At 37.2% G+C, this 72,089-nt stretch overlaps 1 protein-coding gene and 1 long non-coding RNA gene across 2 annotated transcripts in view; both read right to left on the minus strand.

The window, feature by feature from the left end:
* LOC123877236 overlaps positions 1–333 on the minus strand; it is a 3,016-nt gene extending 2,683 nt beyond the window's left edge. Inside the window, exon 1 of the mRNA XM_045923791.1 lies at positions 45–333. Within this exon, the coding sequence (XP_045779747.1) occupies positions 45–216 (172 nt within the window). The 5' untranslated portion in view covers positions 217–333. The remainder of the gene's footprint in view (positions 1–44) is intronic.
* A 35,709-nt stretch (positions 334–36,042) lies between these two features.
* LOC123877237 lies at positions 36,043–55,449 on the minus strand. Its single transcript, XR_006798536.1, has 3 exons — positions 55,379–55,449; positions 52,732–52,734; positions 36,043–36,053 (listed from the first exon to the last, which is right to left on the minus strand). It is a non-coding gene; the product is annotated as an uncharacterized LOC123877237 (long non-coding RNA).
* Between the last annotated feature and the right edge of the window lie 16,640 nt (positions 55,450–72,089).

Consider the following 72,089-nt stretch of genomic DNA (forward strand, 5'->3'; position numbering starts at 1 on the left):
TATTTATTTTTCTGGTCAGGCTTTAGATACAATAATGATCTTACTTTGAATAACCTTGGTGATGACAACCGTACTTTCCAGTTGGTACTGGTTGCACGCCCAAGGCAAGAAGCTACAGAAATCGTTGGGTTGCGGGCGGTTGTCCTTGACTTCTTCAGTTTCACTTTGAGTCAACCTCTCCAAGGATTTTGCTGTGCTTTTATATTCGTGTTGCATTGCAGTTGGTTTTATTGTGAATTGTTCCACTGTAAACAGAAATAATATCGTGAATTTATGGTGCTTAGATTAAGGAACTTGATAGAAAAATATTTTGACTATCAAATTGAAATCTGACAGAATATTAGGTTACCTATGTCAACCGAATATTATGTCAAATTAATGCAGACTTTCCATCGCATAGATTTATAGATTTGATCTTATATGTCAACTAGCTTTTGCTCGGTGCGCGAGCTGCTAAAGCAGCTCGCGTGACGTGGTAAGGTTAATTTAATTATATAAAACCAAATTGATTTATTAAGATACAAAATTCACCCCGAAAACACCATAAAACGACACCCACATCGATTTTTTTCTTATAAAATGCATGTCCGCCATCTTGGATTTCAAAATAAATGTCGTTATCAAAATCAGCACCGTGGAAAACTCTGAAAACGACATCCATATCATTTTTTGTAAAAAACGGGGTAGTTGAGGTTAATAAAGTAGGGTGCGTGGTTGCGCGGACCACTAAAGTGGTCCGCGAGCATGCAGAGTTTGTTTCATCGAGTAGACCTTCGGACCCTGATCATCTTTTGCCAAGAAACCACTCTTCCATCTTTTATAGCCTCCGAGATAGACACCGACGAAATTTGTACGGCGGCCATCTTGTTTTTCCAAAAAATTCCACTTTTTCTATCAATCGTTTACTACTTTCTTCAAAGATTGTGAGTTTCAACGAAATCGGTTGGAAAACAAAAGAGTTGCAAAAATCACGTCGGTCGCCATCTTGTTTTTCTGAAATGTCATAATTTTTCCCTACTTGCTTCCACCAGCCAAACACATCTGTCCTACATTATTGTATCGTTTTCCGTCTCTTTCTAGGAGAATGAGACATTCAATATTCGCCATACATTTTCTATGGGGAAAAAAAATCCGCCATTTTGAATTTTTTTTCTATTCATCGAGTAGACCTTCGGACCCTGATCATCTCTTGCCAAGAAACCACACTTCCATCTTTTATACCCTCCGAGCTGGACACCGGCGAAATTTGTATGGCGGCCATCTTTTCTTCGCCATTTTGAATTTTTTTTCAGCTTTTTGGCAATTGGATGACGTCATAAATGACATTTGCTCGAGCACCCCCCACCTATCTTCAATACCTTAAGCGGGCCCTCCATCCGTCTCCGAAACCATCAATCATCAGCTCTCTCCATAATTTTGGCTTACTAACTTTTTGTTTTCTATACGACACCATCAGTGAAAAAAAAAATTTTCATACAAAATTTTACAGGAGTTTCTTAGTTGAAAATCTCGAAAATCTCCCCAAAACTGGCAACACCGGTTGCATATCTCTATACTGCCAGCCGAGATACACAATCGATTCATACATATTGACTTTCCAAAATGTTGCCAACTGCCTCAAAAACTTGATCAAAATTTCGAAAAGTTAAAAAAAATACAAAATGGCCGCCAGCTCGTTTCACAGAAAGATTTTACACGGTTTCATAATTTTCCTATTAACTACAGGATATACCGCTCCCGATGACGTTTCAATCTTGCCTCTCGCTCGCACCCACGCGAAAGGGGATACCGTGAAAAAGACCGTGTCGAAAATCACTTTTACTTTGATAAATTCCAGTGTTGCCAGTCTCTGGTAACAAAAGTACCTAAATGTCATTTGCACGAGCGAAAAACATAATCGCTCATACTCGGATTTAGCTAAAAGTGCGTATTTCGATTTTTTACAATTTCCCGAAAATCTTGAAATTTCCCTAAAAATTGGGTAATTTTTTTCCTGCAAACTATACCTCGAGCCTGTACGTACAATCGCTTCATAGAAGCCGAATCGCTCTGATGTTGCCAACTTTGAGATATTTGAATTTTAAAATTGCGTTTTTTCGTACCTCTAACATAATGGCCGCCACGACAGCCGCCATCTTGAATTTTTAAAAACCACTCCCGTTCTGTCAAAAAAAAGGATAATCGTGGGCGAAACCAGAAAAAATAATTATCCTCGATTACCCCGTCTCGGATCTGTGGCGCTGCGGTTAGGGGTCGAAAAATGAAAATTTTGAAAACGCTCGCGTGACGTGGTTAGGTTGATAAGTATTAAAACGAATTTATTTATTAAGATTCAAAATTCACCCCAAAAACACCATAAAACGACACCCATATCGATTTTTTTGTTAAAAAATCCATGACCATCTTGGATTTCAAAATAAATGTCGTTATCAAAATCAGCACCCTGGGAAACTCTGAAAACGACATCCATATCATTTTTTATAAAAACGGGGTAGTTGAGGTTAATAAAGTAGGGTGCGTGGGTGCGCGGACCACTAAAGTGGTCCGCGAGCATGCAGAGTTTGTTCCATTGAGTAGACCTCCGGACCCTGATCATCTTCTCTTCCATCTTTTATAGCCTCCGAGATAGACACCGACGAAATTTGTACGGCGGCCATCTTGTTTTTCCAAAATTTTCCACTTTTTCTATTAATCGTTTATTACGTTCTTCAAAGATTGCGAGTTTCAACGAAATCGGTTGGAAAACAAAAGAGTCACAAAAATCATATAGGCCGCCATCTTGTTTTTCTGAAATGTCATAATTTTTCCCTACTCGCCTCCCCCACTCAAACACATCTCCCCTACATTATCGTATCGTTTTCCGTCTCTTTCTAGGAGAATGAGACATTCAATATTCGCCATACAAAATGTATGGGAAAATAAATTCCGCCATTTTGAATTTTTTTTCTATTCATCGATTAGACCTTTGGATCCTGATCCTCTTTTACCAAGAAACTGCACCTCCATCTTTTATACCCTCCGAGCTGGACGCCGGCGAAATTTGTATGGCGGCCATCTTTTCTTCGCCATTTTGATTTTTTTTTCAGCTTTTTGGCAATTGGATGACGTCATGAATGACATTTGCTCGAGCACCCCCCACCTATCTTCAATACCTTAAGCGGGCCCTCCACCCGTCTCCGAAACCCTCAATCATCAGCTCTCTCCATAATTTTGGCTTACTAAGTTTTTGTTCTCTATACGACACCATCAGTGAAAAAAAAATTTTTCATACAAAATTTTACAGGAGTTTCTTAGTTGAAATTCTCGAAAATCTCCCCAAATGTGGCAACACCGGTTGCATATTTCCATACTGCCAGCCGAGATACACAATCGATTCATACATATTGACTTTCCAAAATGTTGCCAACTGCCTCAAAAACGTGATCAAAATTTCGAAAAATTAAAAAAAATACAAAATGGCCGCCAACTCGTTTCACAGAAAGATTTTACATGGTTTCATAATTTTCCTATTAACTACAGGATATACCGCTCGCGATGAAGTTTCAATCTCTCATCTCGCTCGCACCCAGGCGAACCGATCGGCCCTAAAAAAGACCATGTCGAAAATCACTTTTTCTTTGATAATTTCCAGTGTTGCCAGTCTCTGGCAACAAAAATACTGAAATGTCATTTGTACAAGTAAAACACATAATCGCTCATACTGGGATTTTGCGAAAAGTCCGTATTTCGATTTTTTACATTTTCCCGAAAATCTCGAAATTTCCCGAAAAATGGGGTAATTTTTTTCCTTCAATCTATACCTCAAGTCTATACGTATAATCGCTTCATAGAAATTGAATCGCTCCGATGTTGCCAACTTTGGGATATTTAACTTTTAAAATTGCGTTTTTTCGTACCTCTAACATAACGGCCGCCATGACAGCCGCCATCTTGAATTTTTAAAAACCACTCCCGTTCTGTCAAAATACAGGATAATCATGGGCGAAACCAGAAAAAATAATTATCCTCGATTACCCCGTTTCGGATCTGTGGCGCCGCGGTTCGGGGTCGAAAAATCAAAATTTTCAAAACACTACGGTTCGGCCGCCATCTTGTTTTTTCAATTTTTTTTACATTTTCTATTAACCGTTTCCTACTTTCTTTTAAGATTGTAAAATTCGACGAAATCGGTTGGAAAACAACGGAGCTGCAAAAATTACCTCGGCCGCCATCTTGTTTTTCCGAAATGTCATAATTTTTCCCCAGAGGGTTCCCGAAACCAAACACAACTCCCCTACATCATTATATCATTTTCCGTCTCTTTCTAGGAGAACAATTATGTCAATGAGTGAGTCAGTGAGTCAGTGGTAATCGAGCTATATATAGTATAACTAGTTTTTGCTCGGTGCGCGAGCTGCTAAAGCAGCTCACGTGACGTGGTAAGGTTAACTTTATTATATAAAACCAAATTGATTTATTAAGATACATAATTCACCCCAAAAAACCCCATAAAATGACAGGCATTTCTATTTTTTGTATAAAATATAAGTCCGCCATCTTGGATCTGAAAATAAATGTCATTATCAAAATCAGCACCCTGGAAAACCCTGAAAACGATATCCATATTATTATTTTTTAAATTAGGATAATAATTTAGTAGGGTGCGTGGGTGCGCGGACCACTAAAGTGGTCCGCGAGCATGCAGAGTTTGTTTCACCGAGTAGACCTTCGGACCCTGATCATCTTTTGCCAAGAAACCACTCTTCCATCTTTTATAGCCTCCGAGATAGACACCGACGAAATTTGTACGGCGGCCATCTTGTTTTTCCAAAATTTTCCACTTTTTCTATTAATCGTTTGGTACTTTCTTCAAAGATTGTGAGTTTCAGCGAAATCGGTTGGAAAACAAAAGAGTTGCTAAAATCACGTCAGTCGCCATCTTGTTTTTCTGAATTGTCATAATTTTTCCCTACTCATATCGCGCATCCGAACATATCTCCTATACATCAATGTATCGTTTTCCGTCTCTTTCTAGGAGAATGAGACATTCATAATCGCCATACAAAATGTATGGAAAATTAAATTCCGCCATTTTGAATTTTTTTTCTATTCATCGAGTAGACCTTCGGATCCTGATCATCTTCTTCCAAGAATCCACACTTCCATCTTTTATACCCTCCGAGCTGGAGACCGGCGAAATTTGTATGGCGGCCATCTTGTTTTTCCAAAATTTTCCACTTTTTCTATTAATCATTTGGTACTTTCTTCAAAGATTGTGAGTTTCAGCGAAATCGGTTGGAAAACAAAAGAGTTGCAAAAATCACGTCAGTCGCCATCTTGTTTTTCTGAATTGTCATAATTTTTCCCTACTCATATCGCGCACCCGAACATATCTCCTTTACATCAATGTATCGTTTTCCGTCTCTTTCTAGGAGAATGAGACATTCATAATCGCCATACAAAATGTATGGAAAATTAAATTCCGCCATTTTGAATTTTTTTTCTATTCATCGAGTAGAACTTTAGATCCTGATCCTCTTTTGCCACGAAACCACACCTCTATCTTTTATACCCTCCGAGCTGGACGCCGGCGAAATTTGTATGGCGGCCATCTTTTCTTCGCCATTTTGAATTTTTTTTCAGCTTTTTGGCAATTGGATGATGTCATGAATGACATTTGGTCGAGCACCCCCCACCTATCTTCAATACCTTGAGCGGACCCTTCACCCGTCTCCGACATCCTCGATCATCAGCTATTTCCAAATTTTTCCTCGATTTTTTTTTTGTTTTCTATACGAAACCATCAGTGGAAAAAAAAATTTCATACAAAATTTTACAGGAGGAGTTTTTGGGGAGAATCTCGAAAATCTCCCCAAATGTGGCAACACTGTTTACATATTTTGATACTGCTGGTTGAGTCACACAATCAATTGATATATGTCGACTTTCCAAAATGTTGCCAACTGCCTCAAAAACGTGGTCAAAATTTCGAAAAATAAAAAAAAATACAAAATGGCCGCCAACTCGTTTCACAGAAAGATTTTACACGGTTTCATAATTTTCCTATTAACAACAGGATATACCGCGCCCGATGACGTTTCAATCTTTCCTCTCGCTCGCACCCACGCGAAAGGGGATACCGTGAAAAAGACCGTGTCGAAAATCACTTTTACTTTGATAAATTCCAGTGTTGCCAGTCTCCGGCAACAAAAATACCCAAATGTCATTTGTACGAGCAAAACACGTAATCGCTCATACTCGGATTTTTCAAAAAGCCCGTATTTCGATTTTTTACAATTTCCCGAAAATCTTGAAATTTCCCCAAAAAATGGGGTAATTTTTTTCCTCCAATCTATACCTCGAGCCTATACGTACAATCGCTTGATAGAAGCCGAATCGCTCCGATGTTGCCAACTTTGAGATATTTAACTTTTAAAATTGCGTTTTTTCATACCTCTAACATAACGGCCGCCATGACAGCCGCCATCTTGAATTTTTAAAAATCACTCCCATTCTGTCAAAATACAGGATAATTGTGGGCGAAACACGAAAAAATAATTATCCTCGACTACCCCGTCTCGGATCTGTGGCGCCGCGGTTCGGGGTCGAAAAATCAAAATTTTCAAAACGCTGCGGCTCGGCCGCCATCTTGTTTTTCCAATTTTTTCTACATTTTCTATTAACCGTTTACTACTTTCTTCAAAGTTTGCAAAATTCAATGAAATCGGTTGGAAAACAACGGAGGTGCAAAAATCACATCGGCCGCCATCTTGTTTTTCTGAAATGTCATAATTTTTCCCCAGAGGGTTCCCGAATCCAAACACAACTCTCCTACATCATTATATCATTTTCCGTCTCTTTCTAGGAGAACAATTATGTCAATGAGTGAGTGAGTGAGTGAGTGGTAATCGAGCTATATATAGTATAACTAGTGTTTCGCTCGGTGCGCGAGCTGCTAAAGCAGCTCGCGTGACGTGGTTAGGTTAACTTTATTATATAAAACCAAATTTATTTATTAAGATACACAATTCACCCCGAAAAACCCATAAAATTACACCCATTTCAATTTTTTCTAGAAAATGTAAGTCCGCCATCTTGGATTTCGAAATGAATGTCATAACCAAAATCAGCACCCTGGAAAACCCTGAAATTGACATCGATATTGTTTTTTGTAAAAACGGGGTAGTTGAGGTTAATAAAGTAGGGTGCGTGGGTGCGCGGACCACTTAAGTGGTCCGCGAGCATGCAGAGTTTGTACCACTGAGTAGACTTTCGGACCCTGATCATCTTTTGCCAAGAAACCACTCTTCCATCTTTTATAGCCTCCGAGATAGACACCGACGAAATTTGTGCGGCGGCCATCTTGTTTTTCCAAAATTTTCCACTTTTTCTATTAATTGTTTACTACATTCTTCTAAGATTGCGAGTTTCAACGAAATTGGTTGGAAAACAAAAGAGTTGCAAAAATCACGTCGGTCGCCATCTTGTTTTTCTGAAATGTCATAATTTTTCCCTACTCGCCTCCCCCACCCGAACACATTTCTCCTACATTATTGTATCGTTTTCCGTCTCTTTCTAGGAGAATGAGACATTCAATATTCGCCATACAAAATGTATGGGAAAATAAATTCCGCCATTTTGAATTGTTTTTCTATTCATCGAGTAGACCTTTGGATCCTGATCCTCTTTTGTAAAGAAACCACACCTCCATCTTTTATACCCTCCGAGCTGGACGCCGGCGAAATTTGTATGGCGGCCATCTTTTCTTCGCCATTTTGAATTTTTTTTCAGCTTTTTGGCAATTGGATGATGTCATGAATGACATTTGGTCGAGCACCCCCACCTATCTTCAATACCTTGAGCGGACCCTTCACCCGTCTCCGACATCCTCGATCATCAGCTATTTCCAAATTTTTCCTCGATTTTTTTTTTGTTTTCTATACGAAACCATCAGTGAAAAAAAAAAATTCATACAAAATTTTACAGGAGGAGTTTTTGGGGAAAATCTCGAAAATCTCCCCAAATGTGGCAACACTGTTTACATATTTAGATACTGCCGGTTGAGTCACACAATCGATTGATACAGGTCGACTTTCCAAAATGTTGCCAACTGCCTCAAAAACGTGATCAAAATTTCGGAAAATTTGAAGAAAATACAAAATGGCCACCAACTCTTTTTGCAGAAGCAAATTAGATAATTTTACAACTTTCCTATTAACTACAGGATATACCGCTCCCGATGACGTTTCAATCTCTCCTCTCGCTCGCACCCACGCGAAATGATCGTCCCTGAAAAAAGACAATGTCGAAAATCACTTTTTTTTGATAAATTCCAGTGTTGCCAGTCTCCGGCGACAAAAATACGCAAATGTCATTTGTACGAGCAAAACGCATAATCGCTCATACTCGGATTTTGCGAAAAGTCCGTATTTCGATTTTTTACATTTTCGCAAAAATCTTGAAATTTCCCGAAAAATGGGGTAATTTTTCCCCACCAATCTATACCTCAATTTCATACGTACAATCGCTTGATAGAAGCCGAGTCGCTCCGATGTTGCCAACTTTGAGATATTTAACTTTTAAAATTGCGTTTTTTCGTACCTCTAACTTAGCGGCCGCCATGACAGCCGCCATCTTGAATTTTTAAAAACCACTCCCGTTTTGTCAAAATACAGGATAATCGTGGGCGAAACGTGAAAAAATAATTATTCTCGACTATCCCGTCTCGGATCTGTGGCGCCGCGGTTAGGGGTCGAAAAATGAAAATTTTGAAAACGCTCCAGCTCGGCCGCCATCTTGTTTTTGCAATTTTTTCTACCTTTTCCGTTAACCGTTTACTACTTTCCTAAATAGTTGCGAGTTTAAACAAAATCGGTTGGAAAACAAAAGAGCTGCAAAAATCACGTCAGCCGCCATCTTGTTTTTCCGAAATGTCATAATCTTTCCCCAGTCATCTTCCTCACCCAAACACATTTCCCCTACATCACTATATCATTTTCTGTCTCTTTCTAGGAGAACAATTGTATCAATGAGTCAGTGAGTCAGTGAGTGGTAATCGAGCTATATATAGTATAATAACTAGTGTTTTGCTCGGTGCGCGAGCTGCTAAAGCAGCTCGCGTGACGTGGTTAGGTTGACAAGTATTAAAACGAATTTATTTATTAAGATACGCAATTCACCACAAAAATCCATAAAACGACACCCATATCGATTTTTTTCTTAAAAAGTGCATGTCGCAATCTGGGATTTCAAAATAAATGTCGTTATCAAAATCAGCACCCTGGAAAACCCTGAAAACGACATCCATATCATTTTTTGTAAAAACGGGGTAGTTGAGGTTAATAAGGTAGGGTGCGTGCGTGCGCGGACCACTAAAGTGGTCCGCGAGCATGCAGAGTTTGTTCCACCGAGTAGACCTTTGGATCCTGATCATCTTTTGCCAAGAAACCACTCTTCCATCTTTTATACTTTCCGAGATAGACACCGACGAAGTTTGTATGGCGGCCATCTTGTTTTTCCAAATTTTTCCACTTTTTCTATTAATCGTTTACTACGTTCTTCAAAGATTGTGAGTTGCAACGAAATCGGTTGGAAAACAAAAGAGTTGCAAAAATCACGTCGGTCGCCATCTTGTTTTTCTGAAATGTCATAATTTTTCCCTACTCGCCTCCCCCACCCGAACATATCTCTCCTACATTATCGTATCGTTTTCCGTCTCTTTCTAGGAGAATGAGACATTCAATACTCGCCATACAAAATGTATGGGAAAATAAATTCCGCCATTTTGAATTTTTTTTCTATTCATCGAGTAGACCTTTCGATCCTGATCCTCTTTTGCCAAGAAACCGCACCTCCGTCTTTTATACCCTCCGAGCTGGACGCCGGCGAAATTTGTATGGCGGCCATCTTTTCTTCGCCATTTTGAATTTTTTTTCAGCTTTTTGGCAATTGGATGATGTCATGAATGACATTTGGTCGAGCAACCCCCACCTATCTTCAATACCTTGAGCGGACCCTTCACCCGTCTCCGACATCCTCGATCATCAGCTATTTCCAAATTTTTCCTCGATTTTTTTTTTGTTTTCTATACGAAACCATCAGTGAAAAAAAAAAATTTCATACAAAATTTTACAGGAGGAGTTTTTGGGGAAAATCTCGAAAAGCTCCCTAAATGTGGCAACACTGTTTAAATATTTCGATACTGCTGGTTGAGTCACACAATCGATTCATACATGTCGACTTTCCAAAATGTTGCCAACTGCCTCAAAAACGTGATCAAAATTTCGGAAAATTTAAGGAAAATACAAAATGGCCACCAACTCTTTTTGCAGAATCAAATTAGATAATTTTACAACTTTTCCATTAACTACAGGATATACCGCTCCTGATAACGTTTCAATCTCTCATCTCGCTCGCACCCATGCGAACCTATCGTCCCTGAAAAAAGACCATGTCGAAAATCACTTTTTCTTTGATGAATTCCAGTGTTGCCAGTCTCCGGCGACAAAAATACCCAAATGTCATTTGTACCAGCAAAACACATAATCGCTCATACTCGGATTTTGCACAAAGTCCTTATTTCGATTTTTTACAATTTCCCGAAAATCTTGAAATTTCCCTAAAAATGGGGTAATTTTTTCCCACCGATATATACCTCGAGTCTATACGTACAACCGCTTCATAGAAACCGAAACGGTCCGACGTCGTCGACTGGGAAAAAATTTAATTTTAAAATTGGGATTTTTGGTACCTCTAACTTAACGGCCGCCATGACAGCCGCCATCTTGAATTTTTAAAAACCACTCTCGTTCTGTCAAAATACAGGATAATCATGGGCGAAACCAGAAAAAATAATTATCCTCGATTACCCCGTTTCGGATCTGTGGCGCCGCGGTTCAGGGTCGAAAAATGAAAATTTTGAAAACTCTCCAGCTCGGCCGCCATTTTGTTTTTCCAATTTTTTCTACCTTTTCTATTAACCGTTTCCATCTTGTTTTTCTGAAATTTCATAATTTTCCCCTACTCATATCGCGCATCCGAACATATCTCCCAAACATCAATGTATCGTTTTCCGTCTCTTTCTAGGAGAATGAGACATTCATAATCGCCATACAAAATGTATGGATAAATAAATTCCGCCATTTTGAATTTTTTTTCTATTCATCGAGTAGACCTTCGGACCCTGATCATCTCTTGCCAAGAAACCTCAATTCTATCTTTTATACCCTCCGAGCTGGACACCGGCGAAATATGTATGGCGGCCATCTTTTCTTCGCCATTTTGAATTTTTTTTCAGCTTTTTGGCAATTGGATGACGTCATGAATGACATTTGCTCGAGCACCCCCCACCTATCTTCAATACCTTAAGCGGGCCCTCCACCCGTCTCCGAAACCCTCATACATCAGCTCTCTCCATAATTTTGGCTTACTAAGTTTTTGTTTCCTATACGACACCATCAGTGAAAAAAAAAATTTTCATACAAAATTTTACAGGAGTTTCTTAGTTGAAAATCTCGAAAATCTCCCCAAAAGTGGCAACACCGGTTGCATATCTCCATACTGCCAGCCGAGATACACAATCGATTCATACATATTGACTTTCCAAAATGTTGCCAACTGCCTCAAAAACGTGATTAAAATTTCGAAAAATTCAAAAAATTACAAAATGGCCGCCAACTCGTTTCGCAGAAATAAATTACATCGTTGTACAACTTTCCCAATAACTACAGGATATACCGCTCCCGGTGACGTTTCAATCTCTCATCTCGCTCGCACCCACGCGAAACGATCGCCCCTAAAAAAAGACTACGTCGAAATCACTTTTTCTTTGATAAATTCCAGTGTTGCCAGTCTCCGGCGACAAAAATACCCAAATGTCATTTGTACGAGCAAAACACGTAATCGCTCATACTCGGATTTTGCGAAAAGTCCGTATTTCGTTTTTTTTCAATTTCCCGAAAATCTTGAAATTTCCCCAAAAAATGGGGTAATTTTTTTCCTCCAATCTATACCTCGAGCCTATACGTACAATTGCTTCATAGAAGCCGAATCGCTCCGATGTTGCCAACTTTGCGATATTTAACTTTTAAAATTGCGTTTTTTCGTACCTCTAACATAACGGCCGCCATGACAGCCGCCATCTTGAAATTTTGAAAACCACTCCCATTCCGTCAAAATTCAGGATAATCATAGACGAAACCAGAAAAAAATAATTATAATCGATTTCCCGTTTCGGATCTGTGGCGCCGCGGTTCGGGGTCGAAAAATCAAAATTTTGAAAACGCTACGGTTCGGCCGCCATCTTGTTTTTTCAATTTTTTCGACATTTCCCATTAATCGTTTACCATTTTCTTCAAATATTACAAAATTCAACGAAATCGGTTGGAAAACAACGGAGCTGCAAAAATCACGTCGGCCGCCATCTTGTTTTTCCGAAATGTCATAATTTTTCCCCAGTCGAATCCCCCACCCGAACACATTTCTCCTACATCATTATATCATTTTCCTTCTCTTTCTAGGAGAACAATTATGTCAATGAGTCAGTGAGTGAGTGAGTGGTAATCGAGCTATATATAGTATAATGTTCCATCGCGAAGGACTTCGTCTGTGTTGGTGTTAGCTGGCGGGCGTGCTCTGTCTTTTTGGAGTGTTTTTTTTTTGTTAAAACTGACTGGAAAGCGCTAAGAAAGGGGGTGCCGTGCGTGTGTCGGCGTCCGGCGAGCACCGGCACAGACGGGGTCCATACTTGTATAGTTTAACTAACCTGTTACAAATAACTACAAACTTGACATTGGTTAATCTTTGTAAAGCCAGACAAGAGAGAAAAAAAAATGTTCCATCGCCATTCAGCGGGGCAATGTCGGCAATGCTGCCAACTTGATGGGCACTTTTGAACCAGGGGCAACTACTTAGTGGCGGACTTTTTGACGATGATAAATATTAATTTATAATTATTAATTATTGATTAGTAGTTTTAAGGAATTAAAATAAAAAATAGAGACTTTTAAATAGAGACATTCACTACACAAGAAGGTACTACTATCTACTCTGGAAAAAGTGTGCCAAACAAAATGAATGCTTATGGATGGCATTTTAAATTTTAATTTTTCAACTTAAATCTTTTATTTATGTAATAAGTACCTATACTCAACAGTCAACAGTGCACATTTTTTAACCCCCGACCCAAAAAGAGGGGTGTTATAAGTTTGACGTGTGTATCTGTGTATCTGTGTGTCTGTGTATCTGTGTATCTGTCTGTGGCACCTTAGCGCCTAAACTAATGAACCGATTTTAATTTAGTTTTTTTTTTTGTTTGAAAGGTGGCTTGATCGAGAGTGTTCTTAGCTATAACCCAAGAAAATCGGTTCAGCCGTTTGAAAGTTATAAGCTCTTTTCTAGTTACTGTAACCTTCACTTGTCGGGGGTGTTATAAATTTTTAATTTACACTTGTTAACATTTTACTCTCGACTAATTATGTAACAGTTTGTAAGTAGGTACTTATATTTTATACCTACCTATAAACTGTATAAAATATTTGCAAATTCAAATTCAAAATATTTTTATTCAATTAGACTTTTACAAGTTCTTTTGAATCATCAAAAGCATCTACCACTGGTTCGGAATGCCTTTCCTACCGAGAAGAACCAGCAAGAAACTCGGCGGTTGCTCTTTTTAATTGTTCAATTTACAATAATATGCCCCGCGCATAGCTGGAGGGAGTTAAATCTATGCTCTTTTATCATTTACATAATCTTCGATTGTAAGTATAAATATGCTTTTGCCAGGAGCATACTTTTAATAGATGTTTTTAAACTTTTTAAAAATCACACTTAATATTATAAAGGCGAAAGCTTGTATGTGTGTGTGTGTGTGTGTGTGTGTGTATGTTTGTTACTCCTTCACGCAAAAACCACTGGACGGATTTGGCTGAAATTCAGAATGTAGATAGATAATATCCTGGATTAGCACATAGGTTACTTTTTATCCCGGAAAATCAAAGAGTTCCCACGGGATTTCGAAAAACCTAAATTAAGGCGGACGAAGGATTTATATTAATAAATATAATATAAATAAAATACAATGCAAATACCCCAAAAAGATGTTCCCAAGTCCAATCCCAATGCCAAGTCCCTCTACAACTCCGTACAACAAATCAGTGCCTGCAAAATTCCTCAACGCGCGGAGGGCGCGGGTGGCGGGCGCGCGTCGATATTCGCGCGGAAGCCATCTTAAAATATAACTCCCTCCCTCTCGCCTCCTTAGACGCTGGTTTTTCAACCGCGCGCTGGGGTGCTCAACATTTGGTTTCACATGTTTAAAAAAAAATAAGTATTAATATAATATCTACGTATAAAACATAGGTATCTTACAACGTGAAGTCACATCTTAAAATACAACTCCCACCCTCTCGCCTCCTAGACGCTGGTTTTTCAACCACGCGCTGGGGTCTTCAACATTTGGTACGACATGATTTTTTAAAAATTTAAATACTAGATCATTCCCGCGATCCCATCCGCGTGGATTTACGTTTTAAAAATCCCGTGGGAACTCCGGAATAAAAAGTAGCCTATGTCCGTCCCCAGGATGTAAGCTAATTCTTGTTTCATTAAAATCAGTTCAAAGGTTAAAACGTAAAACGTAGCGGCGTTAAAACGTAGCAGATAGACAGACACACTTTCACATTTATAAGGTATGGATTTACGTATACAACAAAGCTATCTTAAAACGTGAAGTCATATTTAAAAAATATAACTCCCTCCCTCTCACCTCCTTAAGACGCTGGTATTTCAATCGTGCGCTGGGGTGCTCAACATTTGGTATCACACATGGTGAAAAATATTCTAAATAGGTATTTCATATTTTAAAATACAACTCTCTCCGCTTAGCCTCCTTAGGGCGCGTTACCACTGTTTATTTTCAAGTTTATTTTATGCTAAGTACAATGACAAGAGAACTGCTTTACAGATTTTTACAAAGCACGATTATATCATTTTTCATATTTTAACGTAAATGTATAGAAATTCCTATAAGTAGTAATAACTTTTTCATTTTATAAGATGGTCCAAGATATCTTAATTTTTATTTGATTTTTGAAAAACTACGTTGTTTGTAAAATTTTAACGGGTCATCTATGAATAGATTAATTTATTTAGTGTCATGTATCATTGAACGTTGTATCGAAGAATCATATATCTAGCGAAAAAATACCTACTAATAAAATATCTGATAGTGGTAGAAAATAGGCATTCCGAACCAGTGTTAGATGCTCTTGACGATTCAAAAGTACCTAAGTAAAAGTCTAATTGAATAACAATATTTTGAAAGCATAGAAACATAGATACTTAGGTACATAACCAAATTGAAATATAGCTACTATGATCCAGATTCCAGATGTCTACACTAGATATGTACCTCTAATATTATATTAAGTTAAATATTAAAAAACTTAGAACGATGTTTTGAAGTTAAACTAATGGATGGATAGATAGATACGTCTCCCGAGATTTTCTTCCTGCGCTATCATACAATAATTTCAAACTCAATAATTTACTTTAATAACGCTACTAAAATTTTAATTATCGAACTTGAGCCACCCTAAAGTTACCCAGTTTACTTTGCAACCACTTACTCGTACATACCTCCTATCTTAATAACTTAAAGATAATAAATTTCTTGCCAACTTTGCTGTAGCGGCTAAATCAATACGGTATTAACTCACACATGGATGCCTCACGCCTACGGATGCAAAGTAAAAACTATTGAAATGAAAATATAAGCGCACACATGCTTATTTTACGGCGAATGCACCCACACTAGCTCACGTCAGGTGTGTATATGAACCGCGTCTCCACCACCCCCGCCCGCCACCCCGTGCGCCTTAGACGTTGGCTTTTTACATGGGTACAAGCAACCGCTCAGGAGCTTGCAACAATTGGTCGTTTAATTGCATCATATTGATATACGGAATCACACGTTTGTATTTAGGTGAAATTCATTATGGGAATATAATAGTAGATTTGGCAGATCATAAAGCGATATTATTAATGGGTGATAAAAATGTTAAAATATATTATGTTATGTATAATTAATTATGTTATACATTATATAATATATGTATATGTGTATATATGTAATATAGTCACTATTATAAAATACTGCCATATTTAATAGCCAGAAATTCTATAGTATAGTATGTGTACCATTTTAAATAGTGCATTAATAATATAGGTAGAAATAGGCCCAACTTTTTCTTAGTTTTCTTTATTATATTTATATAAATTTTTTGAATTTTACTTAATCATCAACAGTAAACGATCAAATAGACAACAAAAAGGCATAAGACAATTATCAAAGTGCAGGTTTATCATAAGATGTCCAGAATAATTTTAACCTTTAACACAAATAAGTTCAAGTTTTTGGTTTAAAAAACTAGTTCCTATTTGAAATTTTAATACTTTTTAACAATTTTTAATCTTATAGAAAGTACCTACATGGTATTATTTCTGCTAGGTAAATTCAACTTTGATAAAACTTGTATGTATTACAAACGATGAGAAAAACTTTCAAAATGAAAATAATGACCGACCTCGTTTTTACCCCATATTTTCAAACCGGTTCAATACAAATCTAATCTCGATTTTGTTATCGACTTGAGAGTGACTTGATACCCATCCCTTACAATATGTCAACTGGTTTCTTCGATACTATAAAAGCTATGGTATGTTGTAGTGTGGGAATTCGATAAAGTTAAGAATTTGGTGTCTTCAAAGTATTTTAACCTGTTATGCGAGGTGATAGTTCTCGAAATCTAGTTTATTTGAACAAGTTCCACGTTTTCAAGGGATGTTTTATTGTTAACAATTGTAGAGAATTAAAATTTATACCCCTTTCATAAGAATTTCACACGGTTTAACATCGATTATAAGAGTTTGATAGTCAATCTTTGGATTTTGATTTTTTTAAATATTTATTTACAAAGAATACTCTAATTAATAAATTTCTCTGAAAATTTTTTTTGAAATGAAAACAGTTGAAAAATATCCATGCAGTTAAAAAAAAAGTTATGTCAGCTACCTATCAAAAGTCTCCGACCATCATGTCAACATAGGAAAATATAGAGGTCATTTAAAAAAAGCATACAGGTGTCTATCTAGATAGGTAAGTATTAAGTTTATAGCCTAAGTCTTTTTTCTCCCAACTTGTCTCCCTTAAGTTAATATCAACAGGTTTACAAAAAAGTGATTATTCCCACGAATTACTTATCTTCGCTTGAACCAGTTTATGTTCTTGAGGGTGTCTTTTTTCTTATAAATGTAAAATAGGGTGAACTGTAAACCTGTTTTTTATTGCTTGCAAGTGGATTTTCAACAGGTGGATTTGGAAGGTTATTTGAATTACATTATAAATATTCAGTCATCGTTTTGCCTTCTTTAACATAACAGCGATTACCTATTACTTAATCTTAAAAGTGATAAAAAAATTGATGCTATTTTTAAAAAAATTGTAAAAGTGAATAATTGTGAATATTTGGTAGATTGATCCTAATGTGCAGGTATGTTACCTAAGATTATTATCATAGAGTGGAAAATGAAGTCCTTCATCTTTAAGTTATTGATCTTTATTATTACGAGTAGGTGGTCTGAGAATCTTACAATAAATCTTTTTTCTTTCTTAGCATAAAAGTGAAATAGAACCGTATACCAATATTTAGCTACCTAATTAAATTACATTAAAAAATCGTTATTCAAAATATAGAATTTTTAATCTTACGCTTAAATATTAACAAATCCTTAATCAACTTCACCTAACTTCCGCAACAAAAATTAAAATTCATAACGCCTACCAACACGTAAACATAGCAATACTAATCAGACATTTAATTATAAATCCGGCATGAATTCTTAACAGACTAGACATGTTAAAATTTCACTTCCCCCAGTTAAACTACGCCATAGGCGTATCGCGGCGGCCCCATCTCGCTGTCTTTCTAAGGGGACCGCATAAAATAGTTATAAAGGGGTGGGGAGCTACTTAACCGTTTTTAGGAGACACCCCGCTCGGCGCAGAAACACCCCACTACTTCAACCCACTTCCTGCTCCCGACCCCTTCCTTCGCATCCAACGTCCCCTTTCACCGTATAACTATTCGTATATTTTTAAGTGAAATTCTTACGAGGGTTGGCGATACCTGGCTTTTGCGGCGCTTATTGGTGTGTATTGTTTTTGTAGTGGTGAGGGGATTTTAAATTTCGAATTCGGGTCAGGCGATTTAGTTTTAATTTCGTAGGTTGGTACTTCGCCCGGAAAATGGGTGAATGCCTCGGTTTTTGCGATGCGGCCTGCCTTATTGTATACCTTTTCTGTACATACTCGTATTTATGTCGAAGGAAAGGTTTGTTTCGTTCTCATTCCCTATTTATATTTTTTACTATCCTACCTATACTGTTACAATCGTTAATTTATAGGTATGGTAGCTCCAAAACAAAAATTAAAGGGGGCTTTATGCCACCATATTTGAAAACGTGCGGTCAAAATTATTTTGATTTTAATGGACTGTATTAGCGGTTAATTGCCCCGTAAAAACGTAGCATTCGACGAAGGAGAAAAAATGGGTGTGTCCTCCAGGGAGTGGTTAGGTAAATTTGGACTTACGTGGCTGGAATGGTTCAAAAGTCTGTTCCGAACTGCAGCTTTCTCGTCACCACACTTTCACCATCCCTGATCCCTGGCCAGGGTTTTATAAATCGCTGTTGCACTATGTGTCGTGTTGGGTGTAGACACAGTTTTCGATGAGCGGTATGTATAACTTCACAATGGCGGCGCGCACGAGGTATAATTATTGCACGAAAAGTAGTGTCTCACGCCAGCAATAGATTATGTTGCACTGACTCTCAGCTTAGCGCATTACACTTGCATATGCTTGGAGTCCATGAGTGGGAAAAGGAAAGAATATATAGGACAGAGTGAGTAAAGGATACCCACATCCCTGTTATGCGATTAAAATGCCATTTAAAGTAGGTGGCGCCATCTATTGAGATTTACCACGCCCCTCAGCATGAAGGCTCTGCTTCATCAAATTATTAAGTAAAAAGGATATAAAGTAGCGTTAAACTTATAGATTAAACCCATATCGCAAGGGTGCGTAATATTGCAGATAACTTAAAACTAAGTAAAACTACAACTTAAATATAATATTAAAACCACTGAGTTGGCAACGGACAAAGCTTAACTATAGGCCTGTCGTAAGTTCCAGACTCAGTTCTAACTTGCGCGACACGAACCACTCCGTCTCGGCCAGGCATCACCTTGGTAATAATTCCAATTGGCCACTGGAGGGGTGGTACGTTTTCAACAATAAAGAAAGCTACAACTCTTTCCTTAACTGGATGCGAAGTGATTTTGAACTTTATGTGAACTCGCAATGAGCACAAGTGTTTAAATTTTAAATGTTTCCAGAAGGACTGAATTATAGCGTACAATAATAGAAACCTATTTAATAATAGCGAATATAATCTCGCATTTAGGTAGCCCTTTAGTAGAACTAGCACAAATGTAGCGGTTCTTAGATAAATAATTCGAACTAAAATTCTTTTATTCAAATCAATTACTGAATTATAATCAAAATATTGAAAGGTGTTATATAAACCTTTAATCAAAGCGGTTGAAAACTTTTGAAAAGGAAATTCATCGTCAGGTAAAGATGAATTATCGTGAGGTGAGCGCTTGGTTGAAAGCCATTCGTCTGAAGGTACAGAAATCAATGAAGGACCCTCCAACCGAAGTGCGTATCCTGAGGACTGTATGGGCATAAGACCACCAGATACACAGTCAGCAGGATTTTGAACCTCTGCGATATGATAAAAATTCACCTTAAGTGGCGACAAATGCGTATGAATTTCAGAAATGCGGTTAGCTACATAAGTATTAAATTTGTGCGGTGACGAGAGTGCCCAGCAGAGGGCGACTTCTGAATCTGGGAATGCGAGAACTTCCTTTATTTTTACGCGAGATGATATTATATTGTAGAACAAACTTACTAGACGAGTAAGCAAAACAATTTCATCTTGGTCAACAATGTGTTGCGGTGGAGAATCATCCCATCCCATATTCAGAAGCCATAACTCTTTTATGAGTAATTTAGCGAATAAAATGACTGGACCTACAAGGTCTAAATCATCATACAGACGTGCGGTAGCTGAGAGTATAGCTCTTTTCATACAAGATGTAGGCGGTTGCGAAACTTTAAAAACAAAATTATCAAATGCGGAACACCAATGTATACCGAGAAGCTTGAAAGTATGCTCATCTGCAAAAGATATTCTTTCAGACTGCGGTACACATTGTATCAGTTCAGAGGGATTGCTAGTCCGATTGACTAGATCAAATCCTCCAGACTTGAACATCTGGATTGGCTCGTTTGCTATCGCAACTGCTTCCTCAGTGGAAGAGGCAGCGGAAGCAAGGTCACCCATACAGATGTCCCTTTCGAAAATTGCAGCGGCAAGAGGCCATCTCTCTCTCTCCTTCTTAGCAACTTCGCTCAGAGTGCAAAGAGCCAAAAAGGGAGAGGAGCGCAATTCGAAAGTGACGCGGTTAAATTTATGTTTATAAGGCGGGTTATCACGATCAAATATATATAAGATTATTTGATGTTTGCGGTGCGGGAAATTTATTTCGAAATATATGTACATTTGCCTCACGTTTTCAAAGAAAGCGATTTTACAAAACCTAACATTGAACAAAGTATTAAGGATCTCAGCGTGCAGGTTACAATATGAACGAAGAGTTCTGAAGAGAGTGGTCGACATAACATCATTAGATATGATAGAGTTATGTGACAATTTAAACCCAGACGCGGTACCTTTCTCAGGGAGAACCTCTGAAATAGAATCCTTTTCCGAACCCTTCTGAATAGCTTCACTGTCTCTTACGCGTAAGTCAGATTTGGAAATTTTAATATCAAGCATCAAATCATTCTCTTCACCTGCGATACAAGTATTGATTGTCTTTGCAGTGGTGTCCTTAGAAAGAATGTTAACAGCGAAACTATCGTCAGAGTTAAGATTAATTGTTGCGGTGTTAATATTTTTACAATCTGGCGGAGCAATGTTCAAGAATCCTATTTCAGGTTCTGTCAATATCGGAAGGTTTTCTAAATTATTATTTTTACGAAGCGGTTCGCGAGCAAATGCACAAAAAGCAGCGGTATGCGGGAGCTGAGTGACGACTGGTGCGTCACCCAGAATTATATAACCTAGCGTGGTTTCAACGGCGGAAGGCAAATTATCACCACCTGTCAGTTTATTGAAAAGTAAGATTTCACAATAGCGATTTACTCCCAATAACACATCAATAGTTCCTGGCTCCGAGAATTCATCGTCTGCGAGAGGTATATTTCGTATTAAAGACTTCATAGCTGCTACGTCTACACGCGCATCGGGCAGCTGTGACGTAATCTGCTCGACCACAAGCGGGCGTATTGAATATTCTTTAGTATCATCAAAACGAGATTTGAATTTAAAGTCGGAAATCCCAAGTATCTTTTGAGAAGTGCCACCGATTCCCTGAACTTCAGAGAAGCGGCTTTGCGTGTGAACCGGTAATGATAATCTCTTGCAGCAAGTCATAGAAATATAATCACTTTGTGAGCCGGGGTCAATGAGACAACGCACAAAGTGAGAGCGATTGTACTTATCTAGTACTTTAATTTTAGCGGTGCCCAATAAGGCGGTTGTAGCGGTGCGGTCGTGATGTTCACGAGATATAGTACATAAAGAAGCGGCAATGTTAGCGGATGAATCATTGGACGATTCTGATACATTAATTTTTGCGGGCGAATTAGCGGACGTATAAGCGGACGTACTAGCGGACGTATGCGCAAACGTATGAGCGGGTAAATTACAAGACGTATGAGCGGGTTGATTAGCGGACGTATAAGCAGACGTCCGAGCGGATGTCAAAGCGGACGTCGGAGCGGACGTCGGAGCTGACGCATGAGCGGGTTGAATTACATTATTTTCAGAGTGATTGCTCGGCACAGTGCGAGACATATCATCCGAATTAGCGGTTTGCGACAGTGAGCAATTATAAAGGTGCGGACAGATATGTGACGTTGGCGCATTGACAACGACACTACAGTTTGATTTACTAGATTTAGCGAAACACAAACTTGAATGGTGACGTTTAAGCGGAAAGCAATTTGAGCAGTTTTTAGTGCTGCTACAAGCGGAATATTTATGCGAGGTGCTTAAGCAGTTTGTACAGTATGAACTATTTTTAACAATTTCGTACCTTTGCCTAGGAGTTAATTTCATAAACTCAGCGCACTTGTATAAGTGGTCATGCTTTTCATTTTTACAGACGACACACTTATGATTTTCATGTGAGCTACGAGCGCTTTCCGTATTGACAAAAGACTTAGTAGACTTAGTAGACTTAGTAGACCTCGTGACAGGTGTAGGTATGTGTCTAGAGCGAGCTTTATTTTGCAACTGTGCATTAACATTGCTCCCTCTAGACAGCACCTTGCTCTGTTCCTTCACGAAATCTATAAGACTTTTATATGTTGGAATTTGTTTTTTACGATTAATAAGCTCAAACATTTTAACGGTATCTTCATCTAATTTAAGCGTAGCCAAATGAAGGAATATAAAATCAGTTAAATCAATTTTTAACTGTTTAAGTGCTTCTACCGATGAATCAAAAGTGTTTATGAAATTATCTAGTGCGGTATCATTATTATTAGCAAGTGGCTTAAATTGCAACACTTGATTTAAATATGCGGAAGCGAGCGAGCGGGGGTCGTCGTACTTCTGTGTTAAGGCATCCCAGATGATATTATAATTTTCAGCTGTTGCTGGCAACCCTGAACAAACTGCGGCAGCCCTATCAGTTAGTTTTCCGACTAGGTAAAATACCCTTTCACTATTATTTAAATTCGGGTTATCATGAATCATACTTTTAAACTGCTGATAAAACAAAGGCCATTTTGTTAAATCACCATTAAAAGAAATAAGATCAATAGGCGGAAGATGCGATTTTAATTTAGGGAACTTTGACAAAGACGCCATGTTAGATTCAGATTCTTTATTGCTGTTAGTCGCTAAGACTTGTTTGACATAACAAAATAATTCCTCGAATGACATCCATGATTGATAATTAATAGGATTTTTAGGATTCAATTTTAACTGTATAGCGTTATATGAATCTAATGTTTGCTCGAATTCCTTTCGTAAAGTGTCTAGGTTAGCTGCTTGACATAAAAGATTAGGTAGTTTACTAGCATCAATTTCTACTTGCAAGGCGGCATCGTAGATTCGTTGCATTCGGGCAAACATCGCATCGCGTTTCGATTCCAATATTAACATTTGACATTCGTCATGTGTACGCGGTAAATCTGAATCACCCTTTGTAGTCATTTTTAAAACTCAAAGTACCTAAATAAATCGAACACAACTTAATATGGTATTTAACTATGTTGGTTAAATATGTCAATTAAAAAATATCGATATTATGTAACCAATATAGTTTAGCGGTAAGTATATACTATAAAATGCGTTGGTTATACTGTGAAAACACACAACTCCTATATTTAGGCGAGCGGTTAAATTATTGCGTTGCAAACGTAAAAATATTATTTACGGAACGCGTATTTGAGTGCATACAATAATCACAATGCTGGTTGAATACCTACTCTGCGCGCAATGGCTCGTACCTACATCAGTCTATTCATAAATCGACAGCGGAACTTAGGTAGGTACCTTATTCGCGTCTTATAAGTAACGACAACTTAAAATATTAACTACTACGTACCTATAAGTAGATCTATACGTTTTATTTCCCAGGTTTGCGGAATTATATTATGGTTAAATCTTATACCGAAATAATAAAGCTGTGCGGGTATATGAAATTTTATAAAAAATACTTTATTACTTCTAACCTAGAATATCAAACGCTAGAATTACGTAGGTATATCGTAGGCCGTACTTATATTCTAATAATTCTGCAATATTACGACACAATGCAACATTAGGTATCCATAAATCGTGCATGCTACTTGAAATAATTCAAACTTATTGACTCGACGTAGGTAGGCGGTACTAAAAATTATATTACTATAATTTGATTAAATTAAAGAGTCGAGTCAATTTTATTATGAAATCGGATGGATAAGCCCATAAATCCGATTAAAAGATTCTGAAATCCGGTTCGAGAATGGACCATAAAATATGGTAGCTCCAAAACAAAAATTAAAGGGGGCTTTATGCCACCATATTTGAAAACGTGCGGTCAAAATTATTTTGATTTTAATGGACTGTATTAGCGGTTAATTGCCCCGTAAAAACGTAGCATTCGACGAAGGAGAAAAAATGGGTGTGTCCTCCAGGGAGTGGTTAGGTAAATTTGGACTTACGTGGCTGGAATGGTTCAAAAGTCTGTTCCGAACTGCAGCTTTCTCGTCACCACACTTTCACCATCCCTGATCCCTGGCCAGGGTTTTATAAATCGCTGTTGCACTATGTGTCGTGTTGGGTGTAGACACAGTTTTCGATGAGCGGTATGTATAACTTCACAATGGCGGCGCGCACGAGGTATAATTATTGCACGAAAAGTAGTGTCTCACGCCAGCAATAGATTATGTTGCACTGACTCTCAGCTTAGCGCATTACACTTGCATATGCTTGGAGTCCATGAGTGGGAAAAGGAAAGAATATATAGGACAGAGTGAGTAAAGGATACCCACATCCCTGTTATGCGATTAAAATGCCATTTGAAGTAGGTGGCGCCATCTATTGAGATTTACCAGGTATGTGGTAGTATTATCATCTCAACACATTGATGGCCCACTACTGAGCATGGGTATCCTCTCAGAATGAGAAGAATTTAGGCCATCGTCCACCACGCTAACCAAATACAGATTGGTGTTCTAAGCAATTAAATATCAGGTGAAAACAAAAATCGTGAGGAAGCTTGCACACCTGAGAGTTCTCCATAATTTTCTTAAAGATGTGTGAAGTTTGCCAATCCACACTTAGCCAGCGTGGTAGATTATGGCTGAACCCTAACCCATTCAACTCGTAGGTACTACATACTATACTTACAACATACATACAAACATACTACAAACATACTACATAAAAGTTATTGTATTTAATAGTTTTCAAAAAAACCGGCCAAGTGCGACTCAGACTCGCGCACCGAGGGTTCCGTACTCGGGTACTTTTCCGACATTTTGCACGATAAATCAACAACTATTATGTTTAAAAATAAATGAATATCTGTTTTAGAATGTACTAGTAAAGCCCTTACCCTTATACCTTATAATATGATACCCCACTTGGTTAGTAGGTAGGGTAATTATCTTACTTTTAAAATTAAAACACATTTGAATTTTTTTTCTGTGGTCACACAAATTCACGGTTTTCAGATTTATTCCTTTACTTGTGCTATAAGACCTACCTGCCAAATTTCATGATTCTATGTCAACGGGAAGTACCCTTTAGGTTTTCTTGACAGACACGACGGACGGAAGGACAGACAGACAGACAACAAAGTGATCCTATAAGGGTTCCGTTTTTCCTTTTGAGGTACTGAACCCTAAAAAAGCTCAAAAATCGAAAAGTTTTGCATATGGTCCAATAAAGAGGTCAAACCCCTATACGAATTGCTTGCCTGGGTAACAAAACAATAAAACATCCAGCAAAAGGCTTTCACGAAGAGGGCAACGTAATCTTATTAACTGTGAGGGTTTCCACCGGAAGCGATCTATTTACTACAGGAAGTGTGCTTTAAAGATACTGTAAACTTAATTATTAGTCGGATAGTAAGGTGTAACTGGTAGATACGTAGGTTCGTTCTACCTGTGGTTTTGTCTAGACTAGATGCATCTAATTCAATTTATATTTAATACTAGCATATGCTCGCGTCTTGTCCGCGGGGAGAACACAATTTTGAAACCCCAATTTTAATCCTTATCGATTGAATTTTCAAAAATCCTTTCTTAGAGGATGTCTACGTTAAAATAGTTATCTGCATACCGCCCGACCCCTTAGTAGTTTGAGGTGTGTTGATAGATCAGTCAATCATTCATTTTTCATATATTATTTAAGTAAAAAGAGGTCAAACTCTCTCCGATATCCTTGCCTTGGTATCAAAACAAAAAAAACCAGCAAAAGGCTTTTCCACCGGAAGCTATCTATTTAATACAGAAAGTACTTAAGTAGATAAGTACTTACCTATTACTTATTCTTTAAAAATGCTGTAATTTTAATTATTGGCTAGATAGTAAGTTGTAACTGGTAGATACGTCCTACCTGTGGTTTGTCTAGACTCTACGTGTACATATATCTAATTGAATTTAGATATAATATACTTACTTATTTATTAGTAAGATGATACCTGAAACTTCGTTGACTACACAAATTTCGAACCCCTATTTTGTTTATCAAAAATCTTTTCTGAGCGCCTGTCTATGCGAAGGGTTTAGGCCCAAGTCCACCACGTAGGTCAAGTATGTACGGATTGGCAGACTTCACACACCTTTGAGAAGATTATGGAGAACTCTCAGGGTTTCCACACGATACCGACCCACTTATCACTTACTTTCCCACTTACTTTCACTAATAAAGCAAGTGATGTTAAATTGCTTTTAATAACGCACATAGGTATCAAACTCCGAAAAGTTAAAGGTGTGTGCCTGGGATCGATCTACGGACCCTCCGAATAGGAAGTTTGAAGTTTTTAACTAAGTACCTACTAAGAACTAAGTACTAAGTATATACTATCACAGCTTTTTGGTAGAGAGTCCTAACTAGGTATAAACTTATCCTTTGGAAAACCTCCCTGGCGCAGTGGCAAGCGCTGTGGTTTTATTAGTAGGAGGTCCCGAGTTTGATTTCCGCCAGGGGTTTGAAATTTTATAATTTCAAAATTTCTGGTCTGGTCTGGTGGGAGGCTTCGGACGTGGCTAGTTACTGCTCTACTGACGAAGCCGTGCCGGCGAGCGTTTTGGTGTTCTTGTACAATGCCACGTAGAAACCAAAGGGGTAAGTATGGGTTTAATAAAAACTGACATACCCCGTCCACAGCGTCCAGGTTAGCCCGCTTCCATCTTAGGCTGCATCATCACTTACCACCAGGTAAGTAAGATTGCAATCAAGGGCTAACTTGTATCTAAATAAAAAACTTACTTTTTTTAGTTAGGTGTGAGTTTTTTACTAACTTTTTCTACTAGTGAGTAAACCAAGACGCAGTAACTACCTTGCAAAGTAAATAAAAGCTGGTTCATAGAGCCGCGAAGAGAAGTAAATACGATGAACGAGCCAAGGTAAAATTCGGAACCCCAAAGTCTATCACCCATCCAGTTCTTTTTTTTAAATATTAGCCAAGTTTATCCTTGTGACTAATATTCCCCTTTCCTCTCCAACTAAGCGTAAAGCTTGTGCTAAGAGTACGTATGACGATGGTGCAACGAGTGGGATTTGATCCGGCAACCTTTCGGATTTCAGTCCGCTGAGTACCTATCCGTTAAGCTATCGAGGCTCATCGAGGCTAGGAGTTAACATTAGGAACAACATTGATAACCTAGCGTACCTAATTGGCTGATAATATCACACGTCTCTCAAATACCAAATACAAAGTAATCCTACCTACCTATTTTTTTTTTTAATTTTCCTACTTGACTGTAGGCGAGTAAAACCGGGTGTAGTAACTAGCTAATAAAGTAAATAAAGACTTAGTACATAGAGCCGCGAAGATTCGCAGTAAATGTGTATGTATGTACGCGCCGCGGAGGAACGAGCCAAGGTAAAATTTTAGGGGGGTGCGAACCCTGCGCGGAAATGGGGGTAACTGATAATTTTCAACTATTTTTTCTTTTTACGTAATCCATGCTCCATACATGCACAAAAGTATATACCTACAAGTAGGTTATAACTTCACAGTAATTAAATCGAATGAATATTTTTTCGTTTCAATTTATTAATTTATACTTTTTTGATGTGTCTGTCCGTCTTCTAGCTTTCACGGCCACGTTTAACGAAACCAATTTAACGAAAGATAAATTCCCAGTCCACAAAGTCGGTTTGGCCAAGTCGATGAAAGAAATTCTATGACATCATAGATAAAGAAACTTAGTGTTTATTTTGTGCATAGAACTTGGAGGAACTTTTGTAAAACATGTAACTATAAAACAAAATTATAATATGTAGTTTTGTAGAATTGTTTAAAAATAAACACTCTTGATCGAGTTTCTCTTCTATTCTGGATTTCAATTGCGGAAGGTTTGAGGTATGTGCCTACCTCCTACACCGAAAATAAGTACCGGTACTATTTTAGTTAAGTCGTACTAAGCCTTTCGTATTTTACTAATTGTTCCACGAACATTTTACTAGATAAAATATTTTCTTACTTCAGTAAGCTTGAATTGTAAATTGTCATCATCATCATCATCGCGTGCCTTCTTCGAAACGAAGTTTGGCGATCATCATACGAAAAGCTTCTCTATTTAAAGCCGCCTCTTTCAACTTCGGGTAACTAAGCCCTGTCCACCCCCTTATATCTTCCAACCATTTGCGTCTTTGGCGACCTTGAGCTCTTTTGCCTGCAATTCTGCCTTCCAACACTAATCTTGGGAATGAGAATTGTCCTCCTCTCTGTAAATGTCCAAAGAAAGCGAGCTTCCTTCGCATGATGTAAATTGTGCCCAAATAAAATTGTATCTATCTATTCATCTATTTAATCGATTAAAAAGGAAAACGCATGAGCGCCATTCTCATCTCAGCCCGTATGTGTCTTGATACAGCATATAAGTCGATCGCGAGGGTGGTTTTTACATTCCCCTCAAGTTCACCCACCCTCCCGCGAGCCACCCTCCGCTGTGTCACCCGCCACCCCATTCACACCCCTATTTTATCACCACTAGAGGTTACTTTCCCGTGAAATGTTTCTAAGACGTTTGCACCCCGTTTTCCCGGGCCGGGGGTGTAATCTTAATATTAATATCGTCTTGGGAAGCCTTATATGAAGAAGTTTTATGTTGATATGTGTTGGTAGATTGCTGTGCGGGATTATGTAGGCGCTTTATGAGATATTGGGAACGGCGATAATATTTTGACGACCTCCCTGGCTCAGTGGTCTCAAAAGCAGGAGGTCCCCGGTTGAGATCCCGGCGCATACCCCTGCAGAGTTAGCTCGCTTCCATCTTAGACTTCATCATCACTTACCACCAGGTGAGATCGCAGTCAAGGGCTACCTAACTTGTGATCGATAAAAAAGCGCAGTGTGGGACGTCCTCAAATCCATTGGAACCACGACTTTAAGAAGATAGGGGAGTGGCTGGATGAGACAAATCAGGATGATGTATTAAATAGGCTGATGATGATAAAATTGTCTCTGATCTGATCGGGTGAGAGGCTTCGGTCGAGGGCATCTATCAACTTACGGGCAAAGAGGAGCCATCAATCGATTTAAGGCCAATTACTGACTTTAAATCACTGCTAACGTTTAAAGTGACTTTAGGTTACACTAAGTAGGTAAGTAAGTAAGGGTTCTTTCATTTTTTACCAAAATTGATATAAGTACCTACTACCTTCCTATTACTTACCTACTAATTAATGAAGGCAGCATCATAATCATCATTTCAAACCATTGTCGGCCCATTACTGAGAACTCCCACACCTTTGAGAAATTTCCCATTATGGAAACTGGTGTGCAGGTTTTCTCACGATGTTTTCCCTCGCCGCTAAAGCAAGTGATATTTAATTGCTTAAAACGCACATACCTACCTAAGTAGATACCTATACATACTGCGTAGGTACCAAACTCAGAAAAGTTAGAGATACGTGCTCGGGATTGAAGGTGTAGCGGTTGCCACATTCACAAGATGTCGCTTCTAAATTCAAGCAGTCAACAACGCATGATACATGAACCTCAGCCTGATAACTCACGAGCCACGGCCTAGATGGCAGCACGGGTAGCTTAGTTGGAAACTCAAGGAAAAACACGCAACTTTCAATCGCATTGACAGAGCGTTTATCAAATTGCACTATATAGAAGTTCCAACGCACAACCGTGGGCCCAGCTGGCGCTACCGCGCACAACATCGTTCGGTGGGAAATTTCCCTATTGCTAAGCTACTGTCGAGCACACAGACACACAGCTCCCGTACAAAGGTAAACATCGTCAGGAAACCTGTAAGTATGCCTTTGAGTTCTCCATAATGTTCTCAAAAGTGTTCGAAGTTTGTTGGTGCCCGCTGACCAGCGTGGCGGACTATGACCTTAAACCCTTCTCGTTCTAAGATGAGTCCTGTGCTCAATAGTGGGCCGGCAATCTGAAGATCATGATAACGGTGATAAATTACTTATCTTAACTTTTGAACCTATTGTTATTAACCCCCGGCCCAAAAAGAGGGGTGTTATAAGTTTGACGTGTAGATCTGTGTATCTATGTATCTGTGTATCTGTCTGTGGCATCGGAGCTCCTAAACTAATGAACCGATTTTTATTTAGATATTTGTTTGAAAGGTGGTTTGATCGAGAGTGTCCTTAGCTATAAGTAATCCAAGAAAATCGGTTCTGCCGTTTGAAAGTTATCAGCTCTTTTCTAGTTACTGTAACCTTCACTAGTCGGGGGTGTTGTAAATTTTTCATTTACACTTGTTTTAGGTTCAAAAGTTTAGATACTGTATACTACATCCTGATCCAATATAATGGAAAGGAAACCTAATAAATAATTTCAGAACACACGCGAGTTCATATAATGTTACTAGAGCTAAGATTTATCTTCTAACTTCTCCGTTGTTCTTAGTTTGACTCACGTGACCTCGTAAATAACCGACTACTTAGTACCTAAGTAGGTAGGTACCGATTGTATACCTAACTGAAGTATCTACCAAGATATTCTAATATGTATTATTCAGTAGGTAGACCTTGGATAAAGTATATTGAAGGTCAAACTTTAGAACACCTACGAATTTTCCTATGTACCTACTTAATAGCTAAGATAGGTAAATCTGCTAAGAAATTGATAGGTATTCTATATGAAAAGCACTTGGAAAATCAATTAATATCTACTAAGTACTTCATAATATTAATGCGAAAGTGTGTCTGTCTGTATTTTACCTCTTCTCGGCCCATCTTGACGAAAGGTAGGTACCAGAGATAGCTCGCATATCCAAGCTTGTGTACCGTGGCGGACAAAGGCTTCTTTTTATAGCGAAAAATTGAAGAGTTCCCACGGGTTTTAAAAAAAAATTGGTTGTCTGTAATGTCGGTTTACTGACGATAGTTGAACGTGACAACAAAGGCCGATTGTGCTTCTTTGTCGCTCGTTCCGCGCTCTCGCTTGCACTTCAAGCTTTACATGGAACGCCTCAGAGCGAGGTAACGCCGCATGAGTCATGTTTTTTCGTGCGTGCAGCCGGCTCTATCGAATTATAAGACGTTGTCACGTCAAAACTTAAAACCACGCAAAGGCCACGATACCTACGTACTAACTGACTGGCAATGCATGACGTCATTTCTAATACTATTCCGAAGAAAATATTTAAAAAAAAATTAGACTTTATACTTACTTTGACATAAGATTCTTTACACCTTTATTTGGTACCTGTTATATCCCAAAGCAACCATGACCCAAACTTGATATTCGCTGATCGTTCCCTCCCTATGTTGGGGACTATACATACCTACGCAGATAAACTTTCAGCTTTTACAAAATAACTAATACTCATATAAATAATAACTCATACGCATGGCTAAGATTTGGAATACTCTTCCGCGATATGTGTTTCCAACCAATTCCAATACTTACCCGGTATCTTTAAAACAAGTGTGAATAGGCACCTTCTATGTAAACGCGTCCCATGTTAGACCACATCATCACTTTCCATCAGGTGTGATTGTGGTCAAGCGCTTGCCTTAAAAAAAAAACTAAGGTCTGATGCGCTGGCTCTCTTCGAGTTTTCTTATTAAATACTAGCTGATGCCCGCAGCTTCGCCCGCGTGGATTGGTCAGATCCCCTGCAGCATCAGGATTGAGGAGTTGGACTCCAAATTTTTTATGAAACAATGTCGCCAAGTTCCTCTATCGATTAAAAAAAAATTACGCAAATCGGTTCAGAAATCTCGGAGATTTCGCTGTACATAGGTAGAAAAACACAACTCCCTTTTTGAAAGTCGGTTAAAAAAGTAGTCTATGTTACTCCCTGGTCAATCCTCTATTTGTCTGTTTAAACCCCGTCAAAATCGGTTCAGCCGTTCCGAAGATTAGCCTTTTCAAACAGACAGACAGACAGACAGACAGACAGACAGACAGACAGACAAAAATTTTAAAAACGTGTGATTCAGTGTTGGTATCGTTCAAATAACCATATGAGCTTAATATGAGGTAGTTATTTCGAAATTACAGACAGACACTCCAATTTTATTTATTAGTATATTTTATTTATTAGTATAGATTAAACCCATATCTATCCGTTTTCTGTTTCTACACGTCATTTACTTTGATTTACTCTACATACTTATAGGTAAATGAACAAACTTTAGTTGGTATTACACAGTAAAGTTGGTACTCGCGGGTAGCGGGTATAGGTAGCGGGTATGGGTAGCGGGTATGGGTAGCGGGTAGCGGTAGCGGGTAGCGCCGCTATGCGCCTCACATAAATTTTATTGGCATAATCTAGCCCGCCCGCAAGATTCACTGGGTGGAAATTTTAAGATATACGAATGTTTTACGGTCAGCAAAACAAATACAAAATAAGCTTGTTACTCCTAATATACGTCTTAATACCTAAATTTTTATTTTAATAAAATAACTAAACCATGAAAAGTTGAAAACTAAAACCCGACTGCGATCGTCTTAATAAACGCTGAAATATTAGAGTAAAATTATTTTTCTGTCGCTTAGTACCTATATTTTAATGTTGTTGTACGAGTTGTTCATTTATGAGGTCAGAGTTTTTTCCTCTCTCATTAATTGACATCCCACTCGATACAGCAAAAAAGTTTTTTGGAGACCTCCAGTTTTTTTGATGTAACATCCGTTAGGTCAATTTTTTCGTTTAAAATTTAGCCTATGTCACCCGGACCTTTACTGCGAACCAATTGACACCTCATTCATAAAAAAATGGCCCAGTAGTTTAGGCGCTACGGTGGAACGCACAGAATCTGGATACAAACATACATGTAAGTACAAAGACTGCTAAAATCATAACCCTTCCTTTTGGCTTTGCCGCAGTCGGGTAACAATAGTTTTTAAAATCCTTTCACTTTCATACGCAAGTGATTAAAATATATAATTTGTATAAAATATATAGGCAAGTAGGTATTTTTTTGCGGACGATCCGCTTTTATTGGGTCAACTTCTAACAACGTCTTTGCGTTTAATCAAAGGAAATTTCCAATTAAATTGATTACCATCGGAACCCTCTATCTACGTTAATGCTCAACAAAATTGTTTTACTCCTGTTCCTACATACTAATTCCATCATATCTATTGTAACTACTACACTAGGTACTAGTATACGCGACAGGTCGTGATGGCAATCGGGCTATGAATAGAATATACCTAATAGAATAGAATAGATTTTTATTCAAATTGACTTTTACAAGTGGTTTTGAATCGTCAAATAATTTACCACTGGTTCGGAATGCCGTTCCTACCGAGAAGAACCAGCAAGAAACTCGGCGGTTGCTCTTTTCAATACTTCAAAAGAGGCGGCGGGACGCCCCTTATACCCGCACGTCACTCACGCTGTCTCGACCCGGGTTAGCGCGGGGGCTGTGCTAGTATCGATTGCCACCTCGGCCTGTCGCGTACTCTTAGTAGGTATCTACCTACTCGCTCTCCTCCAGTCGTTCCTTTGTTTGAAGGTCGTGGTCCTGGCAAGATCCGAGCCTCGAATGTATCACCTGCATCTTCTTCTGTCGATGTCGGTGGTATTTTGTCAATATAGTCCAGTCATTTCGTGCTCAAAAGGGGGCTTATCATGAAAGTTTTCCGGGAGTTTTGCAAATTGGTGGTTTTATAGATAGATTTCGATGTGCTCTTTCCGAATTTTTCCAAGATGGCGGTGCGAGCGGCAAAGATACGAAGTGGCAAAATGAAAATTAATGAATAAATTATAAAACCACCAATTCGCAAAACTCCCGGAAAACTTTCCATCTAAAATTACCAAATGACTGGGCTAATAGTGAAACACTGAAAATGATGTAGGCTAGAGGTTTTGTAACATAAAAAAATATAACCAAGAAATAGCGGAAGGTCACGAAATATTTTTCTATAAATCTACCTGAGTACCTTACATAAGTACCGCGCCATGAAAGAGATTAAAAAAAACTGCCACTTTTTCAATTTTGAAAATATGCAAAAATAACAGAAATGATTCCTTTCTACTATCTCCATTCGACTCAATTTACCTACAGATGTTAGACCTGTAAAACTTTTAATGAGCTTCATAGTTACCTACCTACTGGCTTAACAGGGCTCTCTCCGTCACTCGTTTCATACAATCGTAGTTCCAATTTCATTTGAATATTAAGCAACCAAAGCCCATGAAATTTTGCAGACATATTCTAGAAACTAATATCTGTGTCTGTGGTGTTATAGATTTTTCTAAAAATATGTAGTTTTAAAATTACAGGGGCTCAAAGATTTGTATGAAAATTTTTAAGACCGCGTAACTTTGAAACCGAATATTTTAACAGAAATCTGGAAAACCACAGACATAGATATTAGTTTCTAGAATATGTCTGCAAAATTTCATGGACTTTGGTTGCTTAGTATTCAAATGAAATTGGAACTACGATTGTATGAAACGAGTGACGGAGAGAGCCCTCTTAAGATAAAACCTTAGCTCATGTAAACGCGTTTTAGTTGTTAGTTGCCAATTCTCTACATTCGTAATCTAAGATAAACTTTATCTAACGAATAAAGAGGTTTTGACAGTTTTTTTATTGATATCAAAGTGTTAAATAATAATTATTGCGATTAAGTTTAACAGACAGTTGTGAAACAGACCCTAAATATATAACAAGCAAAAGTTGTCTAACTGCACAATAGCGAGGTCCTTAAATTGTTTTTTTTTTTCGTGAACACATTTTAATTTTTTTAATGATGTAACACGTTCACGAATTCCTCCACACGAACCACAAATTCTCGATTTTCAGATTTTTTCCTTTACTACGATAAAATTAATAAAACCTAAGTAGCTATATGCCAAATTTCATGATTCTAGGTCAACGGGAAGTACCCTTTAGGTTTTCTTGACAGACACGATAGACAAACGGACTGACAACAAAGTGATATAAGGGTTTTCCTTTAAGGGAACGGAACCCTAAAAATTAGTAATAGGTACATAATATTATCTTTCTTAGCGTCTGTCCATAAAATGCGGCAAAAAGCAGGATAGGTTACACACATCGAAAACAAAGAACCGCTATGAATGCTAACGACCACGTTAAGTTAGTTGTACACTAAGAGATATTACCTATTTCAATTAGGTACTCTACTAATAAATCCTATTTAAAATAATGAAATTGATAGTTCGATTTACTTACTTATTTTATTACTACGTTTACTTGTGGTTTTGTGAACTTTGTATTTTAAACTTTTCATTTTAATTCCATACCTACATAGTACATACTCTACGAGTATGGTTATCTTATATCAAATACCTACTTACTTAGGTAGGTAGGTAGAATTAGAACTTAAAAAATTGGTTGCCTATCTTATTGGTTAGAACCTATACCAATAAGCAAAACCCTGCTCAAAATGTCGCAAGTAGACAAAGACAATGTTTTCTGATATGATTAATTTCTGATAAGATCAGTACGTAAAATATTTCTTATTGGAAATTCTGAAAAGTTCGTTTTGAATTATAAACTTTGCAAATAAGAAAACGCATAATATTCTTAGTATCTGATCCTCGACAACCTAAGCAAAATTTTATTAGGTAGGAATTAGGATAAGGATCGTCCTATAAGAAATCTTAATATTATTTAAGTAAGTATAACTCTTAGGTTTCGATTGGCCCTTTTCAGATTTGTTTCATTTCAGCTTTAGTGCTTTGTATCTAAGCCTTTGTATCTAAGGTATCTAAGTATTCATAGTACCTATTTTAAATACGAAATTATGTCTGTCTTGACTTTCTGTATATAAAATTTCATATTAAAAAATCTGTTTGACATTAGGTACACCTAAAGGTTTTTTAGCATTATAAAAAAGAGTTAATTTCCGAATAATCAACTAGCATTCATTATTTTGATAGCGCATTTCCTTCGTGATATTTAAGTTTGTTTAAAAATTGGAACTTGTGAGTTATGACACCGCTCTCCCCTACTTTTGGTTTTGGAAAATCAATGACTTCCTACTGGATTTTAAAAACCTAAATCCACACAGCCGAAGTCGTGGGCATCACCTAGTTTTCAACAAAAGCTTGGATATTTCTCATTGTGCCCCGGGGCTTACCCCACCCACAGCTGTCCCGGAAAAAACCCGGAACACCGCGCGGACGGGCATTAAGTGGCAGTTAAATATTTTGCTCTTGTCTCCACTCATTGTGTTGTAGTTTTGTTCTAACGGTCCAGGGATGCTGTATACTTACATACCTACTAATCTATATCTAAATAAAAAACCAGCCAAGTGCAAGTCAGACTCGCGCACTGAGGGTTCCGTACTCGGGTATTTTTCCAAAATTTTGCACGATAAATCAAAAACTATCATGCATAAAAATAAATAAAAATCTGTTTTAGAATATACAGGTAAAGCCCTTTTATATGATACCCCACTTGGTATAGTTATCTTACTTCGAAAATTGAAACACATTTTAATATTTTTTTTTAATGATATAACCCCAAATTCACGGTTTTCGGATTTATTCCGTTACTTGTGCTATTAGACCTACTTATTTGTCAATTTCCATGATTCTAGGTCAACAGGAAGTACCCTACAGGTTTTCTTGACAGACACGACGGACGGACAGATAGACAGACAGACAACAAAGTTATCCTATAAGGGTTTCGTTTTTCCTTTTGAGGTACGGAACCCTAAAAAATAAGTATTTTAGCTAATGTTCTATTATAGTCCAATTTAGCGACCTTATGGTCAATTTACACGACCAGTTGGCTAAATTGAAACAAAGGTACGAACTCATATTTTGTTGATTTTTGTGATATTTATGGTAATTTTACCTATTATGTTGTTTAGTACTTAATGAAAACAGAGTCTATAAATTGATGTTTCATTTCATATAAGAATTATTTGCCTAAAACTAAAACTTGTACCTACCAAAAACGCGTTTTAAAATAGGTAGGTAAATGTAAATTAAAAATGTATAACACCCCCGACAAGTGAAGGTTACAGTAACTAGAAAAAAGCTGATAACTTTCAAACGGCTGAACCGATTTTCTTGAAGAACACCCTCGATTAAGCCACCTTTCAAACAAAAATAACTGAATTAAAATCGGTTCATTAGTTTAGGAGCTACGATGCCACTGACAGATACACGCGTCAAACTTATAACACACCTCTTTTCGGGTCGGGGGTTAAAAATGGTCCAAATTTCCAGACTTTTCCCTAGTACCAATAAACAAATACATTTTCTGTTCTTTCACTTAGTAGGTAGGTAGGTAGAGGTAGCTATCTAGGATTAAAAAATAGCTCAACAGAAGTGCAAAACATCATACATTTTTCATGACTCGTAAAACAAACTCGCTAGATTATAAAGCCACCATAAACTTTACAATTCTCTTCAAGCCCCTGGGAGGCGTTAAAAGAGGGGATGACTTTCATTCCCTTTTATACAAAATATCGTGCAAAAGAGTAAAGATTTAAAAGGTGGATTTTGTTATGCTTTAACTAGGTCGCTTAAGATAATGAAGGTAGGTATAGCTTTGACTACTAGGTATAAATAAATAAATAATAATAATTACCTACTTATTAATTATAATGTATCCTTAAGGTGGCCCAAATATCTATAATCTATCTACTTAGCTACCTTAGTATATCGGTTGAAGAATCAATAAATGAAACCTCGTACTGGAAAACACAGCATTGGAAGACCTCTCTCGGTTCTGTAATTTTATTTCTTGTAAACATTTTTTAAAATATGATCGTTATTCGTCATGTGTAGGTATATTGTACCTACCTACTAACCTAAATAAATAAGAGAATCATAGCTCAACCAAGCCGAAAAAATCGAAAAAAAATAATTACTTACTCGTCTATTTTTAAATTACTTACCCACCCAAGTAGCTAAGTCAAACGATGCCATCACGATGAATCCTCATCAACCTACACCTCACACTCAGCTCATTCAACAGGCGTCAAAAAATAACCAAAAACCCCACCACGGGGTGAAAACATGAAGCCGCACAAATCGCTGGACAAATTACCAACAAAAAGGATAAAAAGTAGCCTTTAAAAAACCTTTAAAAAAGGGATAAAAATGTGTTAACAAGCCGTCGGACAGTGAATTAATCACTGTAATAACCCGGGCCGGGGAACGGGGCACGGAAAAAATCTGTTCGCACTCCACGGATAGGTGCCCGGAAAAAATGGGAGCCACTTTAAACGGGGCGGTCGGTTCCGGTGGTCCCGTTTGTGGATGGGGCGAGAAATGTATCTCCGGCCGGAATAAATAGTAAAAGTTTGGCTTTTAAAAATTCCTCAATATCCATACCTATTGATGTTATAACGGCGAAAGCGTGCATGTCTGCTGGCTTATCACGAAATATCTGATTAACCGACTTTGACGGAAATTGGAAGATACTTATAAGCTGGCATCCTGAAAAATGTAACAGTTCAAAAAATATCTGTATACACATTCGATTGAATATTGAGAGATAGCTTGCATACCGGGGACGGTCATAGGCTACTTTTTATTCCGGAAAATCAAAGAGCTTCTACGGGTTTTTTTAGAATACCCAAACTATGCGGACGAAGCTTGGAGCATTGTCTTGTTAACAATAAATGTAGGTACCTATAATGTTAAGCGGTGATAAGATTAATTCGGCTTTCTATCTGGGGCGAAATTTTCGGAACTATGTTCATTGTAAATTAAAATATGATGAAGTCACGGGTATTAGACAAACTTTATGTTAATCTACATATTATAAATTAAAATATATCACTTGATTTAACGGTGAAGGAACATCGTGAGGAAACCTGTATGCATGCCTAAAAGTTCTCCTTAATATGTTCTTACTCTGCAATTGCCCAGAATGGTAGACTATGGCCTAAGCCCTTCTCATACAGCGAGGAGACTGAGGAGGAAAATATAAAATTAGTACTTACTGTGATTTAAAAGTGATTATTTATATTAACTGTGATTGAATAATATTATTGTGAACCGTATGTACTAAAGCCATCTACTGTGCAGTAGAAAGAGTAAAAGAAACGTTATATTAATTGTTATACAGGTGATTTTTAGACTTTTTTATTTTGTTGGCATACTGTTGATTTCAACTATTGTTTTATTGTATTTTTTAAATAATAATTCTTTAATCCTTTAAAATTATTCTTTTCACACTTTTTACTCTTAATGTTAACTACTTGTCACAAGATGGCGCTTTCATATTAGTTTAATTACTCATCAAAAGATGGCGCGCAAAAGTTATACTCATCACTAGATGGCGTTAAAAATTATGTCTATTCACCAATAGATGTCTCCATAATTTTAGTTCATCTATTCATTACTAGATGGCACTCTTTTATAATTCCTAGGTCTGCCTTGTTTTCCTATGAACAACCATGAACAGCTGATTCAGCCCCCGATTTTTAGCTAGAATTCTAGGATAGTTCGAGTTCGAATATAAAATCAAAGTCAAAGTCAAAATCATTTATTCAAAGTAAGTACAATTGTACTTCCTTTTGATGGTCGAAATAGTTTTTGTAGGTACGATAAAGTGGTGATAATTAATTATGTAACTTAAAACTAAAGCTACGAGGGTTCCGAACGTGCCCAAGTCTAGTCTAGTCTAGTATAGTTACGGGACCTCCCACTGCGAGGTCGATGCGATCCTCCCAGGAGGTTTTCAAACTTCACTAAAGGTACCTGGCCGATTAAGGGTAGACCAATAGGTAGGTTTAATAAAAATTGCCCCCTTTTTGGTCCTGCTACATACCTACGTAGTGCATCATCACTGGCCGCCAGGCAAGACACTTGTCCCACCGCCCACGAGGAAGCGACTAGCACTCGACTATTTTCTCGCTCAAGAAACATACAATCGATGTATCATGCCGTGTCAACCATCATGATCAACCAATCGCCGGCTCACTACAGAGCACGGGTCTCCTCTCAGAGTAAGAAGGGTTTTTGCCGTAGTCTACCACGCTGCCCAAGTGCGGATTTACAGACTTCACACACCTTTGGAGATTTCTCAGGCATACAGGTTTCCTCACGATGTATTCCGTCACCGTTAAAGCGCACTGATATTTAATTACTTGAAACGCCAAACTCTAAAAGTTAGAGGTGCGAGCCCGGGATCAAACCCCCGACCTCCGATTAGGAGGCGAACGTATTAACCACTAGGCTATGTCACTATGTCCGTATCAATAAAAGAGTTATGATAATTTTGATTAATACCTTAATTGGGATTTTATATTTTATACTCGTTAGGTTTGGTGGGATTCGGTCGTGGCTAGTTATCATCCTACCGGTAACGCCGTGCCGCCAAGCGATTTAGCGTTCCGGTACGATGCCGTGTAGAAACCAAAGGGGTATGGCTTAATAAAAACTGCCATTCCCCTTCCAGGTTAGTCCGCTACCAACTTAGACTGCATCATCACTTACCACCAGGTGAGATTCCGGTCAAGGGCTAAGTTTTATCTGAATTTAAAAAAAAATTTAATGAGAACTATCCACGGTATCTTCATGGCATCTTCACAATAAACAAAGGTAACCCTTTAACTGCTCACGGAAAAAACTGAGGGTCAAATGGACCCGAGCTATTGTCATACAAATTAATAGCGTCTTATTACTGGGGTGCGGCCGTTACAATAATGTTTGTCTTTCATTGTTCGCTATTGAAAGGGATGCTGCGTCTTAAATCTTAATGATTCAGGTAAGAGAACCGGTCTTGGCTAATAATAGATTTCTATAAATAACATATCATCTATAGATTTGCAACTTAATCTATCGAGTAAAACATTTTCATTATAAATATTGAATCCACGCTTCGCTATTTACTTCTACGGCGTAGCATAGCGCACCAAAAGGTCGGCCGCTCAGGTCCTGAAATCTATTTATTTTTCTTGGAACTTTCGATATTCATACTAATATTATAAATGCGAAGGTGTGTCTGTCTGTCTGTCTGCTACCTTTTCACGGCCTAAGAGTTTAACCGATTATGACGAAATTTGGTACAGGCTTGGCTTTATATCCCGGGGACGGACATAGGCTACTTTTTATCCCGGAAAATCAAAGAGTTCCCGCGGGATTCCTAAAGACCCATCCGCTTAACCGATTTGTATGAAATTAGGTACCGAGGTAGCTTGCGTCCCTGAAATTGACATGGGCAACTTTTTATCCCGGAAAATCAAACAGTTACCACGGGATCTTTAAAAACCTAAATCCACGCGGACGTAGTCGCGGGCATCCTCTAGTCAATAATAATTACTGTAGTTTTCCTGTACCATTCATACTAATATTAGAAATGCGAAAATGTGTCTGTCTGTCAGCTAGCTTTTCACGGCCCAACAGTTTAATCGATTTTGATGAAAGGTACAGAGTTAGCTTACATCTCGGGGAAGGAAAATGAGCTATTTTTTATCAAGGAAAATCAAAGAGTTTCCACGAGATTCTTAAGGGCCAATTCATTTAACCGATTTACATGAAGTACAGAGGTATCTTGCATCCCGGAAACTGACATAGATAACTTTTTATCCCGGAAAATCAAAGAGTTCCTACGGCATTTTAAAAACCTAAATCCACGTAGACGAAGTCGCAGGCATCATCTAGTTTTTAACCCCCGACCCAAAAAAAAGGGGGTTATAAGTTTGACGTGTGTATCTGTGTATCTGTCTGTGGCATTGTAGCTCCTAAACTAATGAACCGATTTTAATTTAGTTTTTTTTTTGTTTGAAAGGTGACTTGATCGACAGTGTTCTTAGCTATAGTCCAAGAAAATCGGTTCAGCCGTTTGAAAGTTATCAGCTCTTTTCTAATTATTACTGTAACCTTCATTTGTCGGGGGTGTTATAAATTTTTGATTTACACTTGTCAATATATACACAAAATCACTGAATTTAAAACACTGCATTATACATTTCGCAGTCGGTTAATTAGATACAAAGTCCAACCCTGCAACGTCCACAAGGTGTCAAACATAGACATGTGGCCACCCCTCGTGGGAACCGGTTCCGTACCGGAATGCAAATGTGCCCTTTGTGCGGACAATTCTTCGATATTAATTGTTGTTTTTTAACGTTTATGCTGTCTTGTGGATGCGATGTTGCGATGTATCGATATTTTTCAAAATACATTTTTAACGATTTTTAGTGTAACTATACTAGTCAAAACGGTGGCCTAGCCACTTACCACCAGATGAGATTGCAGTCAAGGTCTAACTTGTATCTGAATAAAAAATAAATAAAATAACAAACAAACTTCAGATTTTTTATGTATTTTCTTCATAAAATATATTCCCATTAAGAATGAAAATTTCAGCAGTTCCAATAAGATGAAAACATTATTACTAGTTCATTAGGTAATTGATTGGAGTTGACTTTTATTTTTATTTTATTTAATATATGGTACCTAACATTCAAACACCAGTTACAGTGGTAAAATGTATAAGGCTCATCAGACATTATTTCAACATATTGTACTACATTTTATTGAATAAATCATTCATTCATTTATAATAAACTAGCCAATGCCCGCGACTTCGTCCGCGTGGATTTAGGCTTTTCGAAATCCCGTGGGAACTCTTTGATTTTCCGGAATAAAAAGTAGCCTATGTGCTAATCCAGGATATTATCTATCTCCATTCTAAATTTCAGCCAAATCCGTTCAGTAGTTTTTGCGTGAAGGAGTAACAAACATACACACACACACACCCACACACAAACTTTCGCCTTTATAATATTAAGTGTGATAGTTTAAACGCTACAGCATTATTTCGATATCGACAAAACTCCATCGACATCTCCATCACTGGCAACCGACCAAACCGGTTAGGTCAGTTTCGCAATCACAATAGCGAACCCAATGGTTACTTAAATAGGTCCAAAAATTATAATGCAATCCGGTATTATTAGACACATTCGACCCTTTACCAAAGGTGGTCTATTGTCCAGTTCTCGCCCTTCGTATCTTTTGTTTGGACCCCAGGAAGATAACCGGTAAGACAACTTTTGACCCCATACCGCATTGCAAGGGTTAAAATCAGTTGCGTTTTGACCATGTCCTGGCATCCTTGTGCTTCAAATTTTGTAGTAATTAATTTTTAAATTGTGACTTGAAATATAAAGGTAAGTCATTTGTAATTAATTAATTAGTAATTTAATCTACTTACTCTTTGTTTTTAATGTAATTAAGAGAGCTAGCGCGTGCCAGACCCACGTTATTTTATAAAAGCTGAAAGTTTCTCTGCGTAATGTTCCCAACACAGGGAGGAACGATCAGCTACTATGAAATAGGTATAGTCATTTTTATTAATTGCTGAAAATAATTCCTGAAAAACTTATAAATCCCCGAAATTGAGTAGGAAAATAAATCAAATACGAAACAAAACCCCTACAGCAATTGGACGCGACAAGGACACCCCTGAATTAAAATATAAAACTTTTTTCCACCCCCGCCACCCTTATCGATTGTATTTTTAGGGTGCTCCTTCATTGGCGCATTTTTGTTTGAAACTTAAGCTTTTTCTAAAGGTGGGCGTCGTCGGGTGGGGGAGGCGGTGTCAATAGGGCTGGCACCTCTTTCTTTTTTTTTTGTTGGAAAAGTAACGGTCACTCAACGTTTGGAAAGGCTTTTTCTCTAAGGAAAAAGTTGAATACATTTTTAAGTTATAATCAATATAGGTATATGTTGAATATATTTTTCAGCTATAATGCGGGCAGTTAGGCTTTTCTTTAATTTAAATCCCAGTGATTTAAATCCGGGCGTCATTTCCAAGAAAAATTACGCAGCTTGTTCGCTGTTTATTTTCTCTTTGTGGAAAAAAATGACGTTCATTATTTCTTTATCATCTAAAAACACGTCATCTCTATGGATTTTTGGCGTAATCCAAACCACTACTTGTAACCCATACCAAAACTCTACAATTTTTTTTGTGATTGCATTATTAATACCAATTATTGTATTTTGGTGTTATTGTTTAATTACTAAATGCAAAAATGAATTGCATATGTGTTGCACTTAGATAAATTATGCAGATTAAAATAATTTTTCATTGCATCATTAATATGGTCATGAAATGAAATGAAATGAAAATTTATTTATCATATTTAAGTAGATACATGAATTTCATGGAGTCCTGACCCCTAATCTAGTACAGCCCGTATTATAGGGGTCATCATATCGGGAGATTGCAAAAATCGCATACTCTTTTTGATCAAAACGAAATATAATCTGTGGTTGGCAACCCTATGGCGTGGCGTTCTTAAAAAGACTTTCCCGTTTAGAGAGAAATTCGCTTAAGCCGCTTTTATTACTTTTGTTTTTAGTTTCGCTATCGGGTTTGCGATACAAAGTCATAATAATCTAATATCTAGGACTTCTAAATGAATTTATAAACTGGGTGAAAACTGGTCAAAACCCTTAAGAGTTGCTTTTGAAAACGTTATTGCATAGCTATTATGTTATTTTATTAACAAAACGGAATTAAAAAAATTAACTACTAGGTACGTAAAGTAATTTAGACTAGACTAGATTTGTTAAAAAAATATAAAAACACATCAACGCACCGAATTGAGAACCTCTTACTTTTTGATTGTCAATTAAAAATTAATAGGTAGGTACATATAAAACTATAGACTATGACGTATTTAGATGGATAGATGGACAAGTGGAAATCAAATATTTTCTTTTTACTTAAAAATACGAAATTACGTTTGTTACTTTGTCCTTTAATCACACCTATACGGATTGACGTATTTGTTGTATGGATATATCTACCTAGGTACATAGTTTGAAGACCTGGAAAGTGACATATTATAGGGTACTTTTTATTCCGGAAAAACAAAGGGTTCCCATGTGATTTCTAAACCTAAATCTACAAGGACGAAGTAGCGGACATCAAATTTTATTTTGAAATACCAAAGTAGGTAGATACCTACCTAATTGTGCGATAAGGCACACTACAGAATACTACGTTGGTTTTCCTTATCATATTATTGAAAAAGATAAAAAAATATCTATTTACTTAGATATTATATACTTTCCTAACCCAGTGCGTCACTTCGACCCTTCGGAGGCCTATCAAAACTTTGTAATCATTAAGCAAATATAATTACGACTAAATCCGAAATGGAAAGGAGGTGCGTCAAAAAACTTGAAACGAACCAGGAAGGAATTGATTTTATTTGAGAGACGACACGATTTTTTAATTAAAGAGGGGCGAAAAGGAACTTTAATGCTTTTCGGAAAATGTCGGCTTCATTTTCTTGAATAAATGCTTTATTATGTAGCTCAGTCTTAAATTTTCCATAAAAAGATAAATTCATTTTGATAAGAAAATTTTCGTAAAGGACTTATGACGTATGGTAATTTATCCATAAGTAGCGAATCTCACTCTCGCACTTTTCAGGGTGCCTAGGGAACCTTATGACTAAGCCACTGCTGTCCGTCCGTCCGTCCATCTATCTGTCTGTTAGCGGGCTGTACCTATCTCATTGAACTGTAATAGGTAAGTAGGGAGTCGAAATTTTCACAGAATGTGTATTTCTATTGCCACTGTAATAACAACCTAACGGAACCTAGCGGGCTAACTTGGGAGCGGTGTGGCAATTTTCATTAAACCCATACTCCTTTGGTTTCTACACGGCATAGTAGCGGAACGCTAAATCGCTTGGCGGCACGTCTTGCCCGTAGGGTGGTAACTAGCCACGGCCGAAGCCCACCACCAGACAATTTTTTTCCATTAATTGTATCGTGGGGCCATAATATCTCGATTTGTTACTCGTTAATTACTTATGTAAATCGTGTAGGTACTGCAGGTCGTCGGTAGAATGACTCATACCCGTATTCACAATCATTACTATGAGGTCTCACAGTGCACTCGAACGCACAGTGTAGGTTCCACCAATCAGATTATTGTGTCGCGTCAATTTACAATGATCTGATTGGTGGAACACTACTCAGATCAGTCTCATTCTCTACACCGTGAGAGTTGAGACCTCTTCTTCTTCTTCTCTCTGGGCTGGTTTCCGCACTTAAACGTTTCCGTGAGTTGAGACCTCAGTCATAGTAATTATTGTGAATACGGCCGTCACTCTAGTTCACTCTGTTGTCGATGTAAATTTTTCAAAGTGACACATCACTCACGCGGCGCCAACTTTTGGAAGCAATTTTCTCTTTAACTGCTCCGATTTGTCTAAAAACATCCGGCAGCTCAAGGTTTATAGATTAGTTGCTTGTCCCGAGTTAGATAAGAGAATACATGTTATTTTGATAGGTATACCTAGCTTAAAAAACCGGCCAAGTGCGAGTCGGACTCGCGCACCGAGGGTTCTGTACTCAGGTATTTTTTTCGACATTTTGCGTAAAAATAAGTAAAAATCTGTTTTAAAATGTACCTACAGGTAAATCCCTTTCATATTATGATAGATACCCCACTTGGTATAAGTAGTTATCTTACTTTGTAATTTTAAACACATTTTTTTAAATGATGTAAGTAACTACAAATTCACGGTTTTCGGATTTATTCCTTTACTTGTGCTATAGGACCTACCTACCTGCCCATGATTCTAGGACAACGGGAAGTACCCTATAAGTTTTCTTGACAGATACGACGGACGGACGGACGAACGGACAGACAGACAGACAGACAACAAACTGATCCTATAAGGGTTCTGTTTTTCCTTTATTTTGAGGTACGAAACCCTCAAAATATTTCTTTGTGCCCAATAGATACATTTATGGATCATCATGGCTCAGTGGTGAGCGCTATGGTCTTATACCTAGGTGGCAAGTTCCGTGTTCGATTTCCGGCAGGGGCTGATTTACTGGCATTCATATCAACGTTCCTACAGCTTAACCCGCTAGCTTAAATGAGTCAGTAATCTAGAAATTTCATTTTGTAAGTAGATTTCCTTTAGCGTAGCCCACCAAGCGAAAGCAAAAAGAGGTGTCATCCAAGCATACTTAGTACCTAACCCGAGGTAAAGAAGATGGGGTGCACGAAACTAAACAATAAAAAAAACTAATTTCAAGTGACTTAAAAGAATAATGACAAAGATTAGGAGCATATTTTATACCTCCCCAGTTCCTTACAAATTTTGAATCCAGCAAAATCCGGACATTCATTTCGGAGAGATAAAATTTAAATTGCAAAATTCCCCCTTCGAAAAAAGAGGGATACCTTGTGGGCGTTAAAAAAGTACCTAAGACCCTCCGAGTCAAGCAAGGAGAGCCCTCTCCCTCTATTCAATATTTTTACTTTCTTCGTTTCTTGCTATCGGGAAATTTTTCGTCGTCGTCTGATTTACTTTCAAAATGGCGCTTGTTTATTTTCATGTAATTTTTTTTCTAAAATATTTTTTTTTTGTTTTTTTTTAAAAGATTAATAGTCATGCTAATCATGACTCATATCCCCTTTCCCCTCCAACTAAGCGCAAAGCTGTGTTAGGAGTAGGTACGACAATAGTGCAATGGGTGTGGTTTGAACCGCCGACCTTTCGGAATTCAGTTCGCTATTCCTATTTCGGTTACAAGGACGCAAGCTACTTCGGTACCAAATTTCATACAAATCGATTAAGTGGATGGGTCTTTAGGAATCGCGCGGGAACTCTTTGATTTCCGGGATAAAAAGTAGCCTATGTCCGTCCCTGGGATATAAGCTAACCCTGTACCAAATTTCGTCAGAATCGGTTACACTGTTGGGCCGTGAAAAGGTAGCAGACAGATAGACAGACAGACACACTTTACCATTTATAATATTAGTATGGATAGTTAAAATCACTTGGTACAACTTGTGGTCGTATTGGTACTTAAGCGTAGACCGTAGTACCAACGTAAGCACTCTGTGATTTCGTGCTACGAAGAAAAAACTTTCCTAGCCTATGATATGGTGTCATATCTCTAGGTATCATTAAATAAATTGAAACATAAGTTACCTCAATTATTATTACTTATATTGCAGAAAAAAATAGATTTGCAAAAATAAATGCCTAAAGTAAAACGCTATTCAAATTCCAAAGACAAAAGAATAGCTGTCTAAATGAGCTAATGTTTCAGATTCATTACTTTCATTTGAAAGCGAGGGGTCACAATCAAGGAATAATTTTCTTTTGCCTGTCTTCGGACGCACCCCTTCGGAATATAGATAAGATAAACATTGTTCATTGCAAGCCTGGAAAACAGATTAAAAAAATAACATCTGAAATATATAATTACAATAAAAAAAATTGCTATTGTTATAAAAATAATTTGCAAAAACATTTCCTCGCTTTTCAAACTACTAAAGAATGCCTGCGATTTCATCCACGTGGCTTAGTTCTTAAAAATCCCAAGGGAATTAACTCTTCGACATTTCGGGATAGGAGTAGATAGATACATAGATATCCGTAGCACTTCGCCAGTGTGGAGGACAAATGCCAATGCTCTCTCAATAGCCCTCTATCATGATGCGAAGGGAAGAGAAAGAAAAAGAAGAAAAGAAGAAGATAGAGATTTAGGAGGCCAGCATGAAGTAATTCCACGCAGTTCCGTGCTCACCTTGGCAGACATGGGGAAGTTATTTTAGTCTGTGCGAGTCGGACACACCCTGCCAGCAGGCAGAAGTCCTTATAGTGCGTTTCATCGGATAGTACCTATGGCGTTATGTTGGCTCCCCTGTCTGTTGGGTGGTCATTGGCACTTTATTGGCATGAGAAGACGCAGATTTTGTTTATTTTCATTTGATTTTCATTTCATTCATTCAGGAAAATCAAATGAAAATAAACAAAATCTGCGTCTTCTTATGCAAATAAAGTAAGTAGGGGAGCCAACATAACGCCATGGGTACTATTCGATGAAACGCACTATAGGGATTTTCTCATCCCCTGAAGAAAAAAAAAAGTGTAGAGGAAGTATGGGCAAGCCCGTCTCATTCTCAACTTCAAGGTCGCGTCACCGACATGCTAATGTAGGTGTAGTAGTCGGATAGATGTAAATACTAAACAAATGTATGTAATGTAATGGCTTTAATTTACAAATATGAAACTTTAATTCTACTATACTACTATAATTACTACTACTAGTACTACTATGACAATTAATTTGAAAACACTAAAAAATCTGTTATTTCATAGTTTTAAGTTTTCACTTCTGTTGGCAGTTTATTAGACAGCCAATTTTTTTTTAAAATTCAAAAATCGAATTACATAGCACAGAAAGGTTGTAATTTGGCGCGCTGCTTGCAACGAAAGGTGGGATGAGTATAAATCTAGTTGGTAAGTCTACAGTGGATTAGCGAGACCGTGTTAGCAGTAATCGCTCTGATAGGCGAGAAGGGTTAGATTCTTATTGGATTGCTTGAATTCGTATTTGGAACACGGATCTGTTTTTTTTTTTTAAATAATTGCGCCACTGTGCAAAGGTTTATATTGAGTCAGCCATGAAGGTTTGTGATGGATTTCTGATGATAACGGAACAAGTAAGAGTCTATCATAAAAGTGGGTTCAAAATTATATACCTACTTAATATGTAAAGCAAAAATGTTCTAAGTAGTCGCGAATCAGTAGTATCAAGTAGTTTTGGTTTTCAATAACTTCCATTCGTCGGAAAATTATTATTTGGGAATTTATTATGGCCATGAAGAGTTTCATTTTGTGTTATATTTTGTTCAAGTTTTGTTGCAATAAAGTTATTTTATTGTTTTTCTTTTAAATGTGTATCATGAAGAAAGACGAACCTACACACAAGGTAAAAGATACGAAATATTTAGGTACTTATCGCTTTTTGTGTATTAATAATAATTATTTGTGTAAAAAAATTGCCATATTAACATGTTTTTGTTTTTTATTTTTTAAAACCAAAGCCCATTTATTCCGAAACGTCATGACAGAGTGAAAATTAAAAAGTTAAGCTCAACCAAAATGGCGGTGGGAATAGTTGCGAGTTCGAGAGGGAAAGTGTTGGAAACTTTTTAATTTGCGAACGGTCCGTGTTCGAAAGTCGAATTTTTCATCGCGAAGTTTTAAACGTTCGAAGTGCGAAATAGTTTAATAGATGTTTAAAGTTCGGATATTCGTCTTTTAGATTAGCCACTTAAATGAAATGCTTATATGAAACGGATGTACCTGTCAACAGTATCTTAGGTAAGTATTTTCTCTTTATTTGGAACACATACAGCATATTTACTATATGTATATAGGTACTAATATTATAGGTAACTAGCTGATACCCGCGACTTCGTTCGCGTGGATGTAGGTTTTTATAAAAATCTCGTGGAAACTTTTTGATTTTCCTGGATTAAAAGTAGCATATGTGCTAATCCACGGTATAATTTATCTCCATTCCTAATTTCAGCCCAATCCGTTAAGCCGTTTTTGCGTGATTGAGTAACAAACATCCAAACATCCACACTTTCGAGGGTTGTGAAAGTTTGGATGTTTACCTACTCCTTCAAGTCACAATGACTGAACCGATATGGCTGAAATTTGGAATGGAAATAAACTTACCTATACGACTTATCACGCTACTATGATTTTACGAAAGTAAAAAAAATTGTCCCTTTGACTGTCATAAGCATTGGTAACATCCCTATTGTTAATAGCATCAAAATTGCCACTTCAAGAAAAACGATAACTTGTGATGGTTTCCAAGAAGCTTTTGTGAAAACGTTGCAATCACTAATTGCTTTGCTAGGTCTCGGAAGTGACGTAATAGCGCACTTCCGGTGCGACGGGAACGCGCCGGATGTAGCGTATTTGTTGCCACCATAATCATGTTACCTATTTACGGACAGCGATCACTCTTTGACCTCATGCTTTTCCAATATTTATATAGCTAGTTAAACCTATAGTTTTAACAAACCGAGAAGGTATACCGACCTACTAAAGTACCTGGTGACTACTTACGTACCTACTAAATTAAAAAGGCTTTATTATATCACGCACACCTACGCAAATCACGCGCACGCAACACACACACATGCACACACACACACACACACACACACACATATACACTAGTTAGTGTACGTGCACTGTGTGCATATAAAAAAACCAATTTTTATTTTTACCGCATTTTAGGTAAGCATTCTTGGTAATATTGGTGTTGCGAATGTTTTTTTTTCAGTGCCAGTACCAATAATAAGAGAAACAAAAATACAAAAATAAAAAATAAAATATAGGTAATTAGGAGTAGGCATCCACCCCCATATCTACCCTCTTGGGGTGGCGGCAAACTTTCGCGAGAGGGAGAAAAATAAATCTAAATTGACTCAATCCTTGGTATCCCCTAGTTTTTTGACGCCATTTTCTTGAAAGATAGCTTTAATTTTTTTTCTGACTTTCATGAAACTGAAATTTGAATTTCGCGGGCAGGCCCGTCTCATGCCCCTTAACTAAGCTATTACACCGATCGCGAGCAATTTACTCTTATCCATTGAGGAGTTCTGTTTTCTATCTCCGAAGATATTCATCAGTTCCTCACCGAACTAAAATACATAAAAAACATACATAAATACATAAAAAACTAAAATACTATATTAAAAACATACAGTCGAATAGGCAACCTCCTCCATTTTTGAAGTCGGTTAAGAATACGGATTTTTCCAATCAAAAATTTTTATTTGCTGCAATGCGACTCGTTTTTGTTTACAACTTGATGTCCAGTGTAATAGTAATTTGGAAGCTTTATGGAAACAATTTTTGCTCGAAACTCTTCTATATCTAATTTAGTAAGTATATAGATACTAAATTATTGCAATTTAGTATCTAGAATCTAGATACAACGCGCAAGCCTCTCTCGGAAAAATAAAAGCTTTTTCTATAGTCTGTATTCAGTTGGCGAATACAAAAATAATGAAAATGTCTCTGGCACACTTCCCGTTAATTGGGCCCCGATAAAAAGTACAAAGGGGTGCCATTTCTCCCTCTTGCAAAAAGTTTCACCCTTAGGTAAGTTACATCTGTTTCCATGCCACTGTCGGTATATAATAATTGTGTCCTTTTTATCAATAATAATTGTGAATTTCATAATTTGTTAGTCATTTTAAAATCTAGAATTTTCTTACGATGTTTCATCAACTGAAACTGAATCGAGTATCGGGCTCCTTTCAGAATGAAAAGAGTGAACTCTGGCAATCTTTTTTTTTAAAGAGGCATACTAATCATGACTAATACTCCCCTTTCCCCTCCAATTAAGCGTAAGGCTTGTGCCAGGAGTGGGTACGAGAATAGTGCAACGGGTGGGGTTTGAACCGCCGACCTTTCGGAATTCAGCCCACTCCTCAACCGTTGAGCTATCGAGGCTCTATCTGCATTTGTACAGCGTATAACATATGTCATGGTTATAGTGGAAATGCGGGTTAATAGAACTGAAACCACTAAACCTACATTTTTCCATCATGATGAGAGATCTCTTTCACTCAAGTGACAACCTGTAGGTATACGTAGTAGTTAATTGGTAATATTCTGTATGGTGTGATTTAGATGACATTTTGGGTTCGATTACCTGTTGAAAAATTACTCTGTTATATGCCATCTCGTGATTTCTTATATTTGATGGCCTTGACTATGATCTCACTATTTGCCATACCTATCCCTGCTATACCTCTACACGATTTCAACGCGGCATCGTACTAAAACGCTTAATCGCTCGGTGGCTTTGCCAGCAGGCTGGTAATCCTACGTTGGCGGAACGATAAGCCAAGCGATTTAGCGTACTGGTACGATAACGCGTAGGAACCTGTTAGGTTAAGTTTACTTATCTAATCTTCGTTACCCATTTCAAGTTAGTCCAGGTGCAATTGCAGTCAAGTTTTGTCATCTAATAAAAAAAGACTATACTTTTATACCGCCATTAAAATTCTTTACAATAGGATGGACACTAGCCAACCTTTGCCTAAAAAAAAGGGCATTGTTTGTTGCCAGTCTTTTGGCGCTTTGCCAGTGACTCTGTCTGTCTGTCTCCATCCGTTTCCGCTACAAAACCCAGAAAATATGTTTCAATTCGCCTTTAATGTTTTCTTTGCATTTGGCGTTCTTACAAAACTCCGCAAAATACATTTACAAGCGATATTAATGGCCGACGTCGTGGTTTGAATTTACTTTCGCCATTAAAACAAATGTGGGCACCTCCACATTTATATGTACTTTATGCAAATAAAATATTGCTATGTGTATGCTCTCAGTTTTAAAAGGTACACGGCCTGAAATCTTTGAGCTTGTGTTACGGAAATCTAGAAAACTTTAGTACCAAATATATTTATTTGTAGAATAGAACGTGTCTACAAAATTTTATGGTATTTGATTGATTACTAATTCTAATAAAGTTTTGTAATAGTAGCACAGGTTGTCAATATATATACCTACATGAAAAAAATTCTGTAAATTCATTTCATGACCTGGAGAGCGGCACAGGCTACTATTTTCCTAAAAATTCCAAGGGAGATCCCACGGAATTATAAAAACCTAAATCCACACGTAGAAGTTTCGGGCTACAGCTATTATATAATAAACCGACGTAATTTTATAAGCCTCGATAGCTCAACGGACTGAAATCCGAAAGGTCGCCGGTTCGAACCTCACCCGTTGCACTATTGTTGTACCTACTCCTTACTCGTACCTACCTTAAGCTTGTAGTACAAGCTTTATGATTAATTGGAGGAGAAAGGGGAATATTAGTCTGCATGGCTAATATTCTTTAAAAATAATTTATTTTAGTTACTAAGCTTTTGCTTTATAAAACGTGTAAATAGCTTAGATCCTTGACAGATATTATAATGTCCTCAATTTTTACGTATTTCGAGTATTTGCGAAATTAAGCTCATTAATTGTTTTAATCTATCCAATTCGTTGTAGCAATTTTTCAGTTTTCTCTGCAAACTCCTCAGCTTTTCTCATTCCGCGCTTAAATTAAAAACAATTATGAGCCGGGCGGCGAGAGGGAGGTCGAAATGAAAAATTAAGACAATTTGAGCTACGCCCGCCCCCGGATATAGACAGCTACCTTCACTACGTAGTACCTACCTACTAGCCGGATAGAGCACTGGACACGGATTATAAACTTTTCCTTCTTTTTATAATTAGGGTTCCGTACCTCAAAAGGAAAAACGGAACCCTTATAGGATCACTTTGTTGTCTGTCTGTCTGTCTGTCTGTCTGTCTGTCCGTCGTGTCTGTCGAGAAACCTATAGGGTATAGATAATTCAATCCACGAAGACGCGCCCCACTCTTTTCCGCAATCGCTTACAGTGCAAGTGTGCAGTGTAAACTGCAAGAATGTGAGTTCTATTCCTACGCAGCGAGTAGCAATGTGGGCACACGCACACATAGTTAAATAGCAAAAAAATTCATAATTAACTGGAAGTATGCTCTACTTTATATTTTCACCTACTTTTAAAAAAAAATATAAGACGTGATGGTTCTGCATTTATTGAACTAATTGCGTTATTGGCATAGACATATAATACTCGATATTGGTTAGTAATAATATTTTAATAACAACAAATATTGTATACTAGATGATGCCCGCGACTTCGTCCGCGTGGATTTAAGTTTTTTGAAATCCCGTGGGAACTCTTTGATTTTCCGGGATAAAAAGTAGTGTGCTAATCCTGGATATTATCTATCTCCATTCCAAATTTTAGCTAAATCCGTTCAGTAGTTTTTGCGTGAAGGAGTAACAAACATACACACACACACACACACACATACAAACTCTCATCTTCATAATATTAGTGTGATAGTGTGATGTGAAGTGTGATATTGATAATATGTATAAGTATAGGCGTCACTCAGAAAAATCAATACCTGTTTTTTCTGAGTGGCGCCTATAAGTATTTAATATTATAATGATTTAAATATTTTTAACGAATTATTGGAATATCCTCTCAAAACCTAGCGACCTACCGTTTTTCTGGACATTATAAAAATATTAACTAAATTAAAAAGTAGACAAAATAATAATATATACAAAAAATTAAAGTAGAGCAACTTTCCGATGGATCACGATACGCAGCAAAGCAACCCAAATTAACCGTGTACACTGAGCCGTGGTCGACTCAAGACTAATGCTCGGACTGAACTCCCCGCACCCCGCGGTTTCCCCTCGCGATAAATAGTGGGGCGCGTCTTCGTGGATTGAAATATCTATACTTCCCGTTACCCTAGAATCATGAAATTTGGTAGGTAGGTAGGTCTTATAGCACAAGTACAGGAATAAATCTGAAAACCGCGAATTTGTGGTTACATCATTAAAAAAAAATTTAAATGTGTTTCAATTTTCAAAATAAGATAACTATACCAAGTGGTGTTTCATATGAAAGGGCTTTGCCTGTACATCCTAAAACAGATTTTTATTTATTTTTATGTATAATAGTTTTTGATTTATTGTGCAAAATATTGGAAAAAATACCCGAGTACGAAACCCTCAATGCGCGAGTTTTTTTTTGAATGGTCTAAGATCCCGCTATACGACGACCTTCACCGAGCTGGTTAATAGATGAAACATATTTTATATTCAATTTAACATGACAATAAATATATTGCATATGGGTTGGCAAAAAAATTTGAGTCCAGGATATGACTAATTAATAATTAAAAAAAGTTTTTTTTACCCACTCGTAGTGGATTATGGCATTCTGAGAGGAGATCCAAACCGGTGGTAGAGTCCCAACACTGTTTTCAAAAAAATTTAAGCCTAGAATATCTCGAAGTAAAAATATTTGACTATCATTTAAATACTTGGTATTTAAATGATAGTTAAATAATGAACAACGTTCCTAATTAGAGATTTAAAAAAAAGAAAATAACTTTATCTTAAGAAACAAGATGAACAGACCTGCCTTCAATAGAAATGAGGCCCCTACAAAAAAAGCCAGAAAGAAACGGCAATGTCTTTTTAATAAGTTAGAAAAGAATGCAAGATCACCCCGCGAAAAATTAAGATTCAAATAGTAAGAAAATTAAAATTCGACGAACGGTCAACTCGGCGTCCTGCTCTTGCTTTTCATTCCTGTATATAGCCGTCTCAGTCTTCTTGGGGTGAAAAAAAGGGTGATCCTTCGATGGGTGGGGTTACAGATGTTATTGGAATGGTAATGATAGCGTTTGACGGTTTTTGTTACGGCTCGTGAATGTAATTTGCATTTTTTAAGAAAGTTTTTGCCTTTATTTGTTGATTGTAGAAACCTCTGAAAGACGTCTACACTCTACATAAATAGATTATTGGTGTACCTTACATACTTGGATCATGGTCAACCCATCACCGGCCCATTACTTAAAACGGGTCTCTCATCAGAATGAGTAGAGTTTAGACTTTAGGTCATAGTCAGAGTGAGGGAACTCTCGGTTTGATCGTGAACCGTCGATATCTATACTAATATTATAAAGAGGAAACCTTTGTATTTTTGTATGTTTGTCTATACTAATATTATAAAGAGGAAACCTTTGTATTTTTGTATGTTTGTATTGAATAGGCTCAAAAACTACTGGACCGATTTCAAAATTTCTTTTACCATTACTTAGAGGGATTCTTCTGAATCCGTATAGGCTATATTTTATCCCGGAAAATAGATAGGATTTTTCGTGGTAGTGTCCACCCGTGCGAAGCCGGGGCAAGTCGCTAGTGTCAAATATTAGGCTATGGTGACGTAAAATCATAGACAAATAGGGCTACTTTAGGGCTACCTGCGTCAAATAAACTAACATTTGACGCCTGCCCGTGACATCGAAGCCTCAACGTTTTGTTAGAAGTTCCCTATCATGAACGGTGCCATAGTCTAGAATGCAGGTCACACACTTTTGAGAACATTGTGAAGAATTCTGGCATGCAGTTACTTCACCGTTTTCCTTCACCGTTACAGCTAAGTGCTATTTAATTGTTCGAAAGCGTGTTCGGGATCGAAGCCCAGACCTCCTGAAGGTCGACGTCGTAGTCACTATGCTATTACCACCTATTACCACTCGAACATACTTAGATACTCAATTAATAAGTATGAGTCTCTTCTCAGAATGAAAACGGTTAGGCCATAGTACACCACGCTGGCCAAATATAAGCCTCAATAGGTCAACGGTTATAGGAGCGGACTGAAAACCGAAAGGTCGGAGGTTCAAACCCCACTCGTTGCACTATTGTCGTACCCACTCCTAGCACAAGCTTAGCGCTTAGTTGGAGAGGAATGTTAGTCTGTTAAAATGAGTTATATTCTTTAAAAAAAAAAGTAGGTATGATCTAAAAACAAACCTGTGGAGTGGTGAGTGGTGGTATTTAAAATTAAAAGCACATATCCTTACTTAAGGCTCCCTTTAATCGTTGATTTAAATGAAAATGTAAGTTTCACTACCAAGCAGGTTCACTGTAAACAACATGAAACAACAGCAGTTTTTTTCGTTTAATTAAACACAACGTCACTCCGATCAGAGGGTCTCAAGACGGTAAAAATGCCACCCCCCCAAAAACCCCTACCCTACGGTAGGGGGTGCGTTTCTTTGTTCTGTTATCTATACAATTGAAAGTCTCGCAAAAAGATAGCTGGACGTTCGCCTAGGGTTGTGAACGTCGCCTCTTTCATTTCAGATGCTGGTGCCAGCCACTTTTTTTTCGGGTTTTCAAAAATCCCATGGGAACTCCTTTTGGGTTTTATTTTCCTGGATTAAAGTATGATAATATGTCTGTCTCCAGAATACAAGAATAAAAGACAGCCAGACGCACTTTGGCATTTACAGATAAATATTATTATGGATTGTTTTCCCCAACTTAATGAGACGTAGTTTTGTTAAAGAAACGATGTCCTATTTGTGTATTCTATTTCACACAATATACAATAAAAACAAATTTTTGTGTTTTCGTTTGTATTGTGCATGTTTATCTTGTTCAGTTGAAACTTTGTACTGTTGTGGCCGATACTTGCGGGAAGATTTCTGGCAAAGTACCATCAACATACCAGACTTGGGTTCGCTTTCTAATCTTCATGGCCTACATAAGAGCCTATTTGGTTTAAAGTGCATAAACTAAATCTAACTGAACTAAATGGACAGATCAAAACTTAGAGTATCTTCTATATTTAGTTTAGAGTTTTATGCACAACATATTATTTAATTAATTTCTATATAAAAAATTGTGTTTTTCTGTTTGTTTCTTCGTAATTTTGCACAGTTGTGGTTGGCACTTCCTTAAAAGTTCCTGATAAAACAAAAGTCAGCAATGCAACACTTCCCGGGCTATACGCTACGTCTACGCTTTATCGTAGCGTGGGCGTAGACGTATACTCAGACGTAGCAAATCTGATGCCCTACTTGCAAGGGAAAACAAAATTTAAAAATAATATTTTGAAAACCCAAAACATGCCTGATGAAGTATATAAAGCTTGATTTTCCGATTTATTCCACTAAAATATTTTTAATTTCAATTTCAGGCCACTTGAAAGCAACAGCATCGAATGCCCTACAAAAACGCTCCGCGAGAAAGGGGGGGCCGAGGCATAAATGACGCACAAAATAAAATAAATAACCGACAATTACAACCAGAGCTCCCCATCCTCCCCGTTTACACAGAAAAAGGACCATTGTGGGGTAAGTTGATGAATAATCGTGGATCTTTCGCAACTGGTCTGGCGAAAACTGTCTTTGGCAGAAGAAAAGATGGAAAATCTATGGGCGCCTTGTAATTTTAATTTGGTATATAATGATGATATTCTTTGTCGTAAAAATAATTCATTAACAAATTTTTTTTAATTCGATGATAAAAAAAGTTTCACTAACCGAATTAAGTACATATTTTTGATTTTCTTGAGAGCTAGAGTGCTTATAAAAGGGTGACTATTCCAAACTAAGTATTGAATTAAAAAATGTCTAATATTTTGTTTCATTCAGAATATTTAGGCATCTTTTAGGTAAACGCATCCTATCTTAGGTCACATCATCACTTTCCATCAGGTATGATTGTGGTCAAGCGCTTGCCTTTAATGAATAAAAAAAAGTTAGCCCTTGACTGCAATCTCACCTGGCGGTATGTGATGATACAGCAAGATGAAAGCGGGCTAACCTGGAACGGGTGTGGCAATTTTTATTAAACCCATACCCATTTATTTATTTATTTATTAAGGAACGCTAACAATATACATATTTAACATTTTATATATACTAACTAACAAACTATTACATGACCGATATGTATATCAATAACTAGCGTCCACAACATTTATATAATATAACAGGTAAACTTTATAATATTACAACAGACTTAACAGATATAATAGATACATACAAGTACTTAAATAATAGGTATATGGAACATAATTACATTATAAAAAATAAAAATAAAATGACTATGGCTATGTTAAACAAAGGTTGTACGAAAAAAATACAGACAGTTAGCTTTTGGATAAAATATGATCGGTGAGTTTTTTTATGAAGGCAATAGCCGAGTCATGGAATATAAATTTGGTTTCTATATGCCATCGTACCTACCGGAACACTAAGTCGCTTTGCGGCACGGCTTTGATGGTAAGCTGGTAACTAGCCACGGCCGAAGCCTCCCACCTGACCAGGCCAGAGATATGGATATTATGAAATTCCAAACCCCTTCCGGGAATCGAACCCGGGACCTCCCACTAATAACACCACAGCGTCACGAAGGTCGTCGAACTATTTAAAAGTGTGTACCCAAGGATGGCCAGGAGTCGGCACGTCGCAGGCAATTTCCTATCTGACTGACAATTTCCTTGGCTCGCCCGATTTTAATATAAAACGAGAAAAAACACCCGTCGCGCCCGGCCGTGGACTAGTGTGGATGTGACTTTAATAGAAACTGAATTATATTTTCAATTTTCATTTTTAGTATTTACATGACTTGGAAAATTCCATAAAAATTTCTATCTTTGAAGTCTACAAAGAATAGATTAAAATTAATTAGGTAAACTAGTAGGTAATTCTGAAAAAAAACATATGAAAAATTGATGCGTGTAGTGTAGGTAACTCCATTCCATTCCATTATTGAAATCCCATTTTTACCCGACTGCGGCAAAGCCAAAAGGAAGGGTTATGATTTTAGCAGTCTGTGTATGTATGTATTGTGTATGTTTGTATCCAGATTCTGTGTGTTCCACCGTAGCGCCTAAATTACTGGGCCGATTTTGATGAATGAGGTGTCAATCGATTCGTCGTAAAGGCCCGGGTGACATAGGCTACATTTTATACGAATAATTGACCTAACGGATATTACATGAAAAAAGTGGGGAGTCACCAAAAGCTATTGTATCGCGTGGGGACTGGGGTGTCAAATGAAAGAGGAAGAAATTCTGAGTTCATAAATATAGTACTACTTACAACATTAAAATATACCAAGCAACAGAAAAACAATTTTACTATGATATTTCAGCGTTTTATTCAATTAGACTTTAACGTAAGTACTTTTCAATTGTCAAGAGCATCTACCACTGGTTCGGAATGCCTTTCCTACCGAGAAGAACCAGCAAGAAACTCGGCGATTGCTCTTTTCAAAGAGTTGATATACAAGACTTCGATTTAGACAAGATTTAGACTACCTAAAAGATTTAGACTTCAGTCATATCAATAATTTTCTATCGCGCCTTCAAGAATGGCTCTGGCGAGAGAAAGAAAAGTGGCGATCCCCTCCCCCCTCGGCCCACCCCCCTGGCCCCGGGCGCTTTATAAGACGCTGTTTTATTTCGCTCATTGTATTTTTATCGATGTTTCCACTCAAAGGAACGAGGGGCTGATGGATATTTTAAAATGGCATGCTTTACTTTTGCTTACAAACAATATCTTACCGTTTTGGCATAGTTCATGACAGTTAGAGAAAATCTAACGTCCAATAGGAAATTTCATTGAATACAACGTCTTCACTGCCGCGTTACGCAACGTTACACAGCCAGTCTCTTGGGACCTGCAATGCGTAACTGCACGCATTACGTTTACGTGAACGTTCACGCTACGCAAGCGGTATGCCATGTCACATATAGTTCCATACAATTACAACGCAATGGTACGCGCTACGTCTACGCTTACGCAACGCTGTGTGTTTCAAGCTTAATAGCTCGTTCACACCAATTGTGTATGCAGCACGTACACGTGACACGTTCGTAGTGACGCGCGTAAACCCCTAACACACCGGGTTACCCATACGTCCACGCTTTACGCAAGCGGTGTGCCATGTTTATGCAGTTCCATACAATTACAACGTAATGGTACGCGCTATGTCTACGCTTACGCAGCCTGTGTGTTTCAATCATGAACGTCGAGGCTTCGACGTCACTGGCAGGCGTCAAACGTTAGTACATTGTAGCCATATTTTCCTATAATTTTACGTGAACATATTTGACATACCTATCGTCAATTGACAATCAAACCGAGAGTTCCTTCACTCTAAGTCACTCTGGTTTTGGCAGTAGGCCTAGGTACCTACTACCTACTGGCAGCCTATACACCGAACTTTAACCCTTCAATGCAATCCCACCAGCGGGCCTTATGTCGTAATTTTTTTTACTAGCTTAAGTCCGCGACTTTGTCCGCGTGGATTACAGATATTTCAAATCCCTATTTTACCCCCTTAAAGGATGTATTTTCAAAAATAGGTACTTTCTTAACGTCATAGACGTCTCTGCGCAAAATACGGCACATAATTTTTAGGGGTCCATATCCGAAGGGTGCCAACGTGACCCTATAACTTAGACTCGCTGTCCGTCCGTCTGGCTGTCTGTCAGTGAACTGTTTCTCTTGAACCATAATAGATAGATAGTTGAAATTCCTAGCGCAGTTTCCCCACGATGTTTTCCTTGACTGTTCAGCAAGTGATATTTAATCGCTTAAAACGCCCGGCTCTGAAAATTTTGAGTTAGAAGTGTTTAAAATAGAACGAGAAATCAATCTGAAAAACTCTAGTTAGAAAAATTTCAACAAGACGCTTCCGCGCCAATCCAAGTGTCACCGACCGTTAAAAGAAAGTTCCCCCTAATCGGTTACGCGCCATAAAGCTGGATTCGAAGTCGCAGCCAGTTGCGGTTGGCTCGCCTCTTCACTTACAGGGATTTATTGATGAGAACCATTTCCTCGCCATTCTCAAAGAAAACTGGTTATTTTTAAAGTTCAAGAGGAAAGAGGAGATAAAAATCAAGCCTAGTCAACACAATCAAAGTAATGATGCATTGCCATCTAAATCTTCCTAATTTAAGTATGCTTAAAGTTTCAAGAAATCGAAGTTCGGCGCACGAACAGACAATCAGACCGACAAGAAAGCGAGTTAATAAAAAAATTAAAAATCGGCAAAGTGCGAGTCGGACTCGCACACGAAAAGTTCCGTACTGTCGTACAAGATACACTTAACACTATTAAGTAATAACACTATTAAATTAGCAAGTTAATGACGGACTGCGCCATCTAGCTAAGTATATGACATTTAAGTAGTGAATTAATTTGTTCGTGAACACATTACAAGTAAATTAAGCACTTGTAAAAGTTTATTTGAATAAAAATCTATTCTATTCTATTCATATTTTTCGGATTTTTTCCTTGTGCTATAAGACTTAAGTACGCACCCGCCTCTCATGATTCTAGGTCAACGAGAAGGGCCCTATAAGTTTTTTTGAAAGACACGCCAGACAGACGGAGAAAGGGACTAACAGACAGACAGACTTACAGTGATAAGTTTATCTCAAATTTCATCATCATCGTCATCGTTATCAATCTTTGGACGTCTTTAAAATTTGATAAATTATTGTAAAGTCAAATGTATTGGCCACAGTTTATTGTTTAATATGATAAGATGTCCAAAGAGCTGTGATAACCTGACGTCCGCCTCCTAATTGAAGGTCAGGGTTCGATTCTGTGTACGCATCCCGTAACTTTTTTGGAGCTATATACGTGCGTTTTAATGATTAAATAGTAACTAACGGTTTTAACGGTAAAGGAAAACATCATGAGGAAACCAGCATGCCTGAGAGTTCTCCATATTGTTCTCAAAGGTGTGTGAAGTCTGCCAATCCACATTTGGCCAGCTTGCTAGACTATGGCAAAACCCCTTCTTATTGTGAGAGGAGAACCGTGCTCTGTAGTGAGCCGGCCATGATGATCATCTAAAACCCTACCTACCTAAATTCCACGTTTCACCAATCAATTAACATAATTACCTAAGTAGTCCCCAAACAAAATGCAAAATGTTTGAGTAATTGTCAAACAAACCCACCCGCTTTACACATTAGCATTCTAAACACTGAACCGACTTCAAATATAGGCAGTTCGGTTCAAGATTAACAAAACACAGACCGATTTCTGAAATGAAGGACGATTGATTCGTATTCTCAAAGATAAGTAATTACGCCGTGGAGGCCAGATCTATAAATCTGGGGGAGGCCTCCCTTGAAAAAAGGGGGCTCTTCTTATATTTAAATATCGTACCCCTTCCGGGTAGGTGCCACGGTTTTTCCAGTAAAAGGGGTAAGTGACAGAAGCAGGGCACAGCGCGGCTGTAGAGTCGCTTTTGCCTAAAATCCTGTTAACTTTTCCTGAATTTAATGTATTTTTATTAGGTATTTTTCCTTAACCCTTCCATAGGCGGTATAAATAGCATCTATTAATTATTATTTAAATATTAGTTAGATAATATTAGGATATTTAAGAAGAAAACTTAACTTTTTTCGAGAGTATTACTCTGTCTAGCACGATGGACCGACGATATAAAGCGGCTGGCGGGAAGTGGCTGGATGAGGACCGAGTGTGGTGGCGCTCTATAAGGAAGGCCTATGTCCAACAGTGGACGTCCACAGGCTGATGATGATAGATGATAGAGGATTAACCAAGGAGTAATATACTCTACTTTTTAACCAGCTTTGAAAAATGGAGTTGTGTTTTTCTACCTATGTACTTACATTGAAATCTCCGAGATTTCTGAACCGATTTGCGTATTTTTTTTAAATCGTTTAGGGAACTTTGCGACATTGTTCAATAAAAAATTTGGATTCCAACTCCTCCCTCCCTGATGCTGCAGGGATCCTGACCAATCCACGCGGGCAAAGCTGCGGGCATCATCTAGTATATTAATAAATTTTATAATTCGGCTAGTATAAATAAATATAATAATAAAATTTTACAATTATCTATTCCAGACACGCCGCTGTCCCGTCTCAAGATGGACTTAAGAAGCAAAAAGGAAAGAGTCCACGGGGCGGCGCCCCCTCCCCCTCCCGCCATCGGAATACAGAATAATAATCGCCAAAAGAAACGAGGGGGAGGAAAAATATAAATAGCTCTATCTAGTACCTCCGCCGAGATATTAAAATTTGTTCAAGAAATATTCAGGCCGCTTTCAATTTTGTTAAAAGAAAATTACTTCGACCGTCCGGCTATAGCGTTCTTGAAAATAAAGTTTGTTATTTTGAAGGCTAGATTTAAATATGTATTTTCATTGTAAGACTAACTACCCCGCCATGGCTTCACTCGGGTGGAATTTGTGAAAATCATTTCATAGTTGTTATAAAGAAAACCTAAATCTCATTTTTCAAGATTTTTATAGGTCTACTAAGTATGTACCTATAGATGTCGTATACTTAATTATAATATTACTGGAAAACTTGTAAAATAAACTACTCCTAAGTACCTATTAGATTACCTACCAATTGGCAGTGATTGGGACTTCATAGAAGCATAAACGCACTGCTTATCTAAGTTGAAATAGCTTAATGTGTACTGATTTTTCATTATGCCATGCCTGAAAATAGGTAGTACTAAAATAAAGTATACCCTGGTTTCAAATCTCGTACACGCCACTGCCTATTGGTACACCATACCATATTCTTTTAGTTTGGGTGTTTTTTTAATCTCTTCTTTTTCTTGGGGGGGTTTGGTCTAAGATGACTATCCACCCCCGTAGGTTAAACAATTACAATATAAACAGAAGAAGACACATAAAAAATATAAAGAACACAACCATACCTTCACCATATTAACACATTTTAATAAGCGACCGCACGACCCTTGCCAGCGGGGTAGTTATTGGTATACCATACCATATTCTTTTAGTTTAGGTGATTTTGCTTTTACTTTATAAACCTATGATTTCCAAATATTTTTCTATGTTCCTAACTTAGCATAAAAAATCCATTTTTTAAATAGCTTTAAATCTAAATAATCAAAAGCAAAGCTATCTAATAAAAAAAAACTAAGTTAATAAGTTAAACTTGCTTTACTGGGTTGTAAGCTTGGTAGTAATGTTTACTCAAAAGTTTACAAGAATATTTTTGTATGTCTTAAAAGTTTTGTGTGAAAGTGAACGGAGTTCTGAGCGTAAGTGAAAATCGTCGAACTTTCCTTCTGAACAACTTAAATCGCGTTAACTTTTAGCTCTGATGTAACGACAGCAGAAAAATGAAGCAGGCATTAAATATTTAAGTAATGTATTTTATCAAAGGAGGTTGGCGAATTTGGACCCAGCATTTTTTTTAAATGTTCATCATCAGAAATCATTTAATTTTAATAACATTTTTCAGAGTATTTTTCTGTATAAGCCTGATACTTTTAGAAGATGGGTATCAAAATATAATTATTCACAAGCACACATTATAAATAATCGTTACATGGCAATACAAGTGAATATCTTTTTTCTTCCAACTTTATTTGATAGACTTTGGTGAAGTTTTTTGTTAGACTGGTTTACTAGAACAAGCATGAGAAGTTTGATTCGTGCACGTGGGCTTGAGGCTGGCGGTTCTGTTAGTTTGGGTCTGAACTCTATCAAATTCGCCAATCTCCTTTAATATACATCCTGAAAATAGCTTGTGAAACATTATAAAACGTAGAGTAGGTACTCACAAATTTTACGCACAATATAGTTTTTAATCAAAAAGGCAATCCATTCAAAGTAAAAAGTATATAATAATAAAATCTTCTTTAAACTTATGTTGACTGTATTTATTTTAATTTTTGGACTTACTTATATAAAACTGGTCACTGTTGTAGCTCGTACCTACCTAAGTTGTACTATCAATTTATGTGCTAAAAAAGATCCTAGATCATAAAAATGTGAAGGATAATAATTGCATTACAAAATCCCACTATCTCTGTCTGTAGGTATACTTACCTTATTTAAAGTTGTTTTCAATTCTGAAACATTTTGATTCCATATTCAGCTTTTTTAAAAGTTCTCAACATATCAACATTTTGTATTAAAAATCTTCAAAAAATAAATCTTTAACTAGGGCTGCCTTATGCTCATAACTTCGTCCGCGTGGACCACGCGATGTGCGTTGATAGATCAGCCACTCAGTCAGTCAGTCACCTTTTCCTTTTATTTAAACGAGCGACACAGAAACAATAACAGCAAAAATACAAGCAACAACAAACAGATCACAAAACAATTATTTTGAAATTACTATGCCTTTCAACTAATAAGAGCAACATTGCGGTGCAGTTTATCAGACTTTATTTTATAAAATTAAAATAAGGCAAAGTTGTACTTATATGGTTTTTGAAGTTTCAAGAAGTTTAAATGTTTGAACTGGTTTTGCTGACGTTACTAAAATTCACAGTGACCCACCTGTTAACGCGTGGAATGTCACATTTACCTACTTACTTATATTATATCTTCCTATCTAAAGATGTTATTTTTCTATTCTTATTACTATTGTATTGTATTGTTATATATATACTTGTGAGTTTTGTGTATGTATGTATAACAATTTATTCGCTAAAATGGGAAAATAGTTTTGTTTAATAGTAAGTATCTTATTAATAATAATAATTAACCTGCTGGAAGCCTTTTTATGTAAAAGAATTATGTTTATTATGACGATATGAAACTTCAGTTTAGATTGGTGCAACAAAATATGTGGGCAGAGACGCGGGTTAAGTTAGTCAAATGTAAAACAAAACATATTGACATATTAACAGAACAGAACAAATAAGTGTAAGGATTGTTGGATCTCGGTGACAGAAACCTTCGTTTTGGGAAAACCACAAGGTTTAAAGAAAATCGTAAAAATCTACACAAAAAATGATGGGAAATAACTAGAATGAAAAAGTGGGAAAAGTGAATAAAAAAACTTAATTAGTAGAGCCTTAGTTAAGTTGTCACAAAATATCTTAATTATAACTTAGCCCCCATTGATTACACCCCCTTCGACGCTTTTAAAAACCAGCCAATGATATATAAGTAAGTGCGAAAGAGAAAGAGCGAGGGGGTCATTTTTGCCAATACTTAAACGAAGATAGATAGCGTCCACCCCTCGAGGGGGTGTTTTAAGAAAATTTTAACTTTTCTTTATTCAAAGCAATACCCGCTAGGGAGAGCCACCCCCGCCCCGCAGGGTGGTCCCATTTTTCTTCTACTATTCTCTTTGGCCAGTCTCAAAGGAAAATAACAGCTTTCCTACTCAAGTATTTATTAAATCCACCATTCAGGCGAATTGTTGAAAAAAGCGCTTCGCATTTATAACAATTTCGTTGAATTTTCTTGTAAGCAATTTGTTTTTGGAATAAACTTTGGAATTAAACGGAGGCGTTTTTGTTTTATTCTGTAGAAGAGGGTTGTTTTTAATTTGTTGCTTAGTAACAAACAAGTATAACAAAGGAGAGAAAAACATTTTAGCTAAGGTACCTACCCAATACCTATACTTATAGTTACCTATCGCAATGATTGCCGAGTGGTTAAAACTTCAACCTCCTATCCGGAGGGTCCAGGGTCCGATCCTAGACACATATACCTTTTTTTCATTCAGCTACAAGTTAGTCCTTGACTGCAATCTCACCTGGTGGTAAGTGATGATGCAATCTAAGATGGAAGCGGGCTAACCTGGACGGGGTGTGGCAGTTATTTAATTCATACCCCTTAGGTTTCTACGCGGCATCGTACCGGATCGCTAAAACACTTGGCGGCACGGCTTTGCCGTTAGAATGGTAACTAGCCACGGCCGAAGCCTGCCGTCAGACCAAACGAGAAAAGAAATTATGAAGTTCCAAATCCCTGCCGGGAATCGAACCCGGGAACCAACCTACCTACGTCTTTTTGGAGTTAAGTATGTACCTACGAGTAGGTATATTATTATGCATCATAGGAAATTAAATATCAATTGCTTTAAGGAAAAACATGCTGAGGAAACCAGCATAAAAGATCTAGGTACTTATTAAGGTTTTTCATTAAAAAAAAAAACTAGGAACATACTGCTCTCAAAGTTGTGTGCAGTCTGCAAATCCGCACTTGGCAAGCTTGGTGGAGCTTAAATCCTTCTCATTCTGAGAGAAGATCCGTACTCAGCAGTGGACCGGCACGATGGTTGAAATGATTATGATGATGGCCTAGCTATCTTGTTCTACTAAGTTCTATTTTATTCTACCAAAGTATGATAGTAAGTGAGGTTACAGTTTACCAAAAGTTTACCTGATAACCAAAATCCAAAATAACCTGGGAGAGGCAGATGGCAGTTTTTACCCGACTACGGCGAAGCCAAAAGGAAGGGTTATGATTTTAGCAGTCTATGTGTGTATGTAGGTTTGTATTTATTTGTGTTTCACTTAACACCCTTTTTAGGGTTCCTTATCTCCAGAAAAAAAAGGAACGCTTATACCTAGGATAGCTAAGTTGTCTGTAAGTCTCTGTCAAGACCCGTCAAAGGACCCGAAACCTATCAGGTGCTTCTCGTTGACTTAGATTCTAGAATCATGAAACGTGAAAGGTAGGTAGCAGTCTTATAGCACAAGTAAAGGGAAACATCCGAAAATCGTGAATTAGTGGTTAGGTACTTAGGGTACATCACAAAAAAAAAATATTTCTTATATACGGTGGTACGGAACCCTTCGATTCGCACTTGACCAGTTTTTTATAATAATAATCACTTATTCCTATTTCTCATAAAGCGGTTTGACATAATATTGTGGCTAATTAAATAAAATAATAAACACAAGAAAAATAAAACAGCGCCATCTATTGAATAATAGAGATCTCAGAGGATAGTAAACTTTGAAACGAACCTAGCACTCTAGGTTCTCCATTTAGCGTAGTGGTTTAGTACTCCAGTCCTAGATGTCGCTTATCATTGTTAAACTAGCTCCTGACTGAAACTTCACGATGGTGGTAAGTGATGATGCAATCTAAGATGGAAGCGGGTCAACTTACATCGTTTTATTAACCCTACATCCCTTGACGGTGTGGGTACAGCATCATGCCGGAACACTAAATCGCTTGGTGGCACTGCTTTGGCGGTAGAGTGGTAACTAGCCACGGCCCTAGCATCCCACCAGACAAAAATTACACGCAATGAATAAAATGATTTCATGTTAGGGTTCTGCTAGTTCTAGTAAGTATACCAACCAATAGCAAAAGCATATCAATATATTCTAGTAAGTATAAACTGCACCAAATATGGGTTCTGTAGAAGAAACCCCTGTAATATTTCGTTCGTTTATATGCTAGTAGTTACATTTTGCATTATGCATGAGACGTGGCAGCCGTGGTTAAAAGTCCGCCTCCTATTTGGGAGGTTAGAAATAGTTAGAAATTATTTATTTGCATAATGCAAAACAATAATTACATTACAACAGAAATTATTTATTTGCATAATATTTACAAAACGCTCAAGTCTTAAATTAAGGTATACTTAGTTCGCGAAAGGTCGACATGACTATAGGGGTATGAGGTAAGTCGTGGAGGGAGGACACCCCGCACATCTGCAGTGCCCGAACCCCACTCACCCTGATAGCCATGTCGACCTGTCGCGAACGATAGGTAGGTATATTGAATTGAACAAAATCAAACACAAAATGGTTTAATGTATTTTTTAATGAAATCCGATGTTTATTTTACAATTTCTTTTATTATAATAAATTACAATTTAACCTACACCGCGTTCACCATACATATCAAATCTAATAGTCAAATAAATAATGACATACAGACACACAAACATCGTACATACGGTAATGGTTAAAGTTATAACTAGGTATATGGTTGTAAAATCACTAACCATTTAAAGTTTGGATTAACATTATTTTACAAATTAATTATTTATTAGAATTGCAATTTAATTATTCGGCAACTATACCGAATATTATAGAAAGCTGGATATTTAAACATGATATTCGGCTAAGTGATTTACATTAAATTATTAAAAAGCTTATTCTCCATTTAATATTCGGTATTTCGGCGAAATAAGATGCGCCGAATATACCGAAAATTGAATAACCAAACTCCAAATAGCTGCCGAATATTCATTGCAAGGCTAATATTTTGTACGTAACTTTTAGACAGATTTGGCACTTAATTGATGAAATTCTCAGTTTATTGTGTATTCGGCGAATATCATACTAAAATATGACAAATATTTTGCACATGTTCCATTTCTTTATGACTAAATCCTTTGGCATCGATTTTTGGGAAAAATTAAATATATTTTACAAAATAATACAAATTACCTAAGGTTTCAAATTGATGATGAATGCCCATTGTGACCAATTTTAACAATTTAATTTCATTTTGCAACTTGCATTTCTTAATTTTTCTTAAACTTAAATATATTTTTTTGGCTACATAGTAATTTATCAGTACTTTTCTTAATAAATAAGCACTTTTATAATTTATTCGAAATAAGTTGACACTTAGAGTTAAGAGATAAGAGTAAAGTAATAAAAAATAGGTACTAATAAATTAAGCGTTATTCACAAAAACTTTAAGCGTAATTTTTAAGATTATCATTTCATATTTTTAATTATATTATAATGATTGATTAATTATATTATAATGAAAAATACGCAGATTTTGGCACATTTGCAATGTGTTATAAAAACTAATTCGACTAAAAAATCACAGCAAAATTTTTTAAAAGATTAAATATTCACGATAGATCTATGCACTTATGAATTAAAAATATTATAAAGATATCACAAAAAATGATAAAACTTGTAAAAAAATCAGTCGCAAAGTACAAAAAAAAAACTTGGAAATGACACCCATTCGACTTTTTCAATCACCTAAGCCATCGCCTAGTCTCTTGTTGCGCATAAAATAAGAATATCATAATGTACTAATAATAATAAATAATCTAAAGCGATTATGTGCGCCTTTTTTCTGTCACAATGAATAGGCCGATCAAAAAAATCGGTCATGTGCGCTAATAAATTATTAATATTTATTTGGCATATTTATTGGCAAATTAGTTTCAATTTGGCCATAAAATCACTATTTTTACAATAGGAATACTTTTTATAAGTTTGAAACTACATTTCAATATGTGCTTATAAATTTTAACTTAAATATATAATTTTGTCAATTTTTAATCATAATAAAATTTCATTTTAATCATTTTCGTTTCACAAACTCAATAACGGTTTTTAGATAAATTTCTAAGTAAATATAACTCATTTCAATTGGTTTAACCAAAAACAATTTCCATACCTTGTCTAAATAAAGGCATAATCATACTCTTGAAACGCCATGCTATCGAAAGTATGTGTTTGGATATTAATTTAAAAATTTTGCTGTTTAGGTTTTGCTTAATGCTAATATCCGAAAAAACCGATTGGCCCAACAAAAATCTACACATTAGGTTGATTACCAGTTCCCATTAAAATGGTATTTTAGTTAGTTCGAAATGCTTGATAAGTTATGTGTGTGTTACACATTAGCCCAGCGAACTCGGCTAACGAACTCGGTGAGTATGTACAGATCCACTTTGCGTAAGTTTGCCGTATTCAGCCAGCGCTAGCCGGCTTTCTGACCACTTCTGACTTTTGTAAGTATAAAAATACAACCGTCAAAAGATCTTGCAATTCATAAAGAAGTAGGGTATAA

Source organism: Maniola jurtina, chromosome 23 (genome assembly GCF_905333055.1).
Source record: "Maniola jurtina chromosome 23, ilManJurt1.1, whole genome shotgun sequence".
NCBI classification, from domain to species: domain Eukaryota; kingdom Metazoa; phylum Arthropoda; class Insecta; order Lepidoptera; family Nymphalidae; genus Maniola; species Maniola jurtina.